General features: G+C 45.3%; 2 protein-coding genes and 1 pseudogene across 3 annotated transcripts; 2 read left to right on the top strand and 1 right to left on the bottom strand.

Annotated features, from left to right (window-relative positions):
- Positions 1 to 5075: 5075 nt before the first annotated feature.
- Positions 5076 to 8132, bottom strand: LOC132496831 (BOLA class I histocompatibility antigen, alpha chain BL3-6-like). Its single transcript, XM_060109434.1, has 7 exons — positions 7993 to 8132; positions 7402 to 7671; positions 6925 to 7200; positions 6030 to 6305; positions 5801 to 5911; positions 5336 to 5368; positions 5076 to 5197 (listed from the first exon to the last, which is right to left on the bottom strand). The coding sequence occupies exons 1-7, from the start codon at positions 8063 to 8065 to the stop codon at positions 5076 to 5078; spliced, it is 1161 nt and encodes a 386-aa protein (XP_059965417.1). The 5' UTR covers positions 8066 to 8132.
- A 32260-nt stretch (positions 8133 to 40392) lies between these two features.
- On the top strand, positions 40393 to 64124 carry TRIM26 (tripartite motif containing 26). Of its 2 annotated transcripts, XM_060110824.1 has the most exons (8): positions 40393 to 40518; positions 53431 to 53918; positions 54083 to 54178; positions 55434 to 55664; positions 59962 to 59984; positions 60472 to 60587; positions 60828 to 60860; positions 61379 to 64124. In XM_060110824.1, exons 2-8 carry the CDS (start codon positions 53481 to 53483, stop codon positions 62062 to 62064), a joined length of 1623 nt encoding a protein of 540 aa, XP_059966807.1. In that variant the 5' UTR covers positions 40393 to 40518; positions 53431 to 53480; the 3' UTR covers positions 62065 to 64124. The 2 variants fall into 2 exon arrangements, with proteins under 2 accessions (XP_059966807.1, XP_059966809.1); XM_060110826.1 differs by lacking the exon at positions 54083 to 54178.
- A 2969-nt stretch (positions 64125 to 67093) lies between these two features.
- On the top strand, positions 67094 to 67678 carry LOC132497856 (ras-related protein Rab-9A-like; annotated as a pseudogene).
- Positions 67679 to 71295: the final 3617 nt, after the last annotated feature.

The raw sequence follows: 71295 nt of genomic DNA, 5'->3' as shown, positions 1-71295 counted from the left end.
GACACAATATTGTTTTTAATGTTGTGTCGTGGCTGAGCTTGGGAGGCTATTTCAGGGGCTTCCACTAAGCCTTTCTTACTAAAAGCTTTTACTTCACAGGTTAAAAAAATATATATGAGCTCTCTGGGTGACATTTCTAATTACAGCTCAAAAGCTTGAGAAAACCAAAGGTAAGATTTTTCCAGATTTGGCTAATGCCCTAAGGATAAAAACAACTTTTCCCTCTGGGTTATTACCCACATTTATATTTTGGCCTAAACAATTATTCTCTAATTAACTGTACTTATGGAAGCTTTTTATACTTTACTTATTATGTTTATTTGTTTTCATTGGAAGAGGCAGCCTTAAAACAAGTTCTATTGCGTTACTGGGAATGGAGTCTCCATGACCTATTTTTTCACTCCTGCTATTTATCTGGCAGCATGGTAGGTGCTAGAATATAAGTCCACCCAAACCAATGATACTTTATCTCTTCTGTGAGCCAGTGCTGGTTTGTGAAATGTTTGCTCTCAGCTCACAATTAGAAACATACAGACATTGAAAGTGAGTGTAAGGAAGTAAATTTCTACCTTTATCTTGACCCAGACTGGTAATTGCCAAGAAAAAGATGAGCGTTTATATCATGTGATTGGATCTGCTAAGACAGTTGGATCATTAGTTCCTCATGGACCAGAGATTGAGTAACTTGGTGTCTAAACTAGTATTGATACTTTTTAAAGACTTTAGTGGGGATCACATGTAAACTGATAAGTGATATGGATACTTTCCCCAGAAAGATGTGCATGTACAAAGAAATATGAAACCTAGTATAAAATGTCAGTGTTTATGTATGGATCCCATGAAGACTTATAGATCTTGTTTATTTAAGCTTAGAAAGAGACAAAGGTAGGGAGAGGACATTTTGAGTAATCATTTCATTATTGAAAAATGCACTCTGCTTATCTGAGTATAAACTGGAGTAGACAGAAGCTGGACCCCATAACGGAACATCACAGAAGAAGTTGAAAGATGTCATTTATTACTTATTCATCCATCCAACCTGACTGCTTACAATGTACCAGGTCAAGTTCTCGTCTAGATCACTGCTGCAAAAATTGTAATTTGTCATTCTTTTCCCTTCCTCACCTTCAACCTCCACCCCTAGAATCTGTACCCTCTTCCCAAGTTAGGAGAATTTCAAACTTGAAGATCTTGGTAGGATGTAGAGACCACCCCCCTCTATAAGAGAGAAAAACCTGCTTCTAAACATTCTGGCAGGTTGAAACAGCCTGAGGCTCCACCAGGCAGGTGACCCCATGCTGGACTCTGATTCAGGACGTGGTGCCACAGAGAGGCTGGAACTGTGCTGAACGCTTTGGCACATGTGGCAGGGGCGGCAGTAGTTGTCAGGAGCAGCAGAGACAACAGGCTGAGCCGCAGGGCGCGCTGTCCAGCATCAGGGCTGACAGTGCTGTGAACAGTGGCATCTGGGCCCACCTGCACGGGCAGGGCCTTCTCTGTGGGACCTGACCCGTGTGCAATTGTGTATTCTGTTCCTGGCTGTGTAGCCTCAGGGCTGTTTTGTGGCTTTTTCCTGAAATAAAACTACAATCAATCTCTTTCTCTCTCTCTCTCTCTTGTTCCATTTAGAACAATTTGAAACCCTTTTTTGCCCATAAAGAATTGCATGAGAATACCATGTAGTGAAACTCTGAGAGAGCAGGGATTCAGAGACTCTTCCCTGCTGCTTTATTGAGATATGATTGATCTACAATATTGAGTCAGTTTATGGTGTACAACTTGTTGACTTCATACACTTAATATTGCAAAATAATTACCACCGTAGCATTAGCTTACAACTGTATCATGCCACATAATCACCTTTTTCGTGTGCGTGTGGAGAAAATTTAGGTCTACCCTCTTAGAACTCAAAAGCTTTTCTTTATGCTGAGCGGATAACTGCTTCTTAAATTTTCCACCTGGCTATACTGTATGGTAGAGAAAACATGTATCTCCCAGAAAATGTCCTGACTTTTTTTTCCCAGGGAAAAACATTTCCATGAGGATTTAAAACCCCTCCCCACCCTGATTACTCTCTGATCACTGACCTCAGTGGATCCCAATCTGCCTGAGCCTCAGGACTGCTTGTAGGGATTGTTACAAAGTACTCAGGACTCTTCCCCGACCCACCATCTCAGAATGTGGGCATGAGGTCCAGGAATCCCTTATGAACAAGCCCTACAGGTGAGGCTGATGCACAGCCACGTGGGAGTCCTGGTGTACATTGTTGCTACTAAATGTGTGATCTGAAGACCAGCAACATCAGCACCAAACCTGTTTAAAATGCAGATTCTCACGCTCCCTTCCACCTGAGGCGTGCAGGTGATGCACAGGAAGATCGGGACCCCCTGGTCTCCTTGCCATCTAGACTTGGTGTTCAGAAACGTGGGGTCTGCTCGGGTGTGTGGTCTGATCAGATCGCATAGCACTGGGGGGTCCAGGGTTCAGTCCTTGTCCTTCATCTTCTGTAGCCAGTTCTCCCCTGGTGACCTCATCTGTTCTCAAAGCTTTAAACCTCATTTATAGGATGTCACCTCCTCCAAGTATTTCTCCAGCCATCTCACCTGAACCCCAGGCTCAGTTCGCCCTTTCCTAAAGCAAATCCCAATGCTGCCGCCTCCTCAAATATGCTGCTTCCAGAGTCTCCCCATTTCTGCGGAAGGTGCCCCACATGTCTACTTGCAAATCTCAAAATTTGCAGTCTTCCTTCATTCTGCTTTCTTATATCCCAAATTTCATCCATTAGGAATTGCTGTAAAACACCATTTTCAGAATACATCCAGAATCCAATCAGTTACTATTACTTTCCCTGCTCACACCCCAGACAAGCACCAGCAGCTCCAGCCTGGACACTGCACCATTTCCTACAGTTTCCTCTATGGAATCTCTTGCCCTTCACCTCCTGATTCTGCCCAGCAGCCAGACGTTTCTAAAGAGTAGTCACACGAGGTCAATCTTCTGTTCAAACCATCTTGTAAACTTCGCACCTTCCTCAGACAAAATCAAAACCCTTCTAATATTGTCTAGGTCCATATGATCTGTCCAGACACTGGATTTCATCTCCATTCCTCTCTCCTCCACCTACGATGGCCTCCTCGCTCTTCCTTGAACACGCACTCTCCTGCCCTAGCGCACTGGCACTGGAGGCTCCCCGGCCTGGAGAGAACTCGCCCCAGACATCCTCGTGGACATTCCTTCATGTCTTTCACATCTTTACTCAAAGGTCACCTTCTCAATGAGGCCCACACTGACTGCCCTAGTAAAACAGGCATCATCCCTGTCCCCACACGCTTACATGCTGGGTCACCTTCCTCAAAGCACTTACCAACTTTTAATGTGAACACTTCCCTCACTTACTAGTGTCCTAGCGCACACTCTGCCTGTTCCCCTAGAACATATACTCCACATGGCGGACAGGTTTTGTCTGTTGTTAGTTCCCTGAGGTTTCCTAGATGCAAGAACAGTGTGTCATGTAACTGGCACACAAAAATGTCAACTGAATGAATGATCAGTGTAGAGCACGTCCCTATCCTAGAGACAGTGTCTTTACTAACATGACCTCAGGACACATGCTGCCTTGTGGCAGCTACACCACCACATCCATTCGCAATGACATCAATGCCGCCTGTACTTTTCTCACAAGGGCTGATCTCCCCTCCCTCCCACACCAATCAGTCTGCACACCACACACCATGCTCCTTCTCTCTTCAGAAAAGAATATCCTGCACTTATGCGTCCTCTATTCCAACGTACCCTGACTCTATTAGACTCTGCTTTCTAAATCCATCAGTTTGGATTGGAGTCAGCACTAGGCTTAGAAGATCTAAGGGCAGAAGAGGGGCCAGGCTGCAGAGAAGAGAGAAATCCAGCAAGAATTAAGTCAAGATGAGAGACTATTGGGTCCCTTCTGTTTGCTAATTCCAGAATCTGGTTCCTTTTAAAAGATGGGGAAAAGTTGGAAAGAATCCAGCAAACATCTCTAGAAGGAGGGCAAGAGCTGGATGAGGCTGAAAATTGTTCTCTTGATACTACTGAGAATCCTGTGTGCAGGGCCCCCTTGGACTTGTGGGGACGTCGACAGGCAAAATGACTCCTGCTGCTGTCAGAGATGGGGACACCCAGAGAAGAATGAGACCAGAACTCTGCACATGAAAAACAACAGTCATTATTCCAACAATAACAACAACTAAATAAGCAAAATATAAACACGCACGATAAAGACAGGGTCCGAGGATGGGAGCAAGGCCTGAGCCAAGGCTACATGGTTACAGGAAGCCCTTGCTGCCCACAGTCCTGGAGACAGTACAAGGCCCAGGTGATTTCTGAGTCCCTGAGATCACAGGTCCTGGTGGGACAAGGTTCTAGTGAAGTGACGAGGACAAAGGAACAGAGCAGGTGACCTGGCAGAGCAGTGACCACATCAAAGCCACGATGCAGTGAGCACGGAGTGGGCACAGGCCGCGTCCACGCTCAGCTCCTCACCGCCTCCTCCTGTCCCACCTGCAGCAGACAGAGGACAGCAAGCACACGGATTCTGGAAGGTTCTCAGCGCTTCCATTTATTTTCTCTCTCAAACTTTAAGAATCCTTTCCTTTATTAATCCATCAATGCCTCATGGCAGGAATCAGAAAAAACAAAATTCATATAGAGATTTTATTCCCAATAGGCAAGTAAGACATTATTACTCAGTGCACCACGAAGTTAAGACAGGGATGGAGGTGGCCCAGCCCTGCCTCTGCTGGAACAGGCAAGTGGATCAGGGAGGAGAACACAGGTTAGGGTGGGGAGGGGTCGTGGTGGGCAGGGGTGGGCCAGTCTCCCCACCTCCTCACATTATGCTCCGAGGAACACAGACATATTCAGATGCAGCTGCAGAAAGAGGAGTCACGGGATCTGAAGCCACAAAGTGGGACTCTGCATCACTCAGTCCCCACGAGGCTGCTCACACTGTGAAAGAAAATAATCATGAACAAATTCAGGTCAGTCATGTAAGTGCTGATCTTCCCAACAGCCCCCCACATGCTCAAATGTCCCACTCAAAGATCCCCACCACCCGGGGCATCCCCTCGACCCCAACACCTCTCCCAATCTAGGTCCTCCAGGGTCTTACCTTTAGGATCCGTGAGAGACACATCAGAGCCCTGGGCACTGTCACTGCCTGGGGGAGAACAACACCAGGACGTGGTCAGAAACCACAGTAGAAACTAGAGAAGGAACTTCAGGAGGGTGAGCCCCCCATGGCCTCCTGTCTGCACCCTCACAAGGGTCTCAGGAATCACACCCCCTCCACACTTACTTGCAGCCTGAGCATAGCTTCCTCCTTTTTCACCTGTAAGAAGAAAACATCACGTGAGAGGCCAGGAAAAAGACTGAGTTGTGAGATTCTAGAGGAACCCCCTAATCCTGGACCACAGAGAACTCTCCAGAACTGTTGACCAAAACCCATGATAGGATCAGAAACATGAAGGAGATGTGGGGGTACTGGATCAACTTCTGCCCTCCTGGGGGTCTCTCCTCAGCAGGGACCTTCCCTCTCTGACCTTCAAGTGCTGGTAATCTGGTCCCCAACTGGAATTATGAAGGTGAAAAAATCTGTCTTTCATTTCCACATGTGCTTTACAAAAGGATAAGTGCCAGTCTCCAGACTGGCAAGCAATGTTTCTGAATGGTACTGCCCAGTAAAAATGCAGGCAAGCTTCTACCTGGGCTTGAAACCCCCCAGTGAGACAAGAAAACTCAGATCCCTCCCTCCCTTCCCTACCTGAGTGCTTCTTCCTCCAGATCACAGCTCCAGCCACCACGGCTCCAGTGACCACCAAGAGAACCAGGCCAACAATGACGGACATGTTGAGGACGGTGGGCTGAGGAGGGTCTGTGGAGGAAAGGGAAGGGGCCCTGACCTCAGGCTTGAATCTCGACCTTGCTGAAAGTGTCCAGAAGGGCTCCTGCTTTATCTGAGAGGAAGCTCCACCAGCCATGTCCCTCCTTACCCCATCTCAGGGTGAGGGGCTCCTGAAGCCCCTCGTGCTGCACATGGCACGTGTATCTCTGCTCCTCTCCAGAAGGCACCACCAGGGCCACCCACTTCTGGAAGGTTCCGTCCCCTGAAGGCCTGGTCTCCACAAGCTCCATGTCCTGGGTCTGATCCTCCCCATCACGCTGCCAGGTCAGTGAGATCTCCTTAGGGTAGAAGCCCAGGGCCCAGCACCTCAGGGTGACCTCACGGTCAGAGATGGGGTGATGGGTCACGTGTGTCTTTGGAGGGTCTGAGGAGGAAGAATCAGAAAATTCACACTTAGTGTTACCTTCATGGGCCACTGAAGCAGCATCATGTGACCATTCTGAGAATGAACAGCACAACAGGTTTGAAATGAAGCAGCCAAAACACCAGGCACCAGCCTGGACTCCGGGGTCTGGGAAAATCTCCCAGTCCTTGGAAAGTTCTAGAATAAGGATGAAAGCCAAGGTAGGAGGCTCCATGTAAAGGGGAGAATACAGAGCAATGGTCCTGACTTTGGTGGAGGCTGAATGACTCAGAAAAGCTGGAGTCAGGCCTCCTAAGATGTTCTCAAGATAAGAACAGGCCTTGAGAGAGAGTCATGGTTCACAAGATGGGGGTCAGGGTCAAAGGGCGCCGCTGGTCAGTTATTTCAGGGATGGTTTCCTGCTTCTTCCCCAAAGAGACTGGATTCATTCACTGTCTTTCAGAGAAGTGAGGCCACCGGCGAGTCACTGTCTTGTACAGAATATGGAAACCTGGGCGGATTCCTCCCTCTCCCAACAAGAAGTTGGGGTGGTGTTTCCACAGGGACCCCATTTCCTCCCCTTGTGGGAAGACAGCTCCAGCCCGAGGGGAGACCAGGGAGGCCCCGCGGCCCGTGGTACCTGCGCGCTGCAGCGTGTCCTTCCCGGCCTCCAAGTATCTGAGGAGCCACTCCACGCATGCCCCGTCCAGGTAGGCTCTGTGGCGCTCCGCAGCACCGGCCCGCTCCCACTTGCGCTTGGTGTTCTGAGCCGCCGCGTCGGCCGCGGTCCAGGTGCGCAGGTCCTCGTTCAGGGCGATGTAATCGGCGCCGTCGTAGGCGTACTGTCTGTACCCGTGGAGGAGGCGACCGTCCGGCCCCACGTAGCAGCCGTACATCTGCTGGAGGGTGTGAGACCCTGACCCCGCCCCGACCAGCCGCAGCGATTAAACCGAAACGGAAAATGAAACCGGGTAAAGTCCCCGCGGGCTCTTCCCGGGTCGGGGACCGGGCGGGTCCCGCAATGTTGGGGTGACCCTCGGACTCGGAGACTCGGGGCGACGCCGGCCCGTCCCTGGGGGTGGGGGTCATGACCCGGACCCGGGCCCGCGTCGCTCACCGGCCTCGCTCTGGTTGTAGTATTCGAGCGCGGTGTTCAGGTTCTCTCGGTAAAGCTGTGCGCTGCCCTTGAGGTTCCGCGTGTTCCGATCCCAATACTCCGGCCCCTCCTGCTCCACCCACTGCGCCCGCGGCTCCATCCTCGGATTCGGGGCGTCGCTGTCGAACCGCACGAACTGCGTGTCGTCCACGTAGCCGACGGCGATGAAGCGGGGCTCCCCGCGGCCGGGCCGGGACACCGCGGTGTAGAAATACCTCAGGGAGTGGGAGCCTGGGGGCGGGGAGGGGTGAGACCCGGTCCGACCCTCCTCCCGGCGCGGGTCCCCGGGTCTGAGGTGACGGGGCCGGGAAGGAGGAGGGGGCGAGGGGCTCGTGAGACGGAAAAGGTGTGGAGGTCGGAGAAGGGCCGGGACCTCGGGGGGAGAGAAGAGGGGGCGGGAAGCTAGGGAGGGACAGACGGGGACCGGGGTGAGGGGGCGGGTCTGGGCTGGGGGCGGCGGCGTGGCTCCTTCCCTGGGAGTCCTGCCCCCCGACCCCCGGGGTCCCCTCGATCCTACCCGCAGATGCCGTTCCCTACCGACCCCGCACTCACCCGCCCAGGTCTCGGTCAGGGCCAGGGCCCCCGAGAGTAGCAGGAGGAGGGTTCCCGGTGCCATGACCCGCATCCTCGGGGTGTGGAAGAAAGTGAGTGCGGCGGGTCGGTGGAGACTTTATAACCGGGAACCGCGGGGACGCTGATTGGCTTCTCCAGAAACCGGACACGCAATGGGAGTGAGAAGTGGGTCGCGTCACGAGTGTCCAGGCAGCAGGGCCCGACACAGGTTGTGAGAGAGAAAGCGAAACTCGGGGAGACGGGGATTCCCCACCACGGAGCGTCCCGGCCCCAGAGACCGCCTGACAGCCTGAGAGCCTGAGAGCCTGCATGTCACGGGACCAGGGACTTTGCCTGATCCCTCCCCTCCTGCACCCAGAGCTCTTTGTCACAGTGTCTCCCTGAGTCCCGGCCCAGGGACTGTGTAGTCAGCGATTTTCACAACATTGTGGTCAGAATATTTATACAGTCTCACAAACTAGTGACGACCCCAAAGATAATTTTGTTTATGTGGATACTTCTATCAATACGTTCCAAAGTAGAAATAATAGAGTTCAAAAAATTTTAATTAATTGATTTAGAATAATATTAATAACCTATGATTTAATATGAAAAATAACTACTTCCCAAAATAAACACGGTAGTGGGAAATGTAGAGCTTTTCAGATTTTTATATTTTTGCAAGTCTCTCTCTTTCTTATCTGTCTCATTAGAAGACCCCTGGATGTTCATGTCTGCTTCTTCATTGAATCCGTTATTTTGATTGAAGTTTATGAAAATAAAAAGGCCCACACATATGTAGGAGTAGTATTTTTAATAACCTTTTCAGACAGTCATGGATGTTAGTCTTTGGTACAAGACGAAAACTACACAAGTGGTAGTTTCTCAAAGGTTATTTTCAAAGTGGACCTGAAACAATATTATTAACTGTTTCCTATTCTGTTACGTTAAAATCCATAACCCTATTTTGCACATTGAATGTCTCTTGTACTAACGTAAGATTTTTAAAAAGTAATACGTTATTTTACTAAGTTATATAGATCTTCCAGTGTCATTCATTCTTTCAAGTAAACATTGTATTCCATGAAAAAGAGGGTAGCTCAGGTCACACAAATTATTTTCCTTGGGACATAGTACTTTGGAATGTAGCAGAAGGGCTTGATGGGTACTTCCCATGTCATCTTAGAAGATACTTTTAGAATGTGGATTTAAGGGAGTTCCCTGTCCGTCCAGTGGTTAGGACTCAGAGCTGTCACTGCCATGGCCTGGGTTCAAGGGTTCAATCCCTGTTCAGGGAACTAAGATCCCACATGCTGTGGGGCATGGCCCCCCCCAAAAAAAGAGTGAATTAAGGATGATTTAGGAAACCAAAGAATTTTTTTTGTATTTTTAAAAGTTTTTTTTAATGAGATATAGTTGATTTACAATGTTGTGTTAATTTCTGCTGTACAGCAAAGTGATTCAGTTATACATGTGTATATACATTCTTTTTCATTTTCTTTTCCATTATAGCTTATTAAGGAAAGAAAAATTTGTAATGCATCAACCAGAATGTTTTAAAGGAAACCTGCTTTTCTTTTTGTGCAAGTAAGTTGTGGTGAAAATAATTATATTTCAGTTTGCTACAGTAGTCTCCATCACTGCTAAGTTATACCTCAAAGCAAATGTGAACATAGTGGAAAGTCAAATAATATCTTAATAATGCTATGAAAGTAGGTTTCACCTCATGGATCTCATGAAAGGGTCTCAGTGACTTCAAGGGTTCCACAGATCACACTCTGAGAACTGCTGTTCGAATAAACCTGGGAAACTCTCCTAACTGACCCTTGCCTTTGCCTCCTCTTCGTTTTGGAGAATCCCTCTCCCTGAGCTGGACTCCCTGCCTCCCCACACTTAGCTGAGGGCCCTGCCCCTGGGGTCCTCTAGGAGAGAAGTCACCCCTTGGAAATTGATCTCAGAGAGTGTCCTCAGTCTGGGAAGGGAGGTAGGGGGACAGGTGTTTCCCCTTTGGACCTGGAAACCCTTTGTGCCTGAAGGCACCATACCCACTCATAACCTAGTTTGGTTTTGTTACACACCAGGTAAGTATGTATTCATATCCCAGACAGAAATCTGACATCATCTCTAAGAGAAATAATATTGGCCCTTTCATGGGTCCAGTATATCTGACTTGAGGCCCAGAAAGCATGAAGAGCAGTCCTGTCCAATAGAATGTTCTGTGGTGACGGAATTTTTCTATGTCTGTACTGTCAAAATCAGGTAGCCACTAGCTACAGGTCGCTATTTAGCACCTCAAAAGTGGCTATTGTGCTGAGCACCTTAATGTTATTTAGTTTAAATAGCCACATGTGGCTAGTAGCTAGCCTACTGGGCATTGTATATCTATAATGTTCTTAATTTCCAGTCTCTTCCCCCCAAAAGATACTGTGTGACTCATAGGTTGATGCATATTAAAATAACCTTCATATGGAAATCATGGATTTGTCTATGTGGGTCTTAGATATATCCTTAAAATGCAGCATGTGCAGAAAGTTTCAGTAACATGTATTTTAACAACTAGAGTGTTCAGACATTAAGGACACCATGGTTTATCACCTTAAGGTCATATGTGTTCAAAACTGCCCATCGCTGGAGCTAATTCTTGTCTTTATAACCTTGAGCTCTTGTTGTTCTTTTCATTAACCTGGTAAATATAAGCAGACACTGAAGTCTTCACTTAGCCCAAGAGAAAGTATTCACTGAACACAACATATATCAAATACCTTGTAGGACCTGTACATACTTGTAAAATTATAAAGCAGGAGATGTAAACCGTAGAATCCACCACCTTAGAATTCTTTACTGACTGCTCCTGCTATTCGTTCCCCCCAACTTCAATCAATTCTGTTTCCCTTACCCTTGGACCCCTCTCTCCTAAACAAAAAAATACAGGAATTTTTTACATTTGGGGAATGAAGAGTTGTATGACCCAAAGATGAAAAACCACTAAAAAATCGTAAATTTTCTTTATGTCAACCAGACATTCACAAAGGTACTAACACATGCCCTTATCAAACTCAAAGACAAAAAAATTGACAAACAGGTAGCAATGATTTTCATCCAAAGACCACCAGGGGAAAATCTGTGGACAAACAAGTTGGATTTATTACTGGATGCAGCAAGGGAGATGACACACCATCAGGGACCATGGTGTCTTAGTGTGAGGTGTTAGATAGAACATATACAGGATGTGGTTGGGTGATTTTGAGGAGGGTGTATGGAGGAGAGGCTCACTCTAGATTGGGTGTTGTCAGGAAGTGGGGGCAATTCTATGACTGGGCATCTCAGTGAACCTTCCTTGTAAGGAGGAAAGACTATAGAGTGAGGATGCAGCTGTAATTGGAAAGAAGCCGTGGTTGCTGGTATCTGCACAGGGAGAGGTGTGATACATTGTGAGGTGCATAGTGCTGCCTTGTTTGGTCTGTGCTTGGACAAAATGATGTTGTGGTCTTGTTTTGTCTCACTGTATCATGGTCTCAGGTGTCCTTGTCTGATGTTGATGTTCTGTGAGGTGACATATGTCCAACAGGAGAACACGGCTGCGTGGTGAGCACCAGCCTAGCTTCTGGCAACGCTGAGGCCTAAGGTAAATGTCAGACCAGCTTCTGATGTTGGAGGCTGCTTTGTCCTTCCTGAATTCAGTGTTTTAAAATAACTAAATCCCAAACAAAACATAATTAAAGTGTATTAGAAAACAATTTGGAAAATAAGAAATGCAAATGTCAAACAAATATATAACAAATAAATGTAAATAAAAATGCAAAGGTGGAATAAGAAATGGGAATAAATTAAAATCTATCATCTTGGCAAAGATAATACTATGAGGAGAGTACTGACAGGAATTTAGGGAGACTATACTGTCATACAGATTGATGGGACTGAAAACTGGTACAAAACTTTTAAAGGTCACTATGCAAAACATCTCAATTTCAGTATATTTACATTAAAAAATTTTTTTATTTTGTATTGGTGTATAGGTAATTTACAAGGTTGCGGGGTTTTTTTTTTTTTAGGTGGACAGCTTTAAATTTAAAATTAAGGTGTAGCTGGGCAGACATATATAAGCTAAATACAATATGAAGGAAATCTGAGGTCTTGATATTATCAAACAGGATTAAATTCAAGGCAAAAAAATATTAAGACAACAGAGGGTATTTCATGTTACTAAGAAGATTATAATCCACAATTAAGATATAACTCTCTTTAAAAGAAAAGGAAGCATCAAAATATAAAAAGCAAAAACTGGCTTCCCTGGTGGCGCAGTGGTTGAGAGTCTGCCTGCCAATACAGGGGATAAGGGTTCGTGCCCCGGTTCGGGAAGATCCCACATGCCGCGGAGTGGCTGGGCCCGTGAGCCATGGCCGCTGAGCCTGCACGTCCGGAGCCTGTGCTCCGGAACGGGAGAGGCCACAGCAGTGAGAGGCCCGCGTACCGCAAAAAAAATAAATAAATAAATAAAATAAAAAGCAAAAACTATACGAATACAAGAAAAATTGGCAAAAATTCATTGCTAATAGGAATCTTTGAGTGACTTCTTTTAGTCTGTGACATATCAAGAAGTCAAAAAATAAGTATCAATACAAAATACCTAAATAACAAAATTACTAAGGAAAACCTCATGGAGCTATATCAAATCCTATTCTAAGAGCACAGAGAGTGTACTTTCTTTTTAAGTGTTTAGAACTGTACAAAAATGTACAACGTACAATACAGAAAGCCTCAATAAAGTCCAAAATGGTAGAAATGGCAACAAACTTGTCTGATCACAAGATTTAAAAACTATGAAGCATGAAACTACTAGAAAAAGAACCCAGCGCCATTGACAGATATCCCTCTTTCTTAAATCTTATGTTAAATAGCAAATCAAATTTAAAATTTCAAAATAGCTAGAAAACAATAAAAATACCAAATACTAGAAATTTTGGCCTATGACAAAAGCAGGGCTCATAGATATACACACACAAAAATAAAAAATATTAAAAATGGAAAAAAGAAGGAGAGGCAAGTAGAGGAGTCAAAAGTGGAAATACACAAAACAAATATATTCAGACATAAAAAAATTAAATTTAAGGACATTATTTGGCAAATTATGCAACTATTTTTGAAAATGTAAATGAAAATTGTGATATTCCAGGAGTTATAAATACTAAATATTCCAATTAAAAAGTGTCAGAATGAATTTATTTAAAAAGAAAAAAAAATTATGTTCTTATAAGAGGTACATAAAAATAACAACCGAGAAAGGTTGAGAGTTAAAGGATAAAAAGTTAAATAGCATGCAAACAGTAATCAAAAAAATCCTAGAATACCTCTACTAATATCAGACAAAATGCTTTCAGGCAAGAAGTCTTATCCATTCTGTATCACTCTCATTTCTTATACAATTGCTCATCTCTAATTGTCTCTGTCTAGTCTCCCCAGCCAGAATCTGGTAACTTATCTCATTACACCCCTTTCTACCCAGTAACTGGTCCACAGTAAACATTCAGTATATGCCAATAGTCCTGGGTGTCTCTGGGATGAACAGTGTATTATCAAAATACCTCCCTTTTATCTCTGTTCAAAGCTTCTGAGTATCGTGTGGGTATAATTTTTGAAAACTGTCAATGTTAAATGCCTAACACACATTTCCTCAGACCCACTGTTCAAGAACCCATTACCTCTATGACTCATATAAATGTCCCTCTTCTTATGGTCAGGTGGAGAGCAGGAAACCATCACTAGCAAGCATGGAGGACAATCTGATGATGAAATGTGCTCTACAGAATATGAGGGAAGCTGTGGCCAGGAGAAGCAGCTGGGAATCAAGTACAGAAAGAACAAGAGGAAATCGGGTTTTAGAAACAAATGTGTATTCTAAATTTTCTCTAATACTCTCCCATAATCTCCTCCCATTTCATTTCTCCCTATCCCATTACCATCCTAACATAAGTTCCATGACAATAATTTTTCTAGAACTCCCTCCCCCATTCTATGGAACACCTTTCAACTTACCCTTTCTAGAAGAACCTCTCTTCCTCCAAACAACCCCTTTCCAGCCCTTGCCACATTTCAATAAGTTATGGTGACAGAAAGAAAAAACAAAGGAACACCTAAGTGGTTAAAAAAAAAAGCAAACAGCACTTACCTGCTTATTATGTTGCTTGGGTCCTAGAAAGGAAGAGAAGACAGACTGTCATGGAAATAAGGTTCCCAGGAGCTGACACCATTCCCTACGATGGACTTGTTGGGGAATGGGTACACAACAAGACTGTACAGAGAATTTTCTGATGAGCCTGGACCTGTTCTGTTCTCCACTGTAGTATCAGTTTATGTGGACATATGTCCCCATCCTTTTCTCTGTTTGAGTGCTAGACTATCCCCTCCAGGAAACCTTCCTTGATCTGTTAAGAATCCTATTGTCTACCAAGTTAAGACTGAAATCTCAGCCTGCCTTGGAAGGCCTCTACTCATTTGACCCCATCTTACCTGTCTCATCTTCCCTCTAACTTCTTCCTCACTTAAGCTGACTCCTCCAGAAAGGTAGCTCCTTTCACTCTATGTACCCTTTCTACATTCCAAACTATCTTCCTCAGCACCCACACCCACTTTTTTATTATCACACTCATTAAGTTTGTTAGCACATTCATTTATTTCATTTTAACCAATGCACGTCCACCAAATGGAATGTTCAACTCCTCCTTCCTGCTAATCCAAATCTTTACATTTTCTTCAAGGCTGCCATTAAGAGCTGCTTCTTCCTTGAAGCCTTCCCTGACTAAACCTAGTCTTTTCCAGAATTCCTGGGGCTTCCTGTCTGACCACAAGATTTAACAGTTGATTATTTCTTATAATTATAAATGTATAGATCTTACTATCTCATTGTAAGATCTAGGTCTATTACAGTCCCTTGCCCACTGCAATTTGGGACTTAAAACCTATTGCTTTGCTGATTAACTTATTAAAGAACTCAACAAATGAGAACAAAACCTTGTCTCTCCTGACTCCTTGTCCAAATCTCATGCTAATGGAGGGCTACACTGCATCCTGGAGCAAGGGGACTCAGGTACAGTTTAGTTGGTCGCTCACCTGCTAAAGTTCAAGTGCTGGCTGCCGAGCCTTCTTCTCTTAACTCGGAAATCAGGGTCTCAAGCTGGATGACCTCCTCAGAGCCCTTGGTGACATGGCTGTTCCTCCCTTCAGTGAGCTCTTGCTCCATCCCATCCAGCCACTTCAACAGGTACTGCTCCCTTTCTCTCAGGAACTGATGGCCCTGCTCAAACACTGATGCTATGTCTTGCTTGTGGTTCTGGAATTTTGCCTACAGTAAAGGCAGAAAGAGGAAGAGGATTTCTTCTGAGAGGCTGGGAAACACCAGAACATTTGTGAGATCTGGGAATGAGTTCAGAACAAGAATCCCTTTCATCACACCCTCCTTCTCCCCATCCTTCAATATCCCCCCTACCCCCGACACACACACACACACACACACACACACACACACACACTCTCCCACCTGACACAGGTACACAGAACATTCACTTGAGACTTCTCTTACCAGCAGGGCCCGAATCTCATCTTGTCCCGTAGACTGAAAATTCCGAATCCTGTCCCTGTCTCCCTTCAGAATCTTCAGATGGTTTAGAATTTTACCCTATGTAAATAAACATGGGTAATATTAAGATGAAGATGAAAATGCCCTCACTAAGAAAAGAGATCTGCAAAATGATTCCAGAGTGAAATCAGATAGTGTTTGACCTTATGTAGTATAATAAGGTAACTAGGATGGAATAGTTTCCATCCTACTTAATGAAGAAGAAACAAAGTGAGTGCTATGTTAACTTAGAGCAGTTTCTCAGAAGTGAGATAAAATGAATATTAAACTTATACTGTACCGTATGTCAATTACATCTCAATAAAACTGGAAGAAATTGGGCTTCCCTGGTGGCGCAGTGGTTGAGAGTCCGCCTGCCAATGCAGGGGACGTGGGTTCGTGTCCCCGTACAGGAAGATCCCACATGCCGCGGAACGGCTGGGCCTGTCAACCATGGCCGCTGAGCCTACGCGTCCGGAGCCTGGGCTCCACAACGGGAGGGCCCACAACAGTGAGAGGCCCGCGTACCGCAAAAAAAAAAACCCAAAAACTGGAAGAAATTAAGTGAGATAAAATAATGATTTATTATCATTGCAACTACTAAGACTTATAGTGTAGTATTTATTTATTTATACTTACACTGTCTCTTTCCACCACAAATATAGACAATTTATATTAAAATTAATTGATAACATGGAAATAAAAAAGAAAATCAACACAAAAAGTGAAGGTAAGTATATGTACTAACTCCAAATCATTAAGAGAATGACTAAACTGGTTTTAAGAGTCCCATCAACCAAGGAGAAAAGGGAAATAATGAATCACATTAATTCTTTAGCTGACAGGAGAACAAATACTAGTATGTCAAAAAAAATAATATTCTCCCTGAGATTAAATTCTGAAAGAAAACTTATACAAGATGCAATATTCTCAAAAATATTTTTACAACAATAATGTGCTAGAAACACACAATTTGAAGCTACGTATCAAGAGGGCTATCAAGAGCGCTGGTATTCTATATTGCTGGTTGAGACTTGATTGATTGCCTCAGAAACTAAAACATCAAGGCAATGGGACAGACTTGCTATTATGAAAGATACGAAAACAAACCAGTTTATTATCCAAATGCAAAGGATAACACGTTGCCAAGAACTTTCCATGCTGCAGAATTTGAACCTTCACCTACACCTGTTAGAATGGCTATTATTTAAAAAACAAAAGATACGTATTGGTGAAAATGTGATGAAAAAGAAACCCTGGTACACTACTGATGGGAATGGAAACTGGCACAGTCATGGAAAACCCAATGGATGTTTCTCAAAAAATTAAAAATAGAACTACCATATGATCCAGCAATCCCACTTCTAGATATTTACCTGAAGGAATTGAAATCAGGATCTCGCAGAGATATCTACCCTCCCATGTTCATTGCAGCATTATCCTCAATAGCCAAGATATGGAAACAACCTAATGTCCAATGGATGAATGGATAAAGACAATGTGGTATATACATACAATAGAATATTACTCGGCCTTAAAAAAGAAGAAAATCCTTCATTTGCAACAACACAGGTGGACCTGGAGGACATTATGCAAAGTGAAATAAGCCAGACACAGAAGACAAGTACAGTAGAATCTCACTTATATGAGAAATCTAAAAATAGTCAAACTCATAGAAGCAGACCATAGAATGGTGGTTGCCAACAGCTGGAGGGGAGGGAAAAGGGGAGGTGATGGTCAAAGGGTAATAGTTTCAGTTATGCAAGATAAATAAGTTCTGAAGATCTACTCTACAGCATAGTGCTTATAGATAACAATACTGTGTTATATAATTAAAATTTGCTAACAGGATTGATCTTATGCTAAGTGTTCTAATCTGACACACACACATACATACACACAATAACATAATAATAATAATAAAGCTGGTGGGAGGAAACTTTGGGAGGTGATGGATACGTCTATGGCCAGCTACTGAGCTCGTACGCCCCTAACTAGAGAGCCTGCATGCCGCAAAACTACTGAGCCCACGCACTCTGGAACCCACGCACCACAACTACAGAACCCATGGGCCCTGGAGCCTGCTCACCACAACTAGAGAGAGAAACCTGCACCCACAACTAGAGAGAAGCTCGCGCACCACAGTGAAAGAGCCCACACGCCTCAACAAAGATCCCACGTGCCGCAACTAAGACCCAATGCAGTCAAAAATAAATAAATTAAATAAATACATAATAAATCTTAAAAAAATTGGACTGCAATTTAAAAAATCAGTATATTACATATAATAAAGAGTAAATGGTATTTAACAAAACTTGTGTTTTAGTGTGTGTGTATGTGTGTGTGTGTATGCGTGTGCATGTATATTAGACTGGATTGTGAATTAATTTCTTACTGTCATGTTTCAAAAAATGTTTGAAAGCCCTTAGTTTAAACCATGATGAGCTTTTCCAGGCAGAGTATGAATAACAGACCTATGACTGAACATAGTGGTTCTAATAATCTAACTCTCATACTCTCAAATGAGTTTTAAAATACAGCCCTAAATTTTTGTAATTCTTACTCTCTACTGTTGAATCATTTAAAGCAATTTATTCTTATTTTTTTATATTTTATTTATTTATTTATTGGCTGCGTTGGGTCTTAGTTGCCACATTCGGGATCTTTCGCTGTGGTGCGCAGGCTTCTCTCTAGTTGTGGTGCCTGGGCTCCGGAGTGCATGGGCTCATTAGTTGGCGCACTGGGTCTTAGTTGCGGTACGTGGGATCTTTCGTTACAGCATGTGGGCTTCTCTCTAGTTGTGGCACGCGGGCTTAGCTGCCCCACGGCATGCGGGATCTTAGTTCCCTGACCAGAGATAGAACCCATGTGACCCGCATTGTAAGGCGGATTCTTTACCACTGGAAAGTCCCTGCGGTCCATTTTTTTAAATGCCGTTATAACCCACAAAATTGATGCCATGATACAAGGTATTGCAGTCTACACTTTGAAAAACATTGATTTAAACCACAACAACTTTATCACTAACCCTGGCCTCTACCCAGAAATGCAAACTCTAGGGAGCTACAGAAGCCTACGGTATCACCACTTGAATATACCACTTGCACCTCAAATTCACATCTCCAAATGCATTATCTTCCTCATTGTTCCTACTCCTCAGTAAAAGGTACCAACAATAACTCCATGACCCAAGCCAGAAGCTAGGTGTGATTTTAGGCAGCTCATTCTCTTTCACTAATACCTCCGATATCTGGTCACTGAATTAAATAACACAATGTCTGAAATAAAAATTTCACTGCATGGCCTTAACAACAGAATGCAGATAATAGAAGAAAGAGCCAGTGACCTTGAAGATGGTGCAATAAAAATTATCAAGTCTTAATAAAAGAGAGAAAAAAAGATTTTTTTTAAAAAAGCAGAAACTCAGTGACCTATGAAATATCAAAAGGTCTAACATTCATGTCATTAGAGTCCTAGAGAAGGGAAAGAAATTGGTAAAGGAAAAAATGTTTAGAGAAAAAATGGCTGAAAACTTTTCAAATATGGCAAAAGACATAGATTTATAGATTCAAGAAGCCCAGCAAATGCCAAACAGAATGACTTTAAGGAAAACCACCCCAGATACATCATAATCTAACTGCTGCAAACCAAAGTTGAAGAAAAAATCTTGAAAGCAATCAGAAGAAAATAACATATCACAATGAGGGGAAGAACGATTCAAATCATTCAGATTTGAATCCGAACAGATTTCTCATTAGAAACCATAGAGGCCAACAGACAGTGGGGGAAACATTTGTAAAGTCCTGGAGGAAAAAAACCTGTCAGTCCAGTGAAATATCCTTCAGAAATGAAAGCAAAATATAAATATTTTTAGATGAAGGTAAACTGAGAGAATGTGTCACCAGCAAACCTGCCCTAAAAGAATTGTTCATGGAAGTTCTTCAGGCTGATGTGAAATTCCAAAGGGACATTTGGAACTTCAGCAATAGCAACAGAACAGAAGAAAGAGCAACAGAAATGGTAAATATTTGGATAAATATAGTAGTCTATTTTATACCTCACAAATTCTTTAAAATACGTAGGACTGTTGGAAGCAAAAATTGTAACATTGTTAGTGAGATAATGTATGTAGATGTAATACATAAGACAACTATAGGGAAAGCAACCTATATGGTTGTAAGGCTTCTACATTTTACTTGAAGTTGCAAGCTTTTAACTCGATGTAGATTTTTAACTCTAAGGTATGTATATTGTAACCCAGAGACCACTACCAAAAAAGTAATATGAAGAGATATAGCCAAAAGCCAATAGGTAAGTTAATGTGGAATATTAAAAATATTAGAATAAAAGAAGAGAAGGTAGGAAAAGTGAAATAGAAGAGTAAAAAACATAGGGTACAAAACAGAGATGATAAAATGGTGGACCCAAGTTCAACAATGTTAATAATTACATTAAATGTGAATAGTCTAAACACACCCATTAAAAGAGATTGTCAAATTGGTTTAAAAAAAGACCAAACTATATTTTTTCTCCAAAAAAACCCATACTAAATATCAATATAATAATATAGATATACTAAAAGTAAAAGAATTGAAAAAGATGTACCATGCAAATACTAAACAAAATAAAGCTGAAGTAGCTATATTAATATTAGATAAAGTAGACTTCAGAACATGGTATGTTACAAGGGATAGATAAGGCTATTACTTAATGATAAAGGGGTCAATTCTCCAAGAAAACATGCTAATCACAAATGTGTGTGCAACAACAGAGCTGCAAAACACATGAAGCAAAGACTGATGGAACTGATATGAGAAATAGGCAAACCCAAAATTGTGTTGGAGACTTCAACACTCCTTTCTCCAAAACTGAGAAAAATCAGACCGAAAATCAGTAAGGATAAAGAAAACCTGAACAACATATCAACTAACTTGACCTAATGGCAATGACAAAACACTCTGCCCAACAAAAGCAGAATATACATTGTTTTCAAGTGCATATGAAATATTCGTATAAAGGAACATATTCTGGGCTGTAAAACAAACCTTAACAATTTAAAAGAATTGAAATTATACAAATTATACAAAATATGTTCTTTAACCATAATGGAATTAAACTAGAAACAGAGAACAGAAAAATATTTATAAAATCCCCAAACATTTGGGGATTAAACAATGGACTTTTACATAAGCCATGGTGAATAGTATTGTATCAATGTCAATTTCTTTGTTTCCTAAGATGTTATCACTGGCAGATGTTGGGGAAAAGGGTACACAGAGGTCCTCTGAGCTATTTTCATAACTTTTTGTAAATCTTAAACTATTTAAAAATAAAAACTATTTAAAATTTTAAAAAAGAGAAATAAATAAAAATGAGTGAAGAAAGCCTATGTGATCTATGGGACACCATCCAAAGAAACAAAATCTGAATCATGGTGTTCCAGAAGGAGAAGAAAGGGAGACAGGGGCTGAAAAACTATTTAAAAGAAATAATGGCTAAAATTTTCCCAAACCTGGGAGAAATTTGAATATTCAAGTTCGTGAAACTATTAGATCACTCCATAATTTCAGTCTGAAATGATCTTCTCTAAGACGCATTATAATAAAACTGGAAGAATATAAGACAAAGACAGAATCCTAAAATCAGCAAGAAAGAAGATTGTAAACTACAAAGGCACCCCTATGAGGCTATCAGTGGATTTCTTAACAGAAATCCTACAGGCCGGGAAAGAGTGGGATGATATATTCAAAGTCCTGAAAGAAAAAAATTGCCAACCAAGAATTCTCTATCTGACACAGTTGTCCTTTATTAAGGAGAAATAAAGACTTTAACAGACAAACAAAAATTGAGGGAGTTCATCACCACTAGATCTGCCTTACAAGAAATGCTAAAAGGAGTTCTTCAAGCTGAAATGAAAAGATGCTAATTAGTAACATGAAAACATACATATATATACACAACACACAGGTAAAGGTAAGTATACAGTCAAATTCAGAAAACTCTATTACTGTAATATGATGGTGTGTTAACCACTTAACTATAGTGTAAAGGTTAACGGACAAGAGTACTAAAAATAACTATAGCTACTATAATTTTTAATGAATATACAATATAAAAAGAGGTAAATTTTGGCATTAGAAGTATAAATGGGTGAGAAGTAAAAAGGCAGAGTTTTTGCATGCTAGTGAAATTAAGTTTTTGCATGCTGATACATCTAATAAGAGGTTTTATGTAAGCCTCATGGTAACTACAAAGCAAAAAAAACTTACAGTAGATTCACAAAAGACAAAGAGAAGAAAATCAGAGCATACCACCACAGAAAATCACCAATTCACAAAGGAAGGCAGCAAGACAGGAAACAAAGGGAACTACAAAACAGCCAGACAGAAATCAATAAGATGGTATTAGTAAGTCTGTACATATCAATGATTACTCTAAATGTAAATGTATTGAATTCTAAAGTCTAAAGTCACAGAGTGGCTAGTTGGATTAAAAAAAGATCCAACTATAAGCTGCCTACAAGATACTCACTTTCAGCTTTAAGGACACTCATAGGCTTAAAGTGAAGGGTGGAGAAAGATATTCCATGCAAGTGGAAAACAGGAGAGCGAAGGTAGCTTTACTTATATCAGATAAAATAGGCTTTAAGCTAAAAACAATAACAATAGACAAAGAAGGTCATTATATAATAATAAAAGGATCAACTCATCAAGAATATATAACAATTATAAATATATATGCACCAGGGACTTCCCTCGTGGTCCAGTGTGTAAGACTCCATGCTCCCAATGCAGGGGGCCTGGGTTCGATCCCTGGTCGGGGAACTAGATCCCACGTGCATGCTGCAACTAAGAGTCCACATGCCGCAACTAAGAGTCCGCATGCCGCAACTAAGAAGTCCACATGCCCCAACTATGAGCCCACATGACGCAACTAAAAAAGATCCCGCATACCGCAACTAAGACCCAGCACAGACAAAATAAATAAATAAATAAAAATATATTAAATATATATATATATATATATATGCACCCAACACCAGAGCACCTAAATATATTAAGCAAATACTAACAGATCTGAAGGGAGAAATAGACAGCAAAACAATAACAGCAGGGAACTTCAATACTCTACTTCAAGCAATGGACAGATCATCCAGACAGAAAATCAACAAGAAAACATTGGACTTGAACCATACTTTAGTCTAAATGGAGCTAACAGACATCCAACAGCAACAGAATACATGTTTTTGTCACCATGCTGTATAATACAACTCTAGAACTTATTTGTCTTGTAACTGGAAGTTTGTGCCTTTTGACCACCTTCACCCATCTTGCCCATCCCCACCCCCACCTCTGGCAACCACCAATCTGTTCTTCATATCTATGAGTTTGATTTTTTTTAGATTTCTCAAACAATTAAAAATAGCACTACCATATGATCCAGAAATCCCATTTTTGGGTATATATTCAAAGGAAATAAAAACAGGATATCAGAGAGATATCTGCACTCCCATGTTCATTGCAGCATTATTCACAATAGCCAAGATATGGAAACAACTTACAAGTCCATTTATGAATGAATGGATAAAGAAGATATGATATATCTATATCTATATAATGGAATATTATTCAGCCATGAGAAAGAAGGAAATTCTGCCATTTGTGACAACCTGGATGGACCTTGAGGCATAGTGCTAAGTAAACATAAATCAGACAGAGAAAGAGAAATACTATATGATATCACTTACGTGGAATCTAAAAGAAAAACAACTCACAGAAATAGAGAGTAGAATTGTGGTTACCAGGGGCTAGGAGAGTAGGGGAATTGGTCAAAGAGTACAAGCTTCCAGTTATTAGGTGAACAATTTCTGCGAACCTAATGCATTGCATTGTTCTTATAGTTAACAGTATTGTATTGTATAATTGAAAACTGCTAAGAGAGTAGATCTTAAATGTTCTCACCACAAAAAATAAATGGTAATTATGTGATGCGATGGAGGTGTTAGCTCACACAGTGGTGGTAATCATATCGTAGTATATGTGTTTCAAATCAACATGTTGTACATTTTAAACTTACACAACTTTATGTATCAATTATATCTCAATAGAGTTTGGGGGGAAAAAAAGAAATGCAAAGATTCTACAAACAGGAGCAGAACTAATAAATGAGTTTAACAAAACCACAGGATACAAGGTCAATATTTTAAAAATTGTTTGTTAATACACATAAATAAATAAACTACTGAAGACTGAAATTTAAAACAGTATCATTTACAACAATACCATAAAACGTGAAGTACTTAGGTATAAATCTTACAAAATATCTGTAAGATCTCTATGCTGTAAGCTAAAAAAAAGATGGAAGAAATCAAAGAAGATCTAAATAAATGGTGAAATACATTAATGGCTTGGAGGACTCAGTATTCTTAAGATGTTATGTTAAACCATGGAAAGGCCAAGGAGGCACCATTGTAGAGCTGTTCTTAGGGCATCAGTTGGCCTTAACCTAGCCATGAAGCTCCTTCCAACACCACCATCACCCCCATAAAAGGGAGATAATAATAATAACCCCCACATCCCAGAGGACTGCAGAAAGGATTCAGTGAGATCAGGTAAATAAATGAAACTCACTCTGCAAAGCAAAATGCCCTATAGAATGTTGGTTATTATTTCCACACCAAGAAATGGGAGCTAATATTTCACTTTTAGCTGCCATCCTGAGCCTCACAGGGACCCCTGCTTTGACCCTCTTGTTTCTGTCTCCTTTGCAGTGCATCCATCATCACAGCACCTGGCCCACCCTTCTGTGGCCTCTCCAGCCCAGCCCCGGACTCACTTGGGCCACCTGCCGCCTAATCGCAGACAAGGCCTCAGTCACTGGGCTCTGCTGGAGCCTCTGCGACAACTGCTGGGCCCTTCTGGGCAACCCCAGCCCTGCCTGTGCCTCTGGGACCCCTGCCCCTCAGACCCACGTCTTGGACCCTCAGGAAAGGCCTCCACCAGGCGGCCCAAAGAATGTAGCCATTCCTCAGGGACCTGCGCATTCACCGTCTGGCCCCTCGCGCCCAGGTCGGCAGGGAAAAGAAAGGCCCAGCGGCACCAGGGGGATTCACCAGCTACGAATGCTTTTAAAATAATTTGTGCCGGGCTTCCCTGGTGGCGCAGTGGTTGAGAGTCCGCCTGCCGATGCAGGGGACACGGGTTCGTGTCCCGGTCTGGGAGGATCCCATATGCCGCGGAACGGCTGGGCCCGTGAGCCATGGCCGTTGGGCCTGCGCGTCCGGAGCCTGTGCTCCGCAACGGGAGAGGCCACAACAGTGAGAGGCCCACATACCGCAAAAAAAAAAAAAAAAAAAAAAAAAAATTTGTGTCGTGTTGTGATCCTCAACAAGCCTGTGCGTCAGGGCACAAAGGTGCTGGTAGGCCCATTTTACAAATCAGAGCAAGGAAGGTCAATGCAGCAGAGACCAACTGGCCAAGAAGTCTGCCCTCACTTAGACCAAGTCCCTGTGGCCTGGGACGAGCCCTACGGTTGCTTGGCAACGCAGAGCACCCATGCTCCTAGGCAGGCGTCTAGTTTCCCCGACCTACAGGTGGAGGTTTTACCCTTTGTACTGGGGGATTCACCCATCCAGAGTCAGGTGCTTCTGCCATTTTCACTATTCATTTGCTTTTGCCCTTTTGAAAATCCCAAGTGCTCCGCCCCACCCCACACCCTACCCTTTTGGAGAGGTCGTGGGCCATTGGAGTTCCACCGATCTGACAGCCATATCCAGTGGTATCCCAGAATTCTTCTATATTTTCCCTAGAGTGATGTGTAAGTCCTTACCAACTCTTTGTGTGATGCCAGACACCCATTATTTTTTACCTCAGACTAGGCATGTATGTTGGCAAAGTGCATTGTCACATATAACTAACCAATCAGTGGGAACAAATCTGTATCCCAAAACCAAATAGGAGCACAAAAGATGAAAAAGATCATAGTAGTTGTGAAAAAGCATTTTTGCATGGAATTTACATCTTAACCGCTTCTAGGCCAGACAGGTTATTAGGTCTATGAGGCCAGCATTACCCTGACACTAAAGCCAGATAAAGACTCGACTACTCAGATTCCTCTGCATTTTCTTGGCCTAGAGAAGTGGCCCACTCCTTCCTGTTACAGGCTGTCCTCCCCTGTGGTGGGTTGAATGGTGGCCCCCCAAAAGATATGTGTACGCTTGAATCCCCAGAACCTGTGAAGGTTAACTTATTTGGAAAAAGGGTCTTTGCAGTTGTAACTAAGTATCTTGAGATGAGACCATCCTGGACTACCAGGGTGGACCCTAAATTCAACCCAGATGTCCTTATAAGAGACACACAGAGAAAAGGAAGAGGCAATTGTGAAGATAGAGGCAGAACTTAAAGTAATACAGTCACAATTCAAGGAATGCCTAGAGTCAATAGAAGCTGGAATAGACAAGGAACAGAATCTCTCCTAGAGCCTCTGGGGAGAGTGACCTCTGCCGGTACATTGATTTTGTTCTGATTTTGGCCTTCAGAACTATGAGAGAAGACATTTGTTGTTTTAAGCTACCTAGTTTGTGGTGATTTGTTACCTCAGCCCTCAGAAACTAATACATGTCCCCTTACTAAAAGATGACACAGTGACCTCTTCCTTGTGACATAATATGTACTCCTCTCAGGACCAAGGGCTAACCTCTCCTCCTGACCATTAGATCAATAACTATGAGTTGGATAGTTGGAAAGTCTCAACCCATTACAGCATGAACTCAAGTTCAAAATCTCATGTATATATCATCAACTCAAAAATACTGAGTTGGAGAATTGTGGACCTGCTAAGGGAGGAAAGATATTTATACTCAAAGAGATGAAGGATCTGGCCAAGGTGTACCATCAAGAGTCAAATGAGTTCAACAGCAGTTTAATAGTCACATTTACTCACACCCCAGGGAAAGAGAACACTGCACACCATGCAGAGCCACATACAGAGGGTGCATTTGGGAACAGTGACCAACCAGTGGCTGTGGGAGGCAGACTATGTAGTATCAAGAGGGTGAGGTGCCCCCTGGTTTTTGTGGGAGAATGTGATTGGCTTGTTTGAAAAATTCTGCAGGCTGGCAAGGAACTGAAACACACTGTTCAGGGATAAGCAGGAACTATGCCCAGACTCTTTTGATAAGAAAGTCTGTTTGACTAGAGGATTTTATTTGCAGGAGCAGAGTTGGGAGGGAAACTTGTATTGGGGCCTTAGTATATGTAGAGACATCTGTTACCTCAGTTTATGATTTGGGTATCTGTGAGGCAAGATATTCCCAGAATTCTTTACCCCAAAGGGGGCAACTCTTAGGCAATGGCCCAAGAGTTTGTAAAAAAGTACAGATGTGGCCATTTTCTGGCCAGGCATTCAGTGCTAAGATGACTGCCAGAAGTGTGGCCAATTGTTCTGACTCTTGGGTCCTCTCCTTTATTAGGGACATCCTGGTTAAGGGATGAAAATCAAAAATGTTCCACTGAGCTCCTTTATGTATTATGGGGATGGTACCATCTGCAAATTGTATAAACTCCCATTGCTCTTCACTTGGTTGATCCCAAGGGGCATCCCAGGTAGCCAAGAGGTCTGGGATAGAGGACTTCCTCTAGCGCCAAGAAATCTGGCAAGGGACTAGGGAGAGGGGAGGCCATCCCCTCCTGCAGGTAAGTATGCCAAAGGGTCCAGGTTTGGCTCCATCCTATAGCAAGGAGGCCTGGGTAGCTATGCTGGGCTGTGGGGTGCTTTCATGATCCAAGGCATAATGAGAAGCTGGGTACAAAGGGTCACAGATACAGGGCCTGTGAAAGTTTCTGTTTCCAGAAGCACACAATAAGCAGCTAGCAGCTGCTCCTCTAATGATATATAGCACAGAACCAAGGAAGGCAATTTTTTGCTTCAGAAACCAATGAACAACTTATGGCAAACATGGGTAGTCCAGAGACTTCAGGAGGTATGAGAGGAGATTGCTAAATCCTCTACAGTGAAGGAGTCTCTGGAGAAACCAATAAGAGTGCCTCTTGTAGCCTTTGGATGGAGACGGGCAAATTCACGGTGAGTTGATTTGCAGGTAACAGCAAAAGTGAGATTAAGTAAAATTTGTAAATGAGGAATAAGTTGTCTACAGAATCCCTGCAAAAGATCAAAAGGTTGAGCTTTTATTAACATTGTGGATGGCAAGAGGGTCACAGTTTTCTTAACAGTGTGTAGGGGATGGAGCAGCCCTTGAGCTGCTGAATAATTTGTAGGAATTGAACAGAGGTGGTTGGCAGGGTCTTGTACTACGTGTGGGGCCATCCCTTTTTTGTGATCTCCTTTGTTTCTATGTCCTGAATGAGTGTGTCAAATGAATCTTCTCAGAGGACGGTGTCATCAATGTAATATCATACCTGTTCTTCTGGAGAAGGGTAGATGCAGTTAAAGTCTTGCTTTCAAAGATTGTGTGCAAAGGCTAAGTACCCCATGGTACACCATGCAGGGGCACCAAGGGGTTGCACCTGGTAACACTTTCAGCAACTAGGTTCTGCGGGAGGCCAGCTCTGTAGTATCAAGAAGCCGAGTGACCCCTGGTTCTTGGAGGAGGATGTGATTGGCTTGTTTGAATAATTCTTCAGGCTGTCAGGAACCTGACACCACCACCACTCAGGGTTAAGCAGGAACTGTGCCTGGTCCCTTTGATAAGGAGGGTTGTTTGGCTAGGGCCCTTATCCACAAGAACAGAGTGTGGAGGGGAACTTGCAGTTAGGTCATTCAGGGCTCCCCCAATTTTACCTAATGTCAAGGCAGCATACAGTATTAAGCTCATTATAATTTTATAATATTAATTACATAATTTTAAGCCTTACACCACATCATGCAAAACATTTTTTTTTTTTTGAAGTACACGGGCCTCTCACTGTTGTGGCCTCTCCCGTTGCGGAGCACAGGCTCCGGACGCGCAGGCTCAGCAGCCATGGCTCATGGGACTAGCTGCTCGGCGACACGTGGGATCCTACTGGACCGGGGCATGAACCCGTGTCCCCTGCATCGGCAGGTGGACTCTCAACCACTGCACCACCAGGGAAGCCCATGCAAAACATTTTTATCAGTCAGAACATTCTGAGAGCTCAATTCCCAGGAGTTGGCCAAAGGTCAGTCATGAAAACAGGCCCTTCTTGGGAATGTGCAGGGTTTGAGCAACTCAGGCCTGCTGAGTTAACCTTTCCATCACAGATACTTACTCCAATATGGATTTGCCTTTTGTGACTGGTTCACTTCTCCCAGCTTACAACTGTAACCTTGCATAATGCCTTGTCCATCACCATGGTATTCTATACAGCATCGCATCTGACAAGTGACATATTTTACAGCAAAGGAAATGTGGAAATGGACTTATGCCCATGGACTTCACTGATCTTAACACATGTCCCATCACCTAGAAGAAGCTGGCTTCATAAAATTGCACAATGACTTACTTTGAAGCTCACTTACAGCACCAAGTGGAAGATGACCCCCTAGGAGGTTAGGGTGCTATCCCAAAGGAAGCAATACGTGCATTAAACCAGTGGCCAACTGTATTCATTTCCTACTGGTGCTGTAACAAATTACCCCAAAGCAGCCTGCAGGGGCCTTAAACTACCCCTAACCCCACTCCACACAACCACATGCCCTAGAAAACAGCCCACAGAATCACAAGCAAATGTAAGTTCCTGATATGACTTCCCTAACAGTCTCCCTTTATTCCCAGAACCATTCCCTGTGCAACCCTTAGATAAGGCAGGTGCCCCAGGTCCTGCTTCTCTCTCTGTCTGCACTCTCTCTTAAACTTCCTCTGTGGCCCCTTGAGGCATGCTACGTACCTCCTCCAGCACCTGTGAATAATAAACTTCCCTATTTCCATTTCTCTTGTGGTCTGTTGTTGAGCCATGCTCACCATCTAGCACTCTGTGCTCTACTTAACAGATGTTAATTTAACAGTCATAATGATGAGTCTTACAGGACTAAAATCAAGATGTCAGTAGGGCTGGTTTCTTCTGAGGGGAGGCTCTGAGGGGAGGATCCATGTCCTCACCTTTTTCAGATTCGGATGGCCAGATTCCTTGGCTTGTGGTTCCTTCCCCTGTCTTCGAAGTACATCACTCCAGTTTTTTATTTCTTCTTTCCTGTAGTCTAATTTCATTCTGCCTCCCTCTTATAAGAACACTTGTGAGCACATTTAAGGCCCACCTGGATAATCCAGGATAATCTCATCATCTCAAGATTCTTAACTTAATCACATCTACAAAATTCCATTTGTCATATAAGAAAACATTCACAGGTTCTCGGGATTAGGGTATGAATATCTTTGAAGCCCATTATTCAGCCTACCCACACTCCACCCTCTGGCCCCCCAAAATTCATGTCCATCCCCAGTGCAAGATATTCACCCCATCTCAGCCATCCTGAAAGTCTCAACCCATTACAGCATGAACTCAAGTTCAAACTCTCATGTATATATCATCAACTCAGAAGACCCAAATCTCATCATCTAAATCATTAAACCAGGTATCAGTGATCTCTGGGTATGATTCATCTTGGGGCAAAATTCTACCCCAACCATGGACCTGTGAATCTAGAAAACAAGTTATCCTTCTCTCAAAATTCAGTGCTGAGACAGGTATATGAAACAGCTATGTTTCCTATTCCAAAAGGGAAATAGTGCAAGGAAGAAAGGAGTCACTGGTCTGAAGCAATGTTAAAAGCAGCAGGGAAAATTCCATTTGGTTTCAAGGCCCAGAAATAATTCTGTGGCTGGCAGCTCCATCCTCTGGGCCTAAGGCTCTGCCCTCAGAGTCATCCTTCCTTTTTCTGGAAGGGTAGCACATACATGCAAATGAGTAGTTTTTGCAGCCTGTTTCGTGCTTGGGAAAAGGTCTCTGGTGCTGGGCCTCCCACTGTGGACTGTGGAGGCTCATACAAGGAGGTGGCCACTTACTCCTGCAGATGCTGGTATTACTACTGGGGGTGGGCAAACTATAACCACTCCTGGCCTTTGGGACGCAGCCTTGGACCTTGCTAACACCTACTTTTCTATAGTCCTCCAAACAGGATCAGTTTTTCTTTCTTTAGCAAGTCATGCAATATATTTTTGCTATACTTCCACAGGGGCTTTAAAGTATTGTTCAATATGCCATCAGTGGGTTGAATAAAGCTCAGCACAAGGTAAGCCACTGATATTATATGGATAGCAGTCCCCAGTGAAGAAACTGTTCAGCTCACACTGCATACCTGGTTAAGGCTGGGTGGGCCTTGAGTGAGGATAAAATCCAGGGCTCTGTATCTTCCTTGGGAGCCATTCAGACAGAGCCCAAAGAGACCCTCCACAACCCAGAAAAGATAAACTGTTAGCCTTACAGCCTCCAACTGCAAAGAAAAATTGCCCTCACGCTCCTGCCAGTATCTGATTAACCTTGGGATATTGGGGGCAGCACTTTCCCTGACTTTGTACCAAATTCCCAGACAAGAAACAAAATTTGAAAGGGGGTCTGGTAACAGGAAGTCACAAAAGCATCCAAGCAACTGTAAAGAAGTCCTGCCGTTGGTCTCCCTGCCTTCCTCAGGCCTCACAGAGCAATGGGTATCTGTGACCAAGCTCCCCAGCGTCTCTGGCAACAAGATTCTTCCAGCACCTGCCAGCCCCAGGACTTTGGACCTTATGAACTTTCTCCCTACGGAGCAGGACAGCCCTTTGCACAGCAGCTGCCAGCTGTTCCTGGTCCAGAAGGAAGGCTGATCCTCTGGTCAAAGGGAAAATTGTCACTCTCCAACTAGGCATCCTCATCCTGCTATGGAGTCTACTGTGGTGGGAGTATAGATAATTTTTTTGTTTTTTAATCTTCCTGTGGTTTATTAATTTTCTTTGTTTAAAACTTTTTGAATAGTAAGGGACTCACATGATTCACATAATCAAAGAGTATAAAGATATAACCACAAAAATAACAGGGTTTATGGGGAAAATAGGGTTTTGGCAGACAACTCAGAATCTATACTTCTTTGTAAACTTAACACTAACAAAACAATCAATAACAATCCAAATAAAAACACTAGCATTGTTTTTAAAAGACTTGTTAAATAGCTAATAGATAAAGATTATAATATGAGGTAAAGGACTTTACTGTTATTGAAAAAAAAAGGTAAAGGTAAAGATATGTTGAGAGGGTAAGGAAAGATGGAAGCTGGTGTTTTATGGAAACAAGGCAGGGGGTCGTCACCAACAGAAGTTGCAGGATAAGCAGTTGAGACTTTGCACAAAAAGTAGGCGCTGATGATGGGTGGCTTTGGCTCATTGTTTTGTGTTTGTTTCTTTTGCACTGACTTTTTTTGGTTGTCTCCAAAGGTTGCTACCTTCTTTCTTTTATTGAGAAGCAGCTTACAGAGCTCCAAATACAACATTGTGCCAAGGAGCACAGACTGCACCAAAATCATCATTTTCTATCACTGCAAATGGGTCTCATTTCTACTTAAAGCAGAAGACACCTAGGAAAGCTCTTGTAGGGCAGCCTAATGACATTTTTCTTCCACACTTTTGAGGGGTGCATCAGCAAAAAAATTTGTTGCCATTCCTGTGTAGAATCGTACTGCAGCAGCATTTACTAGTCTCGTCCTCAAAACATTCATGAAGGGACTTCCTTGGTGGTCCAGCGGTTAAGACTCCAGGCTGCCAATGCAGGGGACCCTGGTCAGGGAACTGGATCTCGCATGCAGCAACGAAGATCCCACATGCCGCAATGAAGATCCTGTATGCTGCAGCTAAGACCTGGTGCAGCCAAATAAATAAGGAAATACTTTTTAAAAAATTCATGAAGGGGCTTCCCTGGTGGCACAGTGGTTGGGAGTCTGCCTGCGGATGCAGGGGACACGGGTTTGTGCCCCGGTCCGGGAAGATCCCACATGCCGCGGAGCGGCTGGGCCCGTGAGCCATGGCTGCTGAGCCTGCGCGTCCGGAGCCTGTGCTCCGCAACGGGAGAGGCCACAACGGTGAGAGGCCCACGTACGGCAAAAAAAAAAAAAAAAAAAAAAAAAAAAAATTCATGAAGATCAGGGTAATTATTTAATAAGTACTTCAAGATAGAGAATGTGTCCATACTGAGTGGAGAGGAAGGAGGTGGGGTGAATGGCATTGTCTATAGCATCATATTCCCGCAGCTTGCTCTGCTCAATTACATTAGCTACTTTGCATTCAGCTGCTGCTACTCAGAGCAAAACATTCACATACTGGGACAGTTGCATGCTCCACAATGCAGCTTCCGCATTATGCTGACACCATTCCCTTATTTATCCATTTGTCTGAAGAAGCGCTCATTGCCACAGTAGAGACAGTGAAGGCTCTTGCTCCCAATCCCACCCACCATCTGCCTAGTTCAAGCCTCATCCCCAAACAGGGAACCACCTTCTTTAGTTTCTTGTGTACCTTCCAGTTTATGAAAATATCAAGAGATTCTTGGTTCCCTCCTTTTTTTTTTTTTAACACAAAACTAGCCTATTATACACAACATTTTTCACCTTGCTCTTTCCACTTGCAATATATCTTGGAGATTTTACCAAAAGTACACAGAGAACTCCTGTATTGTGATTAGTTTTTCATTGCATAGTATTCCTGTGTGTGTGTGTGTGTGTATAAAATTTTAGCCAGTCCAAAATTGATGGATGCATGGATTATTCCCAATCTTTTGTTAAAGACAAACTGCAATGAACAAAATTGTATAATTTTTTTGCATGTGTATAAGCATATCTGTAGGATGAATTCCAACAAATGGAATTGTGGAATTGCAGGGTTTAAGAGTATATACACCTACAATTTTGACACACATTGCCAATTGTTTTTCAAAAGGTTTGTCCTAAGTTGGATTCTACAAGCAATAAATGAAAGGGCTTGTTTCTTCACAGTCTTGCCAATCAAGTGTATGCCAAACTTTTTGATTTTTGCTATGCTGACAGGTGCAAAATAAAATCCCCGTGTAGTTATTTGCTCCTTCTTTATTATGAGTGAGGTTGAGCATTTTTTCATGTTGAAGGCTATTTTGTTTCCCTTTCTGTGTGAACTGTCCATAGGGATCCTTTATCAACATGTAACATAACAAATATTTAATTTATTTATTTTGTCCATTATTTGTCTTCCCCCAGTAGAATGTAAGCCTCCCTGAAATTTTTGTCTCTCTTGTTCTGCTGGAGCCCCAGCATCTATAAAAGTATTTAGCACAAAGTAGGTGCTCAATAAGTATTGGAGGATGAATAAATGGATAAAGAGCATATGCAATAGATGGTCCTGGGATACTCAGATAACCATCAAGAAAAGAGAAACAAATCCACATCTGGCTCCAAACATAAAAATGAATTAATCCAGGGCTTCCCTGGTGGCGCAGTGGTTGAGAGTCCGCCTGCCGATGCAGGGGACACGCGTTCATGCCCTGATCCGGGAAGATCCCACATGCCGCGGAGCGGCTGGGCCCATGAGCCATGGCCGCTGACAGCGCCTGAGCATCCGGAGCCTGTGCTCCACAACGGGAGAGGCCACAACAGTGAGAGGCCCGTGTACCGCAAAAAAAAAAAAAAAAAGAATTAATCCAGGTATATTAAAGGCTTAAATTTGAAACACAAGACTTTTAAATGTTTATAAAATAATACTGGAGATTATCTATGTGATCTCGGGACAGGCAGAATTTATTAAACTAGACCCAGAGTCCACAACATAAAGAATGATAAATTCGGCTACTTTAGAATGAAGAATTTCTCTTCATCAAAAGACACCATCAAGACAAGCCAGAAACTCTGATATGTGTAACACATACAACCAACAAAGAATTAGTCCCCAGAATATATGAAAAAACAAATATCTCCCATAAATCCACAAGATAAATTTAAAAACAGCCCAATAGAAAAATGGATAAAAGACGTAAGAGGCATTATACAGAAGGAGACATACAAATGGCAAAAAAAGAAGGAAAAATGAAAAATTCTCATCCTCATTAATAATTAGGCAAATGGAAACTAAAATTAAAATGAGATAACATTTCACACTCATCAGATTGGCAAAGAGTTGAAAGTCTGACAATACCAAGTGATGCTGAGGATGTGGTTCAATTGCAACTTCATCTGCCAGTGGAGGAAGAGTAAGAAATACACCCCCTGGGAGATAGTCTTGCCTCACTTAGTAACACGACATATATGCACATTCTAAGACTCAGAAATTCCACTCTTGGTCACATACCCTAAAAAGTCTTGCAGGTGTATGCCAGGATACATGTATGAGAATGTTTATAGCAGCATTACCCATAATAGCAAAAAGATGGAGACAAACCAAATTCCAGGAACAGTAGAGTGGAATAGAAAAAAACGTAGACTGTTCATATTTGAAATACTACACAGCAGTGAAAATGAATGAGCCAAAGCTAAATGCATCAAGATGGTGGATCTCAAAAACAAAGACAATGAGTCACAGAACACATACAGTGTGATTCCATGTATATAACGTTCAAAAACTGGCAAAACTAGGTAATGTACTGTTTAGGGATATCTACATGTGTAAAACAATTACAAAGAAAAGCTAATGACTATCACAGAAAAGCACATTGATGCTTACCTCTAGAGGAGAGAGGGAGTGATACATCCGTTAGGGGCACACAGTGAAAGATGATGGAAATATCTGATTTCCTAGAATGAGAGATGAGTGCAAATGTCTACTTTATTATCTTCTTCTTATTTTAAAACATATACATGCATTATATGTACTCTTTCCAACAGATGATATATTTTGATATATTTCACAGTCTTTGGGAGGAAGGAAAAGAAATGAAGCAATCCAGTACAAACAAGATTTCCAGTCATGGGAGCAGAGGAATGGAGGGAGGGGTTGGCTAAGCAAAAATCCTTGAAAAACTTATGGTATCAAGGAGTTTTTTTTTTTTTAATGAGGGATATTATAATATGTGTGTACGCTTATGAGACTAAGTCAGTGAAAAGGTAAAAAATGATGATAGAGGAGGTGGGACATCACAGAGGCATTAGTCTTCGAGAAAACAGAAGGGATGGGATCTGGCCTTGTTAGTGAAGGTGCCAACGAGGCTCACTGGACAGGAGGGAAGTCAAGGTGGTTCTGCCACAGCAGAACTTGCTGGAAATATGATGTCTAGAGTTTGCTGGAAATATGATGTCTAGGGTTTACTGGAAATCTGCCCTCTGGAACTTCCCAGAAATCCACCCTCTTGGGTGCAGGAGAAAGCTGTTCACACCAGGGTGAACAATATAAAATCTCCCGAGGGGTTGCTGCTGGCGCTGTTTGTTGATGACCACCATGCATGGCAGAAGCTGGATGGTAGGGAGATTTCCTGTGCTTCAGGAGCTGGTGCTGGAAAAGCCAGGCGCTAGCTTTAGGAGCCTGGCAAGGAGCATATCAGAACCAGGAAGCAAAAATCGTTTTCCCTGCAATGACTCTCTAGTGCCCTCTAGTGACAAAGCTTAGTGCCTGCTGGCAAAGGAAAAATATTTAAATGGCTCAGGTGCATTTCGGAGCTGAGAAACAATAAATACATAACAAATCCCAATGGGAAAGAGTAATCAGGATGACAATATCTGAACCTTCCATCAAACTTGCCATCACTCAAAGTGGGGTGGAAATCATATATTTCTTCGTGTGATGCAATAGGTACACAGCAGCACTTATGGAATATTTCTTGCCTTAAAAAATGGGACTCAAGGGACTTCACTGGTGGTCCAGTGGTTAAGAATCTGCCTTCCAATGCAGGGGACTCGGGTTCGATCCCTGGTTGGGGAACTAAGATCCCACATGCTGCACGGCAACTAAGCCTGGGTGCCGCTACTACTGAGCCCAGGAGCTCTGGAGCCCGTGAGCCACAACTAGAGAGAAGACCGCGCGCCGCAACGAAAGATCCCACGTGCCACAACTAAGACGGAATGCAGCCAAATAAATAAATAAAGAAAGAAAGAAAGAAAGAAAGAAAGAAGGGACCCAAATCTGATAAAGTCTCTAGATCTAACTACCAGTTACAAGAAATACAGGGGATAGAGAAACAAGTTAATTGACACTATGAGGAAACCAGGCAAATCCAAAATGTAGAACATTCTACAGGATAAATGAACAGTTTTCTCCAACATATTAATAGTATAAAACTAAAGGGAGGGTGGATTGCTATAGATAAGAAAAGGATTAAAAGACATAATAATAAAATGCAATGTATTGTCAAAGTATAATTTTCAAAAACTTAAAAACAGTGGTCTGAGACAAATATAAAGAGCATTTATCAAGGAAGTATTAACAAGGGGACCAGTAAAAAAGAACTATTTCAAAAAGATTAAAAAAAACTTATATACATGGGCACTGGACATACATCTTTTATATCTCTACTGACTAATATTCATGTACATTGTTATTGACCAAGAATCATTTGTATCTATATTATTTTTCTATAAATTCACATCTACCCTTAAAGAATATGCTAAATACCCTAAAATAATAAGCCAAAGTAAAACCTCCCTAGAGAATGAGATAATTCTTTCATGGGCCTGCTGGAAAATGCTCCAGCGTTACACAGAAAGGACACACAGTCATCATTTTGTCTATGTCCAAGTTTGGGATTTTCTTTTTCTTAATAGTATGGACTTTGTTTGCATCTGGATTCATACAACTCAAATGCAAAAAGACATCTTTAAGAAAATCAAGGAATTTGAATATGGTCTGGGTACTAAATTATATTATGAAAATATTGAATAATTAAATGAGTAATTTTGCTTGGTACAATAATGGCTTTTGGTTATGTAAGCAAAGTCCCTATCTGTTAGAAAAGCATGTGGAAGTATTTACAAGTAAAGTAAAACATGTCTGTGATTTGCTTTAAGATACTCCAGTTAAAAAAGAAAGTGGGGGGAGGGAATAGGTGAAACAAAACAACTTGTTGATAATTGTTGAGGCCAAGTGGTTCATGATATTTTCTCTACTTTTGTGTAGGTTTGAAAAATTCCATAATAATTTTAAAAAATGTAATGATAGTATTCTGCTTCACACTCTGGGGTAACTGCACCTTCACCACATAAGGTTTAGAATTCTTAATTTTAAAGTTAAAAGTTGAATTTCTCATTGTTTACTATACAGCATATTTTCACTAACTTTTGCACAAAAAGACGTTTATATAAACATCCCTAAAGTTGGAATATAAATTATTTTAAAGAACAACTCAAGTCATATAAGAAATTGGCTCAGCCTATGCCTTCTTTCTGTTTAAAACCCGGCAGTCAATGCTGTTAGCATTCAAAATGCCTTTCTTTTTCCTTTTGAAAGGTACAGTGAAGCCTGTTATTTTTTTAGCCCATAGCCAGGTCTTAGCACAAAAGCAGTCGGTTCTTAGCAGCATACATTTATTTCTCTGTTAAACCTTTGCTAGAAAACAGACATGTAGGCTTAAAACCCAGTTTAGTTCATGTAACTTTTAGCTTTTCCTTTAGAGATAGTCATTTATTCTGGCCCTGATTACAAGGTATCCTTCATATGAAAGATTCAAACAAATTCTTTGCCTCTTTACCAGTGGGAACTTCATATTTTTAAGTATTTTTGTTTAGAGGCCTCTTTCCAAGCACTCTAACATTCTTCAGACCTTGAGATTTCTGAAAGCCATATTTTAACTCAATAAATATGGTAAATAGTAGGAACATACCTACTAAATTTTCTTGCTTGATTTAAGATTCTCATTTCAAATGCAAGTAATTATATCCTTTGGGCTAGTCAATACTTATAGACAGTTTCAAAGGTTTTACATGTATTATCTCATTTAAGCCTCACAATGATTCTATGAAGTGGATATAATTATTATCTCTATTTTTCAGAGAAAGAACCTGTGGCACATAGAGGCTGAGCAACTCCCCAGAATCACGAAGAAAGTGGCAGAGAGGAGGATCCCAGCCCATGCAGAGCCAAGCAGCAACTTGACTCGAAAGCTAAACTCTTAACCAGCCCCATATGATGCTCTGGTCTCCAGCTGGTATGAACACTGGGCTGGAGGGCTGGAGGAAGGAATTTTGGCTCTGCCCTCAGAAACTCAGGGGCAGTGAGTCTGAGCACCCAGTAGCTATAGGGGCAGATACCATTGTGTTCGACTACAAAACTGCCTTTGACTGTATAAAGCAAGCCTTGGAGTCACCATTGCCCTTACTTGAGCTTGAGAAGCCACATCAACCAAGGTGTAGTGTGGTGGGAGAGGGGAGTGCATAACTGACACTGCAGCCAAGCAGGGCCATAGGGCTTTAGAAAGCTTCTAGAAATGCCCAAGCAGAGCTCATTCATTCAATATACATTTACTGAATGACAGTCATGTGCAGGGGAGACAGGTGATGTCTCCACCCTCATGGGGCCTACATTGCTCAGGGGTGGGTGGCGAGTGGGGAATATAAACACATTGACAAAGAAATGAACAAGATGCTTTGGAATGATGAAAAATGTATGACAAAAGTGAAACAGACTGGATGGTGGAGGAAGGCCTTTCTGAGATGTCAAGGGAGCAGAGACATGACTGACAAGAAGGGGGCAGCCATGCCAGGGGTTAGGGCTGGGAGTTTCAAGACCAGAGGGGTTGAAGCACAGGGACTTAGGGAAAAGTGGCAAGAGAGAAGTCAGAGTGATAATCCGGGCGGTTATGTCAGCCCCGCAGGCCCTGAAGAGGCCTTCCTGTCTCTCTAAGTGGGCTGGGAAGTTATCAGAGAATTTCAAGCAGGGGAAAGGACCTCTGTGGCTGGAGGATGCACGAATGGCCTGTGGGTGGGGCAAGTACCTCCTACAGACAAGGAGAGGACAAATTAGTAGCACGAAATCATTTAAGGAGCATTTCAAACATTTCCTCCAAAACACCAACTAAAAGAGTAGGTAGCTGGAGGGCCTATGTGCTGAACGTGGTGACTGTCCCGCTGGCCCACAGAGACTGGGCGATTTTCATGCGGCGGTGCCTGGGACACGGCAACGACTACACAGGAGTCGAGTGAGCGGCCAGGGACGCTTGGCGTCGTCAGCTTCCCGGGCCCCGGGTGGCGTGGACGCTCAGGAGCCTCAAGGAAATCTCCCCACCGAGGATCCTGGGAACCCGAGTGTCCGTCCACTTTTCGGGCTGTGTGGTTTCTGAATCCAACGCCGAAGAGGGAAACAGCCCAGGCCCCTAAGCTCTTGGCATCTCTGTCGAATGGGGACAAAAATGCCTGACTGGTTTAAAGATATTTTATGTAAAGCGCCTCATCGTAAGCGCCTCGGAAATGGTAGTTAATTTCTTCAAATAGCCCCCTGAGACTATCTGCTTGGTAAGATTCTCCCTGGTCCAGGAAGCAAATTTAGGCCACGTTGCGGGCAGAGTCATATTTAATGTTGAGCACCTGGCAAACTCGCTTCGCCGCCTAGTGCCCTCCGACCCTCGTCCAGACCGGGGCGGGAATTGGGAGGGGAGGGATTCTGGGGTCCCAGAGTCCTACGGAGATGTCTCATTAGGACTCAAAATTCGACTCCCTTCCACCCCGTAGCGCGGAAGCGCGCACCACACGCCAAACTCCAGCTGCGGCATCCGCTAAGCCTCAACTCCTCAAGATTTCAGTTTCCCTTTCTAAGCCCCTGCTGCCCCACCCACCGCTGCGGCCCGGGGATTTGCCCAGTGATCAGTGACGAAGAGGGGACTAAGGCTCCCATTGGGAGGCGGCGTTCGGCAGGGGCCAATCCGGGCGCTGGTCCGGGGGAAATCTCGGTGGAGGGCTCCAAAGAACCCGGAGATTACCGGGCGGGGACGCGCCGTCGCGCTGGATGCTGGCGGAGGAGCGCGACCCGGAACTGACCGCCGCGGGAAAGAAGCGACACCAGCCCGGGATTCGCGGCCCGGAGCTGGGGACCGGTGAGTAGGGGGCGCCCGGTGAGAAATGCAGCAAAGCAGCAGTCACACACGCGCCCCGGGGCCCGGGCAACCGAACGCGGCCGCGCGAGCGGAACGAGGCCGGGCCGCCGGGCCGGCTTGGGAGAAGGGTGAAGTTCGCGGCGTCCTCCCTCCCGGCCTAATCCTCCTGCTTGCTTGGGCCTCCATTCGCTCCCTCCTCTTGGGTCTTCCTCGCTTTCCCGTGTCCAGCTCAGGCACCCATCCATCCTTGTCTCCAGAGTCAGAAGTAAGCGGGGCCCAGATGACGGTCTCGTTGCTTGGAGCCGCGTAGAGTGCCAGTCAGGCTCCAGGACCAGAGCCATGGTGTTTTGTTGTTTTTTTTTTTTTTAATTGGTCAGAATAAACCGGTTTAGCCACGTATACTTGGAGCTGTGCATTCACTTCCTCCTCCAGTCCATTAGCACATCAGCATTTTCCCTGCTGCTTTTCACCCTGTATGGCCTTAGAAAACTGTGTAAATTTGCCTTTGTGGAGCTTATGAGAGGCAAACACTTCCAAATTCCCAGTACGTTCCAGATTTTGACACCACGCCGGTTTGTGTGCACTTACAGAGAATGATATTCGTTCGTGCATGCAACAAATATCAGTGTCATTGACCGTGCCTGAGCTAAAAATCAATCCCTAGAGTTACTCACCCCCCAAGCTTAAAAGAATCAGCTTTTTTAAAAAATGGACTTTATTTTGTATATTCCTCAAACTACAATTCCATATTTTTGAAAAAAGACTATTTTTTAGAACAGTATTAGATTTATAGAAAAATCGTGAAGCTAGTACAGAGTTCCATATACCCCAAACCTTTTCCCCATTCATTTATTAACACCTTACATTAATATGGAACATTTGTTACAATTAATGAACCTGTACCGATACATTATTATTGGCCTGCGTCCATAATGCATTCAGATTTCCTTCGTTTTTACGTAAGTACTTTACGTAAGTTTCATGATCCCACCCAGGTTACCATATTCCAATTAGTTCTTATTATGCTCCCCGTGGCTGTGGCAGTTTCTCAGACTTTGTTTTTTTGTTTGTTTTTTTTTTAGTGGTACGCGGGCCTCTCACTGCTGTGGCCTCTCCCGTTGCGGAGCACAGGCTCTGGACACGCAGGCTCAGCGGCCATGGCTCACGGGCCCAGCCGCTCCGCGGCATGTGGGATCCTCCCGGACCGGGGCACGAACCCGCGTCCCCTGCATTGGCAGGCGGACTCGCAACCACTGCGCCACCAGGGAAGCCCCTCAGACTTTGTTTTTGATGATCTTGAGAGTTTTGAGGAATATCCCCCATGTGTATTATAGGCTGCCCCTCTATTGGAATTTGTCTGTTGTTTTTCTCCTGAGTCTGGGCTTATGGGTTATTGGGAGGAAGACCACAGAGGTAGATTGCCGTTTTCATCACTTCACATCAAGGGAACATGCTTTATAACTTGATGCTGATCTTGATTACCTGGCTGAGAAGTCAGGCTTCTCCACTGTAAAGTTACTCTTCCTCCCCTCCTCCCCCCCATGCCCCCCCACCCCCTTCCATACTGTACTCTTTGGACAGTAGTCAAACTGTGTGCAGCCCTGACCTAAGGAGTGGGATTATCTCCTGCCTCCTTAAGGGCAACTCCGTACATATATTATCTGGAATTCTTCTGCGTGGGAGATTTGTCTCTTTTGCCTTATTTAATCACTTATTCAATCATTTATTTGTATCAGTATGGACTCATGGATATTTATTTTATACTTTGGGTTATAATTCAATACTACTTTGTTTTGTTACAACTTTAGCCATTGCGAGTTCTTTTAAGTTGGCTCCTGTGCTCTTTTCTAGCATGTATTTTTATAGAGTTTTTTGCTGTTGAAAACACTTCCGCTTATGTGACCTCGATTGAAGTTCAAACAGCCTGGAGAACTTGACAAGACGTTATTCTTACCTTGTTAAGCAGTAAGGAAACTGAGGCCCAGCGGCAGTAGGTGACTTCTTAGATGTCACTTCCCCCAAAGGGAGTGATAGGCTGGGCTCAGACTGGGGTGACCGCTGCAAAAGACACTGCGAGCTGCAGAGGAGAGCCAGTAGTTGGAATTGAGGCTTCTTGGGGTGACTTCAGACTTAAACCCCCCCAGGATCAGAATAGGAAAAGACATGGAGAATGGGAAGAAATTGGTTTTGGAAAACAAAGGCTTAATTTGGCTGGCATCCAGGGTAAATTAAAACTTGCCAACTTGGTAGAAATACAGTGACCTTTCCCCCCAAACTATATGTGCAGAGGGAGATCTGGGTAGTGTTTGTGGCCAAGAATGTCTAATCTGAGGGGAGCCCTTGGAGCCTCCTGCTGAAGCAAGATTGCAAAGTGGGAAGGGGAGTGTGGTGAGGGGGATAATGAAGAAGATATGAGGCTCTGGAATCATGGGATAACATTTAGCCTCACAAACATTTACAGACTTTGTGCCCGATACTGGAGATATGAAAAGATCGGTGAGACCTGACCCTTGGGTTCACATCCTGGTTGGAAGAAAGATGGGTAAAAATATCAATTAGGAAGTGGTATGATAGTGCTATAATAGAAATGTAGTATCTGCAGGAGCTTCCCGAGGGAGGGAATTCATTCAGCTTAGAGGTGGGATGGGCACAGGAAGGACCTCACAGATAAGGGGGCATATCTGATTCAGGCTTTCAAGGATGAGCTGGGACTGAGAAGCTCATGTACAAGAGCAAGGGGTGGGGAGAGGGGGTGGTGAAGAAGGGGCTGTCTTTCCAGTTCAGTGTCTCTAGCGTTAGGATTCAAGGCTGTATGGGTAAGTGGGGGGCAGATTATAGGGGGCCTGTGTGCCCTGCTGTGCAGCTTTGACCTCAGGAATTTTGAAGTAGGAGGGTGGCAGGATGAGTTCCATGTGTTAGAGGACCCTGGCAGCACTTTGTACGAGCTATGCTACATTTCACCACATCTAAGATGTCATCAATTATTTTATTTCCACATAGAAAAAATATTTTGCCAGTTAAATTATGGCATGCCATTTATCACATTTCAGAGATGCAAACATGTAATGACATGGGTGTCTCAAATTTGATTAAAGTAGTAACTTCCTAGCTGGTGGCTTAGGGCCCTCCTTCTTCTGGGGAATGAATGGTTAGACTGTCTCCATCTCACTAACCCATAGATTTTGAGTTCACTGACTCCATTTATGATCTTGAAGAAACTAAATTTGATTAACTGGCTTTTTCCTGCCTGATAACCAATTGTCAAAACAAACAAACAGACAAACCAAAAAAACCCAATAAAACTGGGATACCTGATCCAAAGATATCATCTATGTTTATTCTGCTTTGGTGGCTCTTGATCACAGCAGTGACTTTATGTTGCACAGTAAATATTCTGGTATGCTTGCCAAACCTTTATGTCAATTTGTCCTGTGAATTGCCTGGATGTTACCTCCTACCCCTATTACTTCATGGTGATATTGAGACCCAGAAAGGTCAAGAATCTAGCCCTGGGCTGCACAGCAGAGTAGCTGAGGCTGGGTGATAATCTGGGTTTTCATCCGAACCCAGGACTCTTCACTTTAGGCTTTGGTTAGAATGACAGCTGGGGCGGAAGAAGATCTGCCTGCTCCTTACTCAACAATGGAGCAGGTTGGAGATCTGTTATGTCCTGGCAGGTTGTATTCTACCTGTGGGGCCCAGAGAGAACAGAATTGCCACTTAGTGTCTACCTTTGCCCAGTGCTTTGTCTAGATGAAGAGGCTGATTTTTCTGCATGAGCTCTTTGTATATTTCAGCCTAGTAACCATCAATAACTTCCTCTGCTGTATCTGGCAGGAATTTGGGGTGGGGATGGGAGAGGTCAGATGATAGACAAGTCCAAGCTGGCTGGGCAGAAAGGGCATTTTTTGGCATTTATTGCCTCTGGTGACAGAAAAGTTCAAGGTTAGGCTAGATTCAGGCACAGCTCGATACAGGTTTCACCGGATGCCATCAGAACCTGGTTTCTTTCACTTCATCCCTGGGTTAGCTTCATTCTCAAACAGGCTAACCCTCTGGCTAGCTGCTCTAGCAGCTCCAAACCGTTTGACCTCACTTCTTGCAAGTTCTAGAGAAAAAGTTCTCAAGAATCTTTTTTCCCCCGTGACTCAACTAGGTCTCCTTGTGACTGGCTGCAATTGAGTCATGTTCTCAACCCTGAAGCAAGCACTGTGGCCAGGGGGGCTTACGACTCTTTCTCTTGTTCCACCTTTGAGCTGGGGGGAGAGCTCTACCCCAAGCACATGATCCCCAGAAAGGAACTGGGTAAAGTTAGCAGAGGAAGGAAGAATGGAAGCTGGTGGACCCCTTCCTGCAAAAGATAAACATTTACAGCACTTACTAGTTGGATCAAGGGACAGTCTGATCTGCTGCTTTAGGGCTGATTCCCTGGCCTGTTACTGGGCCTTTCTTCATGCTGTTTCTTTTTATTATTTTTTTTAAGCATTAAACATACATATACATACACACAATGGGATTCTATTTCCTGTTCACCAGATTGGCAATTTTTTTTTTTTTAGAGTGTGAAGCATCTATTACGTATTTAATTTTTTTGTTTTGTTTTAAATTGAGGTATAATCGACATATAACATTGCATTAGTTTCAGGTGTACGACATAATGATTTGATATTTGTATATATTGCAGAATGATCACAATAGTCCTGTTAACGTGTGTCACCATGTATAGTTACAAAGTTTTTTCTTCTTGTGTTAAGGGCTTTTTTTTTTTTTTTTTTTACGGTACACGGGCCTCTCACTGTTGTGGCCTCTCCTGTTGCGGAGCACAGGCTCCGGATGCGCAGGCTCAGCGGCCATGGCTCACGGGCCTAGCCGCTCCGCGACATGTGGGATCTTCCGGGACCAGGGCAGGAACCCACATCCCCTGCATCGGCAGGAGGACTCTTCAACCACTGCACCACCAGGGAAGCCCAGTGTTAAGGGCTTTTAAGATCTACTCTCCTAGCTACTTTCAAATATGCAATTCAGTATTATTACCTATAGCCACCATGGCAGAAATTTAAAAGATGAAAATATCAGGTATTGGTGAGGCTGTGGAGCAACATGGGCGCTCGGAGCCTGCTAGTGGGGACACGCGGTGGTACAACCACTTTGGAAACAGTGTGGCCTGATGTAGGTAAGTTGGGGGTGCATCCTGCTTGCCTGGGTGTACTAGGGCATGTGAGCAGAAATGTTCACAGAGCAGTGTTTGTAATTGTCCCAAACTGGAAACAGCTCAGGGGCCATAAGAAGTAGACTGCATCAGGGAGTTCCCCGGTGGTCCAGTGATGAGGACTCAGCACTTCCACTGCCGAGGGCCGGAGTTCGATCCCTGGTTGGGGAACTAAGATCCTGCAAGTCGCATGGCGTGGCCGAAAAACAAAAATAGGCTACATCAGAAGTAGAATTATACCGTCATAAAGCAATGAAAATGAACAAAATCGGCTCACAATCATGTGAGTGAACCTCACAGACTTGACGTAGATAGTCTCCCCTGCCCCCCCCCCACAAATGCAATATGATTCCATTCATTTGAAATGCTCAAAACCAGGAAAAATAAACTGTTTTGTTCACGGATGCATACCAAGTGTAAAACGAAAGAAGAGGGAAGGAGCGATTCTCACCATTATAATCACAACCATTTCCCGGGACACAGCTTTTTCTTCTCTCCTGGTTTCTGTACGTTCCTGGAGCCAAACCTTGGATACCATGACTGGGGGTGTGCTGGTGATTGCAGCCCACTGTTCTGCAGGGAATCTGAAGAAATCACTTCTCTCTAGTACTTTCTCATCTTGCTGGAGGGAAAGGACAAGTGGCTGAGATTTCTTGCACTAGTTCAGCAGATACTTAGGAAGCATTTTGTGGGCATCAGACGCTCTGTGCCTGTGCTTTATTCACTTCCTCAGCCAGTTTTTCATGTTTCCTCTGTCAGGCACTGTGCTAGATTCTGGGGATAAGGCGGACACAGCCTCTGTCCAACGCGGTGGGAAAAGCTGGTGTTAAATAAGTAATTATAATAATAAGTAGGGACTCACGATTGCATAGAAGTATCCAGTGCAGTGTGGAGTGCTGGGGGGCTGTATAAGGGAGAGAGCATGTGGCCTCAGTGTGACAGGTCAGGAAAGAGGAGGTGGCTTTCAGCTGAGACTTCAAGCTGGAAAAGGAGTCTACTAAGAAGGAAAGGAATGGTGTTCTATTCAGAGGGAACACCATTTTCAAAGGGTTCAGGCAGGAAAGAGCATGGCACTTTTGGAGGCTTAGAGAGGGGTTTGGTTTGTCTGTGGGGTCGAGTTTGAGGTGGGCAATGGCAGGAAATGAGCCTGGAGACAAGGCCTGGGCCTAGATTATTGGCGGCCTCACAGAGCATGGGAAGGAGTTTTCACTTTATCCCTGGAGCCTGGGTGGTTACATGAGCGAACCTGTGTTTTAACACGTGGCAGGGTATGTCTGAGGGACGAAAGGAAGGCTGCGGTGCCTGGAACACTAGGCAATGAAGAGAGGAGGTTTAAGTACATCGGGAAGGCCTTGAGGATTGTATAATCCCCACAGTTAGCTCTGATTGCAGCTTCCAAAGGATCACTCAGTTATGTCACTAGATGTAAGCTCTGGGAGGGCAGGGACTTTTCCCATTTTTGTTCTCTGTTGTATCCTCAGTGCCTGGAGCTTAGTAAATACCTATTAACTGTTGAATGAATTTTGCCACCCTCGTACTTAAAAGCCTCAGCAGCGCTTCAAAGCCTTGTCCCATCCAACTCCCAGTGGCTGCTGCTTCCATGCCCTGCCCTGGGCCCTGTGGGGATTTCCACTGTTCAGAGCATGTCTCGGCCTGGCCCCGGGGGTTTGCATGGCCTGCACTGTGCCTCAGAGCACCAGTGATGCTTGACCTGTGGGGGAAAAGTAACCCACGTGTGACCTCAGCAATGCACCGCCCACCGAACTGGCATCCCCTGAGATTGCCTGGTGCCCAGCCCACAGCCAGGCCTGTAAAGATATTGGGAGTCCAGGTGTCGGCAGCAGGGGCGTGGCCACTCCTCTAGTATCCAGATCCAGATCACTTGCTTTTTGCCCTGAATTTTGTCCTTTCCTGCTTTGTTAGAGGTGTCTCACAGAAGTTTACTTCTAGGAGAATTTGGTTATTTCAGATTAAGAAATGAGGCTTAATCTGGAGCCCCAGGAGACCTTAAATGGCCTTCCCACAGGGCACGGAGCCCTAGGCTCAGCACTTTAGGATCACAAGGAAGAAGGGGCTCTTGTTTGGAGCCCCATGCGTGGACTTGAGAAGCAGCCTGAAGACCAGGGTGCAAATCCAGCCCCCTCCATTCACCTCCCTGGGCCTTGGAGTCCACATCTGGGATTCGGTGTCCTCTAGGGTCCCTTGCTGTGGCATGTGGGAGCCCAAGGCAGCAGGAAGGAGGGACGAAGGTGTGGGGCATCAAAAGCCATGGGAAGTTGAGGGAAGGTTTAGAACCTGCTAGGGTAGAAGTTGGCAACTGTTAAGAAACAGGGGTCTAGAGTTAGATCCTTTCCCTCTGGAGTGTAAGTACCTGTCCCTTACAAGGTGTGGGCATTCGCGGCGATGCTTCCCTCAGCTAGTTTTTTTTTTTTTTAACCTGACTCAAACTGTTTATTAAAATTACACATAATACATCATAATCAAGTAGGGTTTATTCCTAAATAAAGATGACTTATAAGAAAATATTTTAACACAATTCATCACATTAATGAATTAAAGAAAAAAACACATGACTATATAAAGAAGAAAAAATCATGTATCAAGTTATATATATATATATACACGTATGTATAAATATATATATAATTCTCTAAATAGTAGGAATAGAAGTTTCTTTTCGTAACTTGATAAAGTCTATCTACCAGAATTCTAACCATGAAAAGAGAAACCTCGGCTAGTTTTTACAACTCACAGGGGTTCTTGCAGCCAGCACTTGTGCACGGCATCCACATCCTGAAATGTGTGCCAGAAATTATGTGGTGTCACCTCAGCCAGTCTGTTGACATACGTAGAGTAGGTATTTAGGAGATGCGGAGAGCTGTAGGGGACAGGTGGATTGTGGGGCAAGGGGAACTCAAAAAGGTCGGTAGTGTCTCCAGTTCTGCCTGGTTCTGTGGAATTGAAACCAGCTTCTGGTTTATTGAAAGGACAGAAGACCTGTCCACCCCAGGGCAGGGGTGAGTGGCCTCTGGTAGAAGGTAATCCATGAAACGACTTCCTCAGGTTTCAGAATTCTCATTTGGGTAAAGGAAGTAGGGTGGACCATGTTGTGAAGACTTTTTCTGGCTCTGGCTTTCTGTGGTTTCTGTCCACCCAGAGAGCCAGGAATGGAGAGGAGTGTGATAGTTTTACCCCTTATTGTGAAAACCTGTCGAGATCATCAGAATATGCTAAAGGCACAAATGATAGAAAAGGCAGAATCACAGGGGAGCGTGGTAAGTTGGGGAGGGGTTTTGGAGAGGGTCAGTCTTGCGTCGGCTCGAAAGGGTTGGCTGTGCAGTGTGACCCCAGGTCCACCCGCGTCTCATACAGGAGCCCTGCTTCCTGTCAAATCTAAGGCAAGCGTGCTTTCCCTCAGCGTCAGCAGTAATACATGCCCCTTTACTTTTGTCAGCACTCTCCAGTTTACAAAGCCCTTCCATTGAGATGACCTCATCCAAGCTTCCTGACAAAGGAACTGGTATTAGGCCCCGTTTTACAGTTTGCCTGGGCAGAGAAGAGAGTGTAATGGATTGGACTGAGGCATCAGCACCAGACACTGCTTCCTAGCCACGTGCTCTTGGGCAAGTTGCTTCCCTCCCTGAGCCTCAGTTTCCTCAGAAAAGTATCCTGAGCATTAAACAACATAAGATGTGTAAATGGCCGGTAAGGTGGGTCCTACAGAAATGCTGTCACCAAGAAGTTGTTAGTCGCTGGGCTTTTGGGTTAGAGCCCTAACTTGAACCTGGTTTCAACCCACAGATTTACACCTCGAGTCTTTTTTTTTTTTTTTTTGCTGTACGCGGGCCTCTCACCGCTGTGGCCTCTCCCGTTGCGGAGCACAGGCTCCGGACACACAGGCTCCGCGGCCATGGCTCGCGGGCCCAGCCGCTCCGCGGCACGTGGGATCTTCCGGGATCGGGGCACGAACCCGCGTCCCCTGCATCGGCAGGCGGACTCCCAACCACTGCGCCACCAGGGAAGCCCTACACCTCGAGTCTTATACATAGTCAGCAATGCCAGAGTAAGCCATCTTCAATATTTGTTATATATTCAGGATGGAGCCTATATAACCAAGCAATGGGATTGAACGTAGAACTGTACTGTGTTTCATTTGTTAGTTTCAGCAGACTCTCAAACAAATGCATATGCAATTAACATTGCCTTCGTTCCTCTGAATCCATTCATTTGTTCAGCACCTATGTATTGAGCTTCTACAAGTGTTGGGCACGATCATCTCTATTAGAGATTTTCAGCATCTTTGGTAGTTACAGACTCTTGTACAGATTCTTTTAAGAAGGATGGAAAACTCTAGCCCCTCTCCTCAGAAAATTTTTCTGACTTTTTATTTTGTTTCGTTGAACCATTTAAAAGTAAGTTGTAGTCATACAGTCCTAAATACTGCAGCATGTGTTGCCTGAAAATATGTACATTCTCATACATAACTTCAATAAATGCTATTAAAAAATCAATAATAATTTCTTAATATGATCCAATACCTAGTCTTTTGTCAAATTTCCTCTAGTTGTCCCCAAACTGTTTTTAATAGCTTTTTAAAAAAACAGGATCTAATCAAAGTATTTGCATTTGATTCTTATTTCTCTTTAGTCTTTTTAAATCAAGAACAATCCTGTTTTATTTTTCATGACTGACTTTTTAAAAGTCCAGGCCAGTTGTCTTGTGGAATGTCTCCTATTCTGGATTTATCTGTCTCCTGATGATGGGCTTTAACTCATTCTTCTAACCCTCATATTTTCTATAAACTGGAAGGTAGGTTGAAAGATGTGATTGGATTCATTCACATCAAACTTTTTATTATTTTTTATTTTTGGCTGCGTTGGGTCTTCGTTGCGACACGTGGGCTTTCTCTAGTTGTGGCGAGCAGGGGCTACTCTTCGTTGCGGTGCGCGGGCTTCTCATTGTGGTGGCTTCTTGTTGCAGAGCACGGGCTCTAGGCTTCAGTAGTTGTGGCACGTGGGCTCAGTAGTTGTGGTGCGCGGGCTCTGGGGTGCACAGGCTTCAGTAGTTGTGGTGCATGGGCTTAGTTGCTCCGCGGCATGTGGGATCTTCCCAGACCAGGGATCGAACCTGTGTCCCCTGCACTGGCAGGCAGATTCTTAACCAATGCGCCACCAGGGAGGTCCCACCTCAAACATATTTGGCATGACTACTTCAAAGGTGACATTGTGCAATTCATATGGTGCCACATTGGGAACCATATGCCAGAAACACCTGTCCCTCTATTAGCAATGCTGGATTTGGTCATTTACTAAGGCCATCACCAGATCTCTCCCTTATCAAGGTACATTAGGGAGTAACCCACTGGGCGGTACTTAGCACCATGGGACTGTCCTGTCCCCTAGTACCTCATGGTTTTAGTATCTGATGATGATCCTTGTCTTATACAGTGGAGCTTGTAAGATGGTGTTTTTCTAGTTCTATCATCCCTCCTACACTTACTCACCAGCATTCTTCTCTAATCCCTGGACAGGTTTTTCATCTAGTACATTAGTAACCATTTTCATACAGTGTTGGGGGTTTAAAGATGTGTGAAAGTCCAGCATGGAGCCTGGGTTAAGAACTCCTGCTCCAGGTGATGAGGGTGCCTGATTGTGTCAGGTTTTGTGTGGACGGGGAGCTGTAGCTGAGCTCTTCATAGTACTTTTATTCATCTGGTCATTTGCAACAGAATTAAATTCCCAGCCCCGAAGTAAACACATGCCATCCCCCTACAACAATAAAAGAAACAAATAACCTTAGCCTTTGAACTTCCAAGCCCCTCAGCAAAGTGAGTTGGTGAAGGGCTCCACCACCCGCAGGAATCACCTCAGGCTCACTTCCTCAACAGACAAACCAGGGAGTTGACCAGGCAATTCCTAGGATTTTTACTACCCTTATTAACGTTCTAAAAACTTTATTACCTTCATTTACCAGTTAAATTCCTTGATTCTTTCATTTGAGCTTTGTAGGTACAGGTCTTTTCCACACTCCTAAAGTCACACATCTCTGAATCCATTGGAGCTTCCAGTTGGAGTTCATTGTCAGCAGTAAAATAATCCCTTACATTTGTACAGTACTTTCACTTTATAAAGCACTTTTTATATATTGCTGCGTTAGATCCTCAAGAAGTAGACTTTGTATTCCTGTGTCGTTTTCTCTTTGGGGCTTTATTTCTAGCTCATTCATGTCACTACAGTGAAACACCTTGAAGGCCACTGAACTCTGCTGTAATGGACTTTCACGTACATAGTCAGTAATCGGATTGATTTGCCTGTGGTTCCAAGGGCTTCATTCCAGCCTCGCAGTTACCTGCGTGCCCTATCTGCTGGCTGTCTTCCCAGCGACTGCTTATTGCCTCTTGTGGGTCCTTCTGTGGGTCTGCGGCACAGCAGATTCCCCAGTTTGCCCCACGAGTCTCTCGTTTGCTTTAACTGTGGAGCTCGTGTGTCACTATGGCGGTTCATCCTCACTTTAAATTTCCACTCTTGCTCTACTTGTGCTTTGAACACTCACTGGATTTGGGAACCGCGGGTTCTGGGTTCTCTCCTAGATTCCCCCTCTATACCGCACTTATGCATAGTATTTTCAACGTAATTCTTTTACTCAAACCACTTAGAAACCCTTGAAGGTAAGTATCACTCTCCCCATTTTACGGATGGATAAACTGAGGCTCAGAGTACTTAAATGAGTTCTCTCTTGTCACACAGTGTCAGGGCAGGAGGAAGCTGTTGGGTTAGGTGTGCTGAGGCTCCTAACCTCAGACAGGAAGTGGGCCAGGGCTGCAGAGGTAAACAGGACTAAAGTCCTCTCTGTGCTCAGCTTCTGTGCTCCCTCTTACGGCCAAGCCCTCATCAGCACATCACGGTCAAAAGCCACCTGAGGCTTCCTCTCACGTTGGTCTCAGTCGCCCTTGTTAGCAGTAGAGCAGCCAGGCCAGCTGCACAGGGGGGCACATCTGAGAACGAGTCTGGTGTGGTCAGGCCGTGCTCTGCCGGCAGGCTGAGTCTGGGTAGAGACCTGCTTTCTGGGGGAAGTGAACCAAGCCAAAACTTCAGCACAGCCCAAGGAAACATCTATAAAGGAGAACACCAGAACTCAGACTCTTGACACTTCTTGAGTCTTGGTAAAGAACCTCGGTGCGCTTAGTCCTTGACACCTGAGATCTACAGGGAAGACAAAGGAGCCTCTTGACTCTGTCAGGGCCCCCCGTGAACAGCTGTGCCGCCCGTGCAGTGCAGAAGTGAGAGAGCACTGGGCACACAATAGACTCTGTAGATTTGCATGTTATGACAGTTTTCCAGCAGGTAGTTATCTGGTGCCTTGTTCTGTCATAACGGGTATATTAGAGCGATTTCCCAACAGATGGAAGGAAAGGGTCTTGAGGTAGGGGTGCTTTCCCAACAGCGTGGCGTGGGCTGGTGGCAGCTCTGCTCTCCCTTCTACCAAGCTACCCTCTCTGGGCCTCAGTTTCCTCATCTGTAAAATGAGGGAGTTGGACTTGAGGATCGGTAAGGTCCTTTCGCTCTGATTCTGTGTGAGCCTCGTAGGAGCTGCTAAGTATCTATTGATTGACTGATCGATCGCTGGGGCTGGCAGCTTTGTGCAAGGCTGCCATTTCTGCCCCTCTGCTGTGCCTGCTCTTGACTCCGTGTCTGGTCTCCAAGGAGGAGAAGTCCCCACCAGTGAACAGGGACCCCTCTGAGCTCAGGACACCATGGCTGCGTTGGCACCACTGCGGAGCCTGGAAGAGGAGGTGACCTGCTCCATCTGCCTCGATTACTTGCGGGACCCGGTGACCATTGACTGTGGCCACGTCTTCTGCCGCAGCTGTACCACCGACATCCGCCCTGCATCAGGGGGCCGCCCTGTCTGCCCCCTGTGTAAGAAGCCTTTTAAGAAGGAGAATATCAGGCCAGTGTGGCAGCTGGCCAGCCTGGTGGAGAACATCGAGCGGCTGAAGGTGGACAAGGGCCGGCAGCCTGGGGAAGCGGCCCGGGAGCAGCAGGACACGAGGCTGTGCGAGCGGCACCAGGAGAAGCTGCACTACTACTGCGAGGATGATGGCAAGCTGCTGTGTGTCATGTGCCGGGAGTCCCGGGAGCACAGGCACCACTCGGCCGTCCTCGTGGAGAAGGCGGCCCAGCCCCACAGGGTAAGCCCTCCTCACCCCCGCAGGGAGGGATGCTCTGCTTGGCACCCACCCGGAGGCGAGGCCTGGCGCAGACCCCTCAGAAGGCTTCTCGCTGGCCGAGGACTCAGCCCGAGTCCACCCTCCTGCCTCAGCCCAGAGCATCCCCACTGCTTGTCTTTCTACAGGAAAAAATCCTGAACCACCTGAGTACCCTAAGGAGAGACAGAGACAAAATTCAGGGCTTTCAGGCCAAGGGAGAAGCTGATATCCTGGCTGTGCTGGTAAGTGAGGCTGTTGAGGGAAAGCTCTGAGGCAGGCAGCCGGCTCCCTGGGAGAGGGAGCCCCGACTGGACTGACGGCCGGGAAGCCTGGGCTTTAGCCCAGGCCCTGCCGGTCTGAGCTCTGTGGCTCTGGCCTGCTTCCTCGTCTCACAAGTGGGTTGCCTGGATGTCAGCTAAGGTCCTCCTCCTTCTGTGACTCACCGCAGCTGCAGGGCGTGTCTGCTCAGCAGAGCCAGAGTGTAGGGAACTGAGGAAGGCCTGGCTTCGTTCTTCCTTTCAAAGAGAGGGAGAAAGACATGGTTCCTGAGAGTGAGGGGAGCAGGGGGTTTGGAAGGAGGGAGCTGGCTCCAGGACGAGAACTGAGAGGGGTGGGCTAGGCAAGGCCCGACCAGCTCTGAAGACGCTGTGTCTAGCGAGTCCTGCGCCTGTGGTTGCCAGTAGTTAGGAAACAGGCAGCGCGTTGTGTGCTTGATGAGAGATGGGATCAGAGGGAAAAAACTGATAAGAGGTTCCAGTTTTCTAGGGGAACGTCTGTTGGGGAAGTGGGCATTGGAGGGTGGAGGGATGCTGGGACCAGTCCCAGTGGTGAGCAATTAGGCCCTGGGAGAGGGACAGAGTGAAGCAGGCGACGGCCCAATCCAAGGAGTGCCTCCAGGTGCTCAGTGTGCGAGGATGCTGACCAGATCCCAGCCTGGACTCGGCAGGGAGACTTGGGGACAAGAAAGGACATGGTCCCTGAGCATAGACATTCCACAGTTTCACGGAGGGAAGAGCATATAGTCCTACATGGCAGGGATGGGGTACACACAGATATTTTACACATAAGGGGGAGGATGCTGAAGAGAGGATTGGTCAGGCTTGGATAAAATTAATCAAGGAAAACTTCCTGGAAGAGGCAGCACACGGCGATTGGTGTCCAGGAGGGGGAAATGTGTTTGCTCATAATGTTCCTCAAAGGACCCCAGAACATACTGGTTTACCTAGAACAGATAATGGCAGGCAGTCAGGGTTCCAATCCCATGGTGTCTGAGGGAACTGACCTGACTGACTTACTGTGTCTTCTTTGAGGAAAGGAGGTTGCCACAGGAGAGCTCTAAAGCCCCTTCCAGCCCAAACACTGTAGAATTCATGAATGGGGTCAGGGAGGGGCACGAGAGGCAAAGAGCCAGCCTGTGCTCCCCTACACCAGGTCCTGGAGGGATCTTCTGCCCCGGGGCGGACGTGTCACCCCCTTCTCCCCTTCCCACCCCTGCAGAAGAAGCTCCAGGACCAGAGGCAGTGCATCGTGGCTGAGTTTGAGCAGGGCCACCAGTTCCTGAGGGAGCGGGAACAGCGCCTGCTGGACCAGCTGGCGAAGCTGGAGCGGGAGCTCACAGAGGGCAGGGAGAAGTACAAGACCAGGGGCGTCGGGGAGCTTGCCCGGCTGGCGCTGGTCATCTCCGAGCTGGAGGGCAAGGCACAGCAGCCGGCTGCAGAGCTCATGCAGGTGAGAGACCTCCCTGGGGCAGGGAGCCGGGAGACCAGGACAGCAGGTCTTGGCCCTGCCACTCACTTACAGGACCTTTGGAGAGTCGCTTCTTTTCGGGGCCTCAGTTTTCTCGTCTGAAGCATGGAGATGATAATCTTTATCCCCACCACTTATTGCAATGATCGCATGAGCATAAAATAACTGGCATGTTGTCACTTCAAAAAGTAAATTTTCTACATGAAAGAGTTTAAAATTTTGAAAGGTGTTGTAGAAATGGAAGAGAAGGTCATTAGTATTTTCGTTACTGTCCTCCATGCTCATCACTACCGTCACGGGCCTGTCTTCTAACAAGTCATTGGCAGACACTGGTCCAGGGGAAGCTGTTTATGGTTCTGGAGATGAAGAAGCCTGTGGGGTCAGGGGTCACTGAGGGAGGGCTGAGCGTGGCTTCTGTCAAGAACCCAGAGGGTCTGGAGGAGATGGGTAGCTGGGGAAGGGAGACTTCTCGAAGGCAGAGGTTTTCTCTGGGACTGTGGAATCAGCCTCAGAGAATAAGGTGGAGAGCAGGCAGGGGGCCTCTGGAACACCTCCCGGAAGAGGCAGCTTTGGCGCCGAGAAAGGGAGGGTCATGGATTGGAGAAAAGGCTGTCGTGCTGAAATGACACCACAGCTCCTTCCACCCCCAAGCCTCTCAGAGGAGTCACACTGCCTTAAACAGGGCTCAGCGGCCTTTGGAGAGAGCACGCTCGATCTTTCTGCCCTTGCAGGCCAGGAGAAGGCCTGTGTGATGAGCTCCTCCACTTGCATGGTGGGGCTGCTGGCCGGCAGCGGAACCGCCCAGGACCTCCTCTAGGGAAGTGCTGTCCCTGGTCAGTGGCAGGGCGAGTCAGAGTTGGGATGCTGGGGAGAGATGACGAGTCCACCGGGTACACGGGCCGGCACAGGTAGCCTCTGCCTGCCTCTCCATCTTTGCGGATTCCGACTCATGCCTTGGGACTGGCGGGGATGTAGAACTCTTCCGGTCGAGCCCCCACTGATGAAGTCCCTGACGACCAGAGAGAGGAAGAATTTGTCCCAGGCCGTGGGGCAGGTCAGAAATCATGTTAGAGCTCCAGCTCGGGTGTCCTGACTCACAGGCCTCCGGCCTCTTGCTCTTCTTTTCTCTCACTCTGTCCAGAATGTCTCTCTGGTTCCTTCCTTTCCTCCAGAAGTCATTCTGTTCCCTAGAATTTCTCTCTCAGACTCTGACTGGGTCACTTGCTGCCTCTCCACGCCCTCCCCCCTCTGCAGGGGTGCACATCCTTCCTTCCCCCACAGCCGCTGCCACCATGTGGATGTGTACTTGTTGTGGAACAGAGTGGGGACATAGCTGGGGTACTGAGGGGGCTGAGATCCAGCCGTGTCTGCCTGGAGGGGAGCCTCTCCGCAGTCTGCCCAGAAGAGCTTTGTGGGCCAGCAGAGGCCCAGCCTTCAGTGCCTCTGAGACCACTCAGATTGAAGACATCCCTGGGGCCATGTGGGAGGAGGGAAAGGAGAGAAGGTGGGTGTCTGCTGAAAGTCAGTAAAGGAAATGTTGGCGCTGGTGGGTTTTGTCTGTGTGTTTTGTTTGGGTTTGCTTTTGCTGCAAGGGAACTGGACCGCTCACTTCTGAACTGTCATTAGTATTTTACCAGAGATTAGTTGATTGTCAATGGAGAGTAAAGATGAGGCCCTACTAAGATAGGGGCCCTGATCCAAAAGTCTGGTAGAGAAATACAGGTGAGAGAGAGATAAAAACAGGGAATTCCCTGGTGGTCCAGTGGTTGGGACTTGGTGCTCTCACTGCCTAGGGCCCTGGTTTGATTCCTGGTTGGGGAACTAAAAATCCCACAAGACATGCGGTGCGGCAAAAAAAAAAAAAAAAAAAAAAAAAGACAGAGAGAAACAGAGGCCTTTTGACAAAGGCGATAGAAAAGGAAAGATCTCTGGCCTGGGACTATCAGGAAGACAATAAAGGGAACTAGGGGATAGGAGAGCCCCTCTGGAGGGAATTATGAAGCCCCCCTGGTTCAGCCCTGGACAGGCCTTGCAGGGTCTGGTGGCAGGTCGTACCTCTGCCTGTTCCACTGTCGGTCGCCATCCACACCCATGAAGAACCTTAGGGTTCTTAATACCCAGCATTGCTGTGATTCCTGCCCCAGCCTCTCTGCTCTGGCTGCCTCTTTCACCACAGCCCCAGGAGTCTGGAGGGTGAGAGGCCCTCTAGGAGCCTTGGGCAGGTTGCGTCCCTCTGGAGGCCCAGTGTGTGAGGCTGCAGATCGCCTCGGGACTCCCCAGTCTCCCCTTCTGCGTCCTTTGAGAGAAGGGTTCCTGCACTGGTGCTCCGGGTCCCACCCTCTCTGGGCCACTCACAACCTTCAGCCCTTAGACGGGCCTCATATTCTCTCTGTTCTAGCAGCTCCTGTGTCACAAAATATGCCCTCTTGGCTCCCTAACTGCACCCACCTACTGCCCATTTATTTGCCTTTTTATGTCACGTATCCCAGCAGAGCTGTTGGCATACACTGTCTCAAGATTTGTCCCCCCGTTCTCTGAAGCTGGCTCGGACTTACTTGTTTTGAGGGACAGAGTAGAAGGATTTGCCAGCAACTCACAACCAGTCTCTGGTTAGTTGCTTCACGGTGGGGGCGAGGTGTAGCTCTGACCTCTTGGATGGCCTCCCCTCGAGCAAAACCCCAAGTTGTTCTGAGACTTGCTGAAACAGTCCGCAGCAGCCACAGTTTGGCGATCCCATTTGTTTCCCAAATCCCACTCTCTCAAAGAGGTCACTCTGCCCCCACCCTTACCCAGTCCCCCTCCACACTACTGTCTTCTTCCTATAGCACCTATCACTTAATAACATCATATAATGGATTTGTTATGTTGATTCTTTGCTCTCTGCTTCCCGCTGCTAGGGATTTGTGTGTGTGTGTGTGTGTGTGTGTGTGTGTGTGTGTCTCTTTTTTTTTTTCCTGCTCTATCTCAGGCTTCTAGAGTGGTGTCTGACACATAAGAAGCACTTAAAATTTGTGGGATGAGTAAAAGGAAGGCAAAAATTACTATAGAGTATTATGGAGGATTTAGACTTATAAAAGGGAAATAACCAGCATCTCACAAGAACCTCCTTCCCATTCTACCCCCTCCTATCACTCACATAGCACCATCCTCCCTCCTGTGCAAGCCGTGGCCTGTCCTTGATTATCTTTCACCAGTATGCCCAGTCTACCTCAAACATACCTAGAATGTGCTGCTTCCCTGGCTCCACTGTACTGCCCTAGTCAGGGCATCATTATCTCTTGCCAGGTCCATAAACAGCCTCCAGACTGCCCCCTGATGTTGGCGTTGCCTCTCTTAATCCATTCTGTACAGGATGGCCAAGTGATTGATCACTTGGGATTTTGGCTAGCGACTATATCAAACAAGTTATTTCCCTCCCAGAAACAGTTCAGACATGAGGGGTCTAGAGCTGTCAGGGCAGCTGTCCATGAGGTCATTCAGAAAGCTGGTTACTTCCATCTGGTTGTTTCACTAACCTCAAGGTATGCTGTCCTCAGCTGTTTTGTCAAAGTTGGACTCACCATCATATCCAAAATTGAGCCAAGGAAAAAGAGGAAGTAGAATGGAATTTCCTTTTTTAAAGGATGTGACCCCAAAATTATAGTCATTGCTTCCTTTCGCATCCCATTGGCTGGAGCTTTGTCATATGACCAAACCTGGTTACAAGGGAATCTGGGAAGTGTAGTTTTCTGTTGGGTGGCCCTCTGCCCAGGCTATTACTCCACAGGTTCTATTACTAAAAGGAAGAAGGGGAGAATAGATCCTGGAGGATACTTAGCAGTCTCAGCCACTTGAAAAGCAGATCACATACATCACTCCCCTACTTGAAACACTTTGGTGGCTTTCTACTGAACATAGAACAAAATTTGAACTCCTTGCTATATGCCTGTCCAGCCCTGCATGATGTGGCCCCTGCCCCCTTTGCCAAGCCCTTTCCCACCTTGCTTTCCTCCCATTCTTCACCTGGCCAGTACTGAGTTCTTCAAATCTCAGCACAAGTGTCATCCTCAGAGAAGCTGGCCTGTCATCCCCTTCTCCTACCCCCCCCCCCATTTGCTCTGTCATTGTGATTATTTTGTTTGTTTTTGTTTTATCCATTGCTGCCACTAGAATGTCATTTCCATAAGGAAGAACCGCATTTGTTTTGTTCACTGATGTGTCCTGGTCTCTAATAGGGTTGGTACATATGAATGAAGTCTTCTTTGATTCACATTGACTCTTGTGCTTTCTTCCTTTCCAGGACACCAGCGACTTCTTAAACAGGTAAAAGAGTTTCCTTTCCATGGTGCATCTCATTCCCCTGTGCCTTTGTCCCCTCCCCTGTTCCTTGACCATGATCCATCTGAATTAATGGCTGTGTGATATGAGGCCAGAGGTTCCCACATGCATGGTTCATCCTGACAACCTTCTCTTCTGGGAAGCAAGAACATGTCCTTGATAGGTGGAGACTTTCTCTGCACCGGAGCAAGTTCTCTGTATAATCCCCACTCCTGTGTCCACTATCCTTGTCTGAGACGGGACAGGATGGTGTGAGAACACATGTTGGCAGACAAAAGGGCTCTGAATGTTGAGTCTGCTGGTGGTTGTAAGTCTTGGCTCAGCCTTGGGCAGTTCACTTAGTACCTCTGAGGCCCTGTTTTTCCATTACCTGGGGATAATCATACCTTTCCCTCCCCCTTCATAAATTGTCATGAGGATTGAGAGAAATGTAGGAAGAGCTAAGTAGCAGGTTTGTCTGTCATCTTCTCAGGTATCCACGGAAGAAGTTCTGGATTGGGAAACCCATTGCTCGTGTGGTTAAAAAAAGGACAGGAGAATTCTCAGATAGACTTCTGTCTCTGCAGCGGGGCCTGAGAGAATTCCAAGGTAGGGGTTGGGGAGGGCCTTGGGGTGGGAGTCAGGAGCTGGGGTGCCGCTTTGAGAAGAGGATACCTGGCTCCTTCGTGTCGTATTCTCTGACCTGTTCCTCTGAGGTCTCCTGGTTGTTTTTCCCTTCTTGGGATCTCAGGGATGGAGACTTGTCACAAATTAATACTGTCCAAGTGAGAAACAGGTTCATAGGTTTGCTGGGCTTGAGGGTCATTGCTGTCCTTTTATTCTCCCCAGGAAAGCTGCTGAGAGACTTAGAATATAAGACAGGTGAGTATCCGAAGGGTTGTTCCTAGATTTGCCTCAAATAAAGAATACTCTCCCCACAGAATCCTTCTGCCCCCAGGTAGCCCATTCTCTTGTACAGCAGGGAGAGTTTCCCAGCTGCACTTCTGAAGTCCCCACCGTGCATTTTCTGACTATTCTGCTACCCTTCGTCTGCAGTAGAGCCCTCCACTGGAGCCTCTGACCCTTCCCGCCCGTGTTTGGTTATTCTGTCCTCAGAGGTCCTGCCGCCAGTCCTTTTCCCCGTGACCGAGTTCCTTCTCATCTGCCCTGTCATGTGGCTCCTGTATTCGGAGCGAACTCTCTGCCCCAGGCCCCGCTGCTGTGCTGCCTCTGGCCCTGCAGTCAGGCCGCGCATCACATACCCCTGAGGGGCCTGTTCACGCTGCCACAGGCGTGGAGCGCACCCCTTGGATCGTGCGGTGTGGCAGCCCTGCTGTGGAGACTGGGGGTCCCCTCCTGGTCCGCCGGCGACACCGCTACTTCTTCCTTTGTCCCCGCAGTGAGTGTCACCCTAGACCCACAGTCGGCCAGTGGGTACCTGCAGCTGTCGGAGGACTGGAAGTGCGTGACCTACAGCGGCCTGTACCAGAGCGCGTACCTGCACCCCCAGCAGTTTGACTGTGAGCCGGGGGTGCTGGGCAGTAAGGGCTTCACCTGGGGCAAGGTCTACTGGGAGGTGGAGGTGGAGAGGGAAGGCTGGTCCGAGGATGAAGAGGAGGGGGACGAGGAGGAAGAGGGGGAAGAGGAGGAGGAGGAAGAGGAGGCCGGCTATGGGGACGGATATGATGACTGGGAAACGGATGAGGACGAGGAATCGTTGGGGGATGAAGAGGAAGAAGAGGAGGCGGAGGAGGAGGAGGAAGTTCTGGAAAGCTGCATGGTGGGGGTGGCCAGAGACTCGGTGAAGAGGAAGGGCGACCTCTCCCTGCGGCCGGAGGACGGTGTGTGGGCGCTGCGCCTCTCCTCCGCCGGCATCTGGGCCAACACCAGCCCCGAGGCCGAGCTCTTCCCGGCACTGCGGCCCCGGAGAGTGGGCATTGCCCTGGATTACGAAGGGGGCACCGTGACTTTCACCAACGCCGAGTCGCAAGAACTCCTCTACACCTTCACTGCCACCTTCACCCGGCGCCTGCTCCCCTTCCTGTGGCTCAAGTGGCCGGGAACACGCCTCCTGCTGAGACCCTGAGCCCCACACCCACCGATGCTTCACTGCTCTGGGATTCCTGGGCTCTGTGATGGGAGAGGAGGGGCCTGGCTGGAGCACCTGGAGCAGGCAAGGGGAGGGACCCCGTGTCTGCTGCCGCTCCCTCCTTGTGACTGTGGCCCCCTCGGGACCTCACTCAGTGCTGTTCCATCCATCCTGCTCTCGGGCTCCTCTCCCGCCTCCTGGGGTTCCCCTGCTGACTTCTGACCCTGAAGTCCACAGGGCTTCTCCCTCCCTCCTGCCCACTGCCTTTGACCCAGCTCTGCCCTCCTTGTTGAGTAAGAGGCGAGGCAGCACTTTCTTGCCCTGTGTGGCATCCCATGCCAACTGTTCTTGGGAGAGACCAGTTGACTATTACACCCGAGGCCATTTTACTGCCCTCCAATCCCATGGCTTCTCCTTGGCCCAAATGCACTCTGCTGCCTACCTCCCCTGGCACTTTAAACACGCCTACTGCCACCCCAGCGCAGAGTTAAACACACATGAAAATGTTGGAAATGAACCGAATGAAAATCCACTGAGGCTTCCCAGGCCGTTTAAGCCGCCTGGAGTGCGAGTGGAAAACATCTCCTCACAAGGTCCAGAGCGGAGTCCATGCTTCTCTGAGACCAGGGCTGAGCATGTGAGGTTTCCATTACCAGGAGGTGGGACTCCCTGAAGCCATCTGTGATCTGATGGGAAGGATCTAGATATATGTGGCTTTGGGGTAACAGTTGTGATTGGTGATCAATGAATTATCTCTGGGTTGGTCCTCTTGAGGAGAGTTTTTAAAAGAATCAAAAATACCCTCCTCTTGGTCAGTTCATATGAAAGCACCAGGGCAAATATCCAGCCAAGCAAAAACTCCCCTGCCTTGGAAGCCCTGATCAGTTTTTGCAGCAGGGTATGTATTAAACTTCTGTCACTGGCTCTACTCAACATCCAGCTGCCATTTTCCTAGGAGAGGAGCTGGGGAGGGCAAGACAGGGCTGTGCCGGGAGAGGAGAGGAGGGCAGCAGGGGTCCCCGGCAAGCCACCAGGTCTTCATGTCAAGAGAGGGATCAAAGCGTATCCTCATTGCCCACGGGCCCAACCCAAGTCCCAGTCTCTGTCCAGGCTCCGCTAGTGCCCACGGTTGAGCACAAGCTCCTGCTCCAGCTAGATTACCTCGCAGCCTTTGTCCTTGCCCATTCCAGGCACTCTGCCAGTCCCCCGCTTAGCCAGTTTTAACTCCTCCCCTGCTCTAAGAGACTCTTCCCAGCCGCTGTGGATCTCGGGCGTCTCTTAGCCACTACATTATCTGTAGTTGTACTCTTTGTATATATCACATGCTGCCTGAGTCACATGTACATCTGATTTCTGCCTCTAGTTTTGTAAGCTCCTTGAGGGCGGACACTGTATCTTATACTTCTCTTGTATTCTCCATGGCACCTAGTGCAGTGCTGGGCACAGAGTAGGTGCTCAATAAAAACTTGGTGAATGAACAGCTGGGATTCGTATATATTTTATTGTAACTCAAATATTACCGACCTTCACAGTCTATGGCTACAGAGAGGTTCCGTCGATAGCAGTAGCCCAGGGTTTTTCTACCGTGCCCCTTCTGGGTCCTTTAGAACTCTGCAACTCTGCTTGCACACATGCTGTCATTCGTGGAAGCCCCCAAAGAAGAGCTCCCCATGGGACACAGATCAGCCAACGCCAAGGTTCCACCTTGCTCTTCCCCTCCTGCAGTGGTGGCCCTGCGCTGAGATCCAGCACCTGTGGAGCATGGGGCTCCTGCGAGAAGAGTAATGTCCAGCACGGCACACCCACAGTCCTTCCCTGGAAAATAGGCAGTGCCCCAAAGGAAATACAACCTACGGAGATTCAATTCTGCCTCCTAACATTCAACTATCTCACCATTTTTTGTCTGTTCTTTTTGATTTTTTAAAAATTGCCATCTGAAAGGTAGAAGAGGGAGGATTACAGAAAGTACCTCTAAGATTATACTAATGGCAAAGAGCATATTTCCCCCCTGTGCTCTCATTTATGGACTCATTAATGTTTTCCCTCGTAAATTTATTTTTTCTTTCTAAATACATATATGTAAAATGTGTCGATTATTAGAAATAAGACATGCATAATTATAATAAAGTCTTAATTCACTTTTGAATCTTGAGAGATAATATTTATTAGCATAATCTGTTTAAAATTTTTTATTTTATGTTGGAGTATAGTTGATTCACAGTGTTGTGTTAGTCTCAGGTGTACAGCAAAGTGATTCAGTTATACATATACATATATCCATTCTTTTTCAGATTCTTTTCCTGTATAGGTTATTACAGAATATTGAGTAAGGTTTCCTGTGCTGTACAGTAGGTCCTTGTTGCTTATCTATTTTACATATAGTAGTGTATATATTAATCCCAGACTCCTAATTTATCCCTCCCTGCCCCTTTCCCCTTCGATAACCATAAGGTTGTTTTTGAAGTCTGTGAGTCTGTTTCTGTTTTGTAAATAAGTTCATTTGTATCATCTTATTCCACACATAAGTGATATCATATGATGTTTGTCTTTCTGCATCTGATTACTAGCATATTCTTTTTTTTTTTTTTTTTTAATTTTATTTATTTTTGCTGTGTTGGGTCTTCGTTTCTGTGCAAGGGCTTTCTCTAGTTGTGGCAAGTGGGGGCCACTCTTCATCGCGGTGCGCGGGCCTCTCACCATCGTGGCCTCTCTTGTTGCGGAGCACAGGCTCCAGACGCGCAGACTCAGTAGTTGTGGCTCACAGGCCTAGTTGCTCCGTGGCATGTGGGATCCTCCCAGACCAGGGCTCGAACCCGTGTCCCCTGCATTAGCAGGCAGACTCTCAACCACTGCGCCACCAGGGAAGCCCGCTAGCATATTCTTGAAAATTTTAATTTATTTTGTTGGTTGATGTGAACTGTCCCCTAAAATTATACACTACTAACGCTTTATTTATGAAAGAATTTCATATTCTCAAAATGCCTTTTACCCTTTCTTGGAAAGAGTTTTTATACAACAATGAGGGATTTTTGAAACTTTTAGGTGATTATTGTATAATTAAAAGCTAATAGTTATTAAAATGGGAACATTTCCATTTGAACAGAGTATTAATGCATTCAGGTCATTGTTGCTTTAATGAGTTTTATGAGTGTCATACTTCTACAATAAGCTGTAGAAGATAAAGTGTCAGCATGGAAGACCCTTGCAAAATAATAAAAATGTGTAATAATAAAAATGTATGATGCGGGCTTCCCTGGTGGCGCAGTGGTTGAGAATCCGCCTGCCGATGCAGGGGACATGGGTTCGTGCCCCGGTCTGGGAGGATCCCACATGCCGCGGAGCAGCTGGGCCTGTGAGCCATGGCCGCTGAGCCTGCGCGTCCAGAGCCTGTGCTCCGCAATGGGAGAGGCCACAACAGTGAGAGGCCCGCGTACCACAAAAAAAAAAAAAAAAAAAAAAAAAAAAAAAAAAAAATGTATGATGCCATCCTAGTACAGAAAGTTGCCAGCAAGATTTATTCAACAGATTTAAAAAATTTTTTATATTCATATTTTTAAGTTGTTTTTTATGAGCTACACCTGCACATATGGTCAAATATATCTACAGTGCTTATTACAGAGGAAAAAAGAACAGTGCCCTGCCCTATTACTCTCCCCAGTCACCTAGTTCATCCTTTTTAGCAGACTATTTTGGTGTTCACCTTCATTTTTTGTAAATAACATGAGTTTGGGGCATTATCCTCTAATTTTACACTGTGGAGAAGGAAGATTTAGCTCTGTTCTCCCTGTTTCTCACCACACACACACACACACACTCCCCACGTGTTCCCGTCCCTTCAATGTAGACCTAACATCAGGTAAGTATAGGGTTGGTCAAAAAGTTCATTCAGTTTTAAGTAAAAATAAGACACATTTTTCATTTTCACCAAGAACTTTCTTGAACAACGTATTCATTAACAACGAACTTTTTGGCCATCGCAGTACTTGAATATGTTCATTACCATGTGTATGTCCAAGCGATTTACACCATGAGGTAAACCATGATTACTTTTACTTCTCATACAGGTTTTCCTTCATATTTAAAAAATTTTTTCTTTTTTTTAGAAAATTTATTTATTTTTGGCTGTGTTGGGTCTTCGTTGCTGCGCGGGCTTTCTCTAGTTGCGGCGAGCTGTGGCTACTCTTTGGTTGCAGCTCCTGGCCTTCTCATTGCGGTGGCTTCTCTTGTTGCGGAGCATGGGCTCTAGGCGCGTGGGCTTCAGTAGTTGTGGCTCACGGGCTCTAGAGCGCAAGCTCAGTAGTTGTGGCACATGGGCTTAGTTGCTCTGCGGCATGTGGGATCTTCCCAGACCAGGGCTCGAACCCGTGTGCCCTGCATTGGCAGGCGGATTCTTAACCACTGGGCCACCAGGGAAGTCCCTTCCTTCATACTTTGATGTCTGAAATAAAAATTTGATGTCTGAAAACAATCTGGTACACGCCTTGTCTTAATATGCCTCCAATTAGTCACTATTATCGTTGTTCTACGGATTTAATGCTTCCTTCTTCTCACATGTTCATCAGTGCCCCTTCTTATGGCTGCCTCTTGCATCCCCGCACCACCACCCCCACTTCCTCCTGGGTTTAACTTCCCTCTTCCTGAGAGGGAAATGTGAGGAGATCTCTCAGCAAAGGTTTGTGGTAAACTACCTTTGTTTTCTCTGTGAATTTCATTTCCTCCTCATTCTGGAGCTAGAATTTAACTGAGAATGGAAATTTAGTTTAATGGCAATTCTTTCAGAAGTTCGAGGGTCAGCAGTGCCACCGACGCGTCCTGTCTGCCGGGTCCTTGACCGGACCGGAGCTCCCAGGCTTCCTCCGTGTGGCCGCGAGAAACTCCCTGCACTCCTATAATGAGCCCGTCACAGTGGTGAACCACTTTCCCTGTTGTCCGTGTCCACGTGAATCTTCCAGACAGTCCTAGAGATAATGATGATGTTTGAACTGAACAATTAAGGGTTCTGAAATCAGAGATCTTGAGATTAATAATGGCAGGAAAATAATCGCTTTTTAAAGTAATTCTCCTTGGAGATGGTGGAGTTGGAAGAGTTCTCGAATGAACAGATATGTGACTAATAAGTTTGATACCCAGCTCTTCCATACAATAGGTGTGGAATTTTTAAGTAAAGATTTGGAGGTGGATGGACATTTTGTTACCATGCAGATTTGGGACACGTCCGGTCAAGAGCGATTCAGAAGCCTAAGGACGCCATTTTACAGAGGTTCTGACTGTTGCCTGCGTCGATAATTCTCAAAGCTTCAGAACTTGAGTAACTGGAAAAAAGAATTCATATGCGGATGTGAAAGAGCCCGAAAGCTTTCCTTTTGTGATTTTGGGTAACAACGTTGACATCAGAGAGCCTCAGCTGTCTGCAGAAGAAGCACAAGCCTGGTGAAGGGACAACGGCGACTATCCTTACTTTGCAACAAGCGCAAAAGATGCCACGAATGTCGCAGCAGCCTTTGAGGAAGCAGTTCAAAGAGTGCTTGCTACCAAGGATAGGTCAGATCACTTGATGCAGACAGACACAGTCAGTCTGCATCGAAAGCCCAAGCCCAGCTCCTCTTACTAGTGAAGTTAGAGAGGTTGCCCGTGCGATCTAACCAGCTCACATACATGCACAGATAAGCACATTGTGGAGAAGAGAATTAGCGTTTGCAGCAATGGATCATGTACTCATGAAATTAAACTAACCATATTGCTGCCTTGTTGGTGGGAGAAGGGACACATCCACTCACAGGAGAATCTACTTACTCAGTAATGGCACCTTACATTTATAAATTGTTAATGGTTGTCTAATGTTTAAATATGCATGTTACAGAGCTAATAAGTGAGATGACCAAGGCTTTATAATCAAAACAAAACACTTGAGTATTCTAGAAGTTACTGTATTTTCCCCGGGAAAACGGAGAACTACTTTTTCTATGTTTATATTTTTATGCAATTAGCATTCTTTTTCTGGTTCAGAGAAAACATGTCCTAAAGCAATGTTAGATATTAAAGATTAAAATCCAATGCATTTGCACTGTAAAAAAAAAAAGAAGAAGGTCGAGGGTCTATTCCATGGCCTCCGTTGTTGCCGTTGAGAAGTCTGCTGACGGTTGATTTGCTCCTTGGGACGTCTTCTCCTTCTTGCTACTTTTCAGATTTTTCTGTCTTTCTTTTGTTCAGTTTCTGTGTCTAGGGGTAAGTTTGTCATTATTTATCCTGTTCAGTACCTGCGTTTCTTGAATCTATGCTTGCTACCTCTTATCAGTTCTGGAAAACTCAGACTCAGTGTCTCCTACAATACTGCTTCTCTCAATTTTCTCTCGTCTCTCCTCCTGGAACTCCTGTAAGTCATATTTTGGAGCTTCACGTTCCATTCTTCAGATGTCTTAATTTTTCTCTGCTTTTCCATTTTGTTATCTCTCTGTCATTTACATTTATTTCCTCAATTCACAAACTGTCTCTGCATCTGCATTTAATCTATTGTTTGACCAAGTCAATAAGACTATTTTCATTTATATTTTTATGTCTAGCTCTACTTGGTTCTTAGCACTAGATTTTCGTGTTCTTTTCTTTCCTTTTTGTTCTTTAATCATTTAAAAATTCCCATTTTTAGTCTCTTTTAGATTGTTCTATAGCTGAAGTTCTTGGGGTTGTACTCCTCCAGTTTGTGTCTTCCGGTGTGGAAGGGGGGTCATTTCTTCATGTGTTTTTAGTAACTTATTTTGAGCTCCTCTTCAGCAGGGCTTTTTGAGAGCATTCTATGCAGTGCTTCAACCAGGGAACCCAGATGTAATACCGGTCTAATACCATTTTATATTTGTTTTTTGGCTTGGGGGTTCGTATCCCACAAACGAAAACATTATCCAGGGCTTCCCTGGTGGCACAGTGGTTGAGAGTCCGCCTGCCAATGCAGGGGACACGGGTTCATGCCCCAGTCCGGGAGGATCCCACATGCCGTGGAGTGGCTGGGTCCGTGAGCCATGGCCACTGAGCCTGCGTGTCTGGAGCCTGTGCTCCGCAGTGGGAGAGGCCACAGCAGTGAGAGACCCGCGTACCGCAAAAACAAACAAACAAAACAAACAAACCATTATCCATACACTAGGGCAGGGATTCTGTTTCTCAGAAGGATTCCCAGGAAAAGATCCCCTCCTATCTCCTGTGCCACTGGGTGGTTTTCCCCCAACTTATCCTTTCTCGGAATGTGTATTCCTCACAGGGACCTGGCTGTATTCCAGTCTCAGTCTCGACTCTCACAGCCACTCAGAATTTAAAGAGTAAAACCAAAATTCCATGAGTAGGTCAGTGTACTCATCCGTTTTCTTGTGAAACTGGAAAAAAAAAATTCTGACCAATCACTCATAGTGCCACTGGCAGAAATGTAATTGTTTTTTTAAGATGATAGTCAGCTTACAATATGGTGAAGCTCAGGGCGAGTTATACTCATCAGCTATAAATTTAAGATGAAAATTTCAAAAACTCCCATAGCAAACCTGCAGTGCCTCTATGAATTTGCCCCAGAAGGTAGCATAACAAGGAAGGTGATGTGATCCTGGTGCATGCTTCAGGAGGAGAGAATGAGGCCTTTGAGGAACACGTAGCCCCTGATAGCTCTTGACCTTCTTGGGGAAAAAAAAAAAGAGACTCCTCCCCCCCCCCCCGGTCTCATTTATTGGAGGAAATAGCCATTTTCTCATTTCTTTAATTTTCTGTATTAATTTATTTTGCCTTATCTGTAAGAGGACATCCTTAGATTCTGCCTAAAGATAGAAACCTGGATCTGATCATCCCTTGAGGCTCTTCCCAGCACCAAGGTTTAGTCATTGTTAGCAGCAGCAGCAGCATTGTTGATACTTACACTGCACCAGGCAATGTGCTCGGCACTTTTACATGTATTGTCTCATTTATTCCTGATAACAATCCTAAAGTGGGTTCTTGTTCCCAGTTTTCAGACCAGGAGTCTAGAAGCCCAGGGAGATTAAGGTCTCACCACTAAAGGTCACACAACTAAAACCTGAGTCAGGGTATGAATCAAGATCTTCGTGTTTCTAGAGCCCATGGTTTTCACAGAGCACAAAGGTGTGAGGTCATTGCTTTCCCAAGAGACCTAGAAGGAAGTATCTGAAATGAGTCCCCATTCCTATGAGATACAAGGTGATACTTAAGGGGTAGAAGCAGCACTCATTCTTCACTCCATTAGATGGACAGCTCCCTGAGGAGACGAGGTAAGTCACGAGGTCTCAGAGTTAGAAGGGATCCCGTTGCTCTTTAGGCCCTGGGCAAATTGGATGATTTTTCCAAGGTCAAAGTCATTGACTGAGCCAAGATCAGAACAGTAGGTATTCACATCTCCAGGGGGGCACCTTGACTTGTTTGCATTCACTGTTTCTTCTGCATAGTTCTTAGAGCCACTCACCCAGTCTCAGAATTCCTATACAAAGAGACTGCTGTGAGGGGCTGGTGTTGGTGGCAATGGCTTTATTGTCATCATAGGATGATTAGCCCTTGTGTCTTCTTTCTAAAGGCGGTGGGAGAGGATTTACAAAAATAATATTCACTGGTGATAGCCCCGTAATCCCCAATTAAAGATAATCTACACGGCAGTTCTCATTAGTTTAATTTTTTTGTTCTTCTGTGAATTAGAATACATCTTTATTTTATTTTATTGCTGTACGCGGGCCTCTCACTGTTGTGGCCTCTCCCGTTGTGGAGCACAGGCTCCAGACGCACAGGCTCAGTGGCCATGGCTCTCGGGCCTAGCCGCTCCGCGGCATGTGGGATCTTCCCGGACCAGGGCATGAACCCGTGTCCCCTGCATCGGCAGGCAGACTCTCAACCACCGCGCCACCAGGGAAGCCCTCTTTTTTATTTATTTTTTAATTGCCTACTCTGACCCCCGGCAATGAAGCTGCACTTCTTTATGAATTCAGGGGACATCCAGCCCTAGAGATGCAGGAAAGTTGGCCGTGATCAGAGGCCACTCCTGGCTCCACTCCTTCCTTCACCCGTGGCTCTGAGTGTCTGAGGTTCTAGTTCTGCTACCTCAGTTATGTTTGTCCTAGAGTGCTGGACTTATCCCAAGTTTTTGACTTTGACCACAGACTTCTCTATCACACATGAGAAAAAGAAAGGATAATTGAGGATTTCTTTACTTCTATTGATAAATAGGTTCTGTTTGGTGCACATTTGAGCGGTTTATGC

Source organism: Mesoplodon densirostris, chromosome 10 (assembly GCF_025265405.1).
Source record: "Mesoplodon densirostris isolate mMesDen1 chromosome 10, mMesDen1 primary haplotype, whole genome shotgun sequence".
Lineage (NCBI taxonomy): Eukaryota > Metazoa > Chordata > Mammalia > Artiodactyla > Ziphiidae > Mesoplodon > Mesoplodon densirostris.
This window is presented reverse-complemented; position numbering and strand designations above follow the sequence as displayed.

Excerpts from the sequence above, each read along its gene's own strand:
- LOC132496831 (XM_060109434.1), bottom strand. The coding sequence starts at position 8,065 with ATGCGGGTCATGGCACCGGGAACCCTCCTCCTGCTACTCTCGGGGGCC. Across the intron at positions 6,306-6,924 it reads GGACACGCTGCAGCGCGCAG|ACCCTCCAAAGACACACGTG; the intron begins GTACCACGGGCC and ends CTTCCTCCTCAG. Across the intron at positions 5,198-5,335 it reads AAGCTATGCTCAGGCTGCAA|GCAGTGACAGTGCCCAGGGC; the intron begins GTAAGTGTGGAG and ends GTTCTCCCCCAG.
- TRIM26 (XM_060110824.1), top strand. The coding sequence starts at position 53,481 with ATGGCTGCGTTGGCACCACTGCGGAGCCTGGAAGAGGAGGTGACCTGC. Across the intron at positions 54,179-55,433 it reads CTGATATCCTGGCTGTGCTG|AAGAAGCTCCAGGACCAGAG; the intron begins GTAAGTGAGGCT and ends CCACCCCTGCAG. Across the intron at positions 60,861-61,378 it reads AGACTTAGAATATAAGACAG|TGAGTGTCACCCTAGACCCA; the intron begins GTGAGTATCCGA and ends TTGTCCCCGCAG.